Below are 72,089 nucleotides of genomic sequence, written 5' to 3'. Positions count from 1 at the left end.
GCTGTCCAAAGTCTTTAGGGAACTTAAAGTACCACTAGAAGATGAACATTCAGTGTTTGATGCTAAGAAATTCGGCCCAAAGAATGTTAGGCATATGAAAAACAAGACTACTGCTCTTGTTGATGATGGTTCGACGAAAAGGAAGAGAAATGACTATGAAGGTGTTCATGATGATCAGCCTATTCTTGAAGAAACTCATCCTTTCAATCAATCCCAAGAACAAACTTGTGAAGGCTTTCAAGTTTTAGAGGAATATGGTGTCTTGTTATCTAACTTCCAGACTCAAGTCTCTTCCATGACCCAAGCAACCAATGTACTCCAAAGCTTTGCATCAAAATTGGTTAAAACCACCAAGGTGACAAAATTCTCACAACTCTTTATTTCTCCTCCTAAAACCGATCTTTCTGCTTTATTCATATCTGATGATATAAGCAAATTCTTCAATCAAGCTGCTTTTGAAACATATGTACCTATGAGTTCTCTAAACTCAGTACAATCTGCTTGTCCCTCAAAATTCTCCAACCATTCTCAAACTGCTCCTAATAGCATGCCTGCTGATGAGAGACCTCCAAAAAGGTAAAAAATGGAAAAGAATACAAGTAAAACTCGTGATGACATATGCAAGCTCTTTGAAACTATGAATCACATATCATATTACACTCTTCACAATCAAGTTCACACCAATTGGCAAACCAGTGCCTTAAGCCTTCGTTTAAATTTGCCTCCACCAACTGAAATCCCATTTCAGCCTCCCATGTTCAATCTGCATATTCCCGACATCTCATCTTCATCAGATGCTTCCTCCCCAACTGCACCCACTGCCAGTCCTCCCAAGTAATATTCTGCCCTTTTTGCAATGACAAAGGGGGAGAAGAAGAATCTCTTATTTTCCATTTTGATGTCACTGCTAGTCCTATTTTGCTAGTGCACTCTTATTTTGATTATATGCATCACTACTGCTGCTAGAATATGTTAATGCTACTACTGCCTATGCGAACCTGTTTTTATTATTATTAGCCAGCTGCTGCTAAATGTGTGATGTACTGTTATGTGATGCTACTACATATGCGTATCTGTTGTTATCTGTTTTTATGATATTAAGCCAGTTGCTGCTAAAAAATGATGTACTGCCTATGCGCATGTTTTGTTGTTATTAGCTACTATTATATGATGCTATGGTTATATGCCTATGAGCACTTCTGCTACTAACTATTATTAGCTTTAATTATCACTTCTGATAAACTTATAAGCTGATATAGTTCATGATAAAATAGTGTGCGCAAACATATACATTTTGATATTATGAAATATGCATTCTGTTATTAAAACAAAAGCAGTATTATGTTTAACTTCCTCTTTGTTAATATTCGTGAATGAATTATGATCAAAAAAATATCATAGCTTTTACTCTCAATAAACAAAATTGAATGTTGGAATTAAGGGGGAGTAATTATCATAAGACTTATTTTCAAAAAATCAAAAGCAAAATTTTAAAATGTTTGTCATCCTCAAAAAGGGGGAGAATGTTAAAGCAAAATATCTTTTAATTGTTTTAAGGATTATAAACATATTTAAATAATTCATCTTGTTATTTACTAATGATTTTTGTGAGAAATTGTTTCATAAGAATAATCTCAAGAATGCTCTCAACACATAAAGCTTCTTCACAAGCCATTTACGTACAAAAGAACAAGCATGGACTTTTTGATGAAAAGCATTAAATCATGAGGATCAAGAATTTAATGTGATATTGTCTCACCAAATTAAGGAAGATCCTATGACTTGATTTGGAAATGGGCGCTTTAAAAGGTTTTTGACCCATTAAGAGAAAAAAACCAATTCTTAAAGCACTTTTTGTGACATAAGCAAAATGTCATTACATAACATCATCAAAGCTATCTCCAATGAGTTGTTTCACACAATCAACTAGAAACAGCTTGCAAAAAACGTATGCTTTCTCCTTTTGTAATTGCTGGACATTCTCAAGATCATTCTTGAAGAACAAAACTCTCTTGGCTCCATCAAACCAAGTGTTTGGAGTGCAAAATACAAATCAAATTAAAGCAAAGGCTAGCTGGATTTTTAAGTGGGCAGCAAGCATCTGAAGCCTATAAATAGAGGAAAGCCATGAAGCATCACACCAAGAACTTACACAACAAAGCAATTATCTCTCAAGTGCAAATACCATTCACTTATAAAGTTCTTCACAAAAACAAACAAGTTCTTGCTCTCTCATTATGTCATGGATCATAATCCTTTAAGTTTGTTTTGTAATCATAGTCTCAAACAAGTGTTGAGCATAGCGAGATCCACAAAAACCTTTATCATACAAAGTGTGTAGTAAATTCTCAAGTCTATTTGTTATAATAGTTTGGGAAAGAAGTAGAAACCTGCTGAGGTTCATAATACAGGGTGTAACAGACTGATCTGGTGTGATCAAAAATTTATAGTGCTAATCAGAAGTTTCTGTTAGCAGGATACTATAGTGGACAATCTCACACGAAGTGTGGGGACTTGAAGTAGCCAGATTTGGTGAACCAGGATAACTCTCCTGTGTCATTTTCTCTTCCTTTATATTGTCTTTTATTTAACACTATATTAATCCAGAGTGCTCTGGTCCTAAACTTAACCTTTAATATTTATCTTGCTGCTTAAGTTAATCACTCTCCAGAATAATCTGGTCCTTATTAATTGAATTAATCCAGAGTGCTCTGGTCCTAAAACAATCTCTGATATTATCTTATAATTAATTTTAATCATTCTCCAGAACGATCTGGTCCCAATCAATAATTAAATTAATCCAGAGTTCTTTGGTCCCACATTAATCAGTAATATTATAATTATTCAGCTTATTAACATAATCATTCTCCATAATGTTCTGGTCCTTATTTAAAATATTTAAATTATAAAGATAATATAAATCTCTTAATATTTATAAAATTGTTTATCTAACCTCTACCAAGAATCTTATTCTTGAGTATATAAACTTATTTAAGTTTCGAGATTAAATTTAAAAAGGGTCACAATTCAAACCCCCCCCCCCCCCCCCCCCCCTCTTGCGACGTTTATTGCTACTTCAATGGCAACAAAATCCATATTCGTGGTTACCCGCCCGAACCAAACCCAATTTGTCGGGTTTTCTCCATTTTGACTGGGTTTGGGTATGGATTTGGCTTTTCTCCGATTTCAAAACACCGGTATGGGACGGGTAACAGGTATATAGGTACCCACCCGAACTCATACCCAAACCCGTCCCGAATGCAAAAAATTACTTTATGTTGATATCCCATGTTATTTTATTTGATAATTGCCGTGTTATAAAAACTACCATTGATATTTAAAGGAGCAACTAAATCAATTGGTCTAACAAATGTTAAAGTGAGCATATTGCTGGATAATGCTTTACAACATTTCTCTACGGATTGCAAAAAAAAAAACTTATATTTTTATTTAAAAAAATTATTCATTGCGGGGACGGGGATGAGGCGGGGATACCCGAACCCATCGGAGACGGAGATGTGGTTCATTATCTCATGCCCGTTGGGTATGGGTAGGGCAACTGGTAACTATATGAGAATCGGGTATGGGGACGGGAAATGTAAAACTCGTCCCCGCCCCGCCCCATTGTCATGGCTAGGGTAATCATTGTGCCCCAAGTGGATGAGGTTGTGGCCTTTTAAGGGTAATCATGAGCCCTAAATGAGTAGGAAAAAAGCTCTATAAGGGTAATCATAAGCCCTAAAGTGGGTACATATGGCGCCGTAAATAATGAACCATCAAAGTAAACTTTATAAAAAGATGTTTATGAAATTATGATACCTTACCATCATTCAGAAAACAGATAAAATTCACAAAGTATAACACATGTAACTCGCCATGAGCGAGGAAGACAAAAAATAAACTTGCTAAGAGTAAGATGGAGAATAATTTGTCATGGGTGAATAAGACAAAAAATAAACTCGCCAAAAGCGAGGTAGAGAATAACTCGCCATGAGCGTGGCAAACGATCACTACCCAAAAACGGAAAGAAGAATAACTCACTTGGAGTGAGATAAACCTTTGATGGTCCTCATGCCCATATATCAAAATATGCATTGATTCTCATCTCGTGGCATATCAAGTATAGGGGAGTTCGGGTATGATCCATTTAGGCTAAGCTCCATTTACTCCATTTAGGGTTTGGATGCAAGACATGTGGCAAAAGAATATCTAATGGTTGAGATTTTAAATTAAAAAACAATAAAAGGTTGTTGTGATATGAGAGAAGAAGGGAACATGATTTTGTTTGTTATTATTATGTATTTTTATTAAACAAATATTTGTTTTTTAATTTAAAATCTCAACCGTTAGATATTTTTTTGCCACATGTCTTGCATCCAAACCCTAAATGGAGTAAATGGAGCTTAGCCTAAATGGAGCATACCCGAACTCAGTATAGGGAGAGTACCAAGTAAGGGATGGACATCTACTAGAATACGTAGACCTAGGAAAACTGAAATGGAAAGAATTTGATTCAGTAGAAATCCAACATGTTCCCCACATACAAAAGGCTCGCGTTGATATATAGTCTAAATTGGCAACACATGAACAAACCAATTATACAAGAAGTCCTTATAAAACCCAGCGTAAAGAGGTACACAAAATTCATTAATATTAACATTATATCTGAGATAGAGATTGCAGAACTCCAATCATTCATTCCATCACAAACAGAGAGCTCCCTAAAAGTGTTGAAAATAAAAGGGAAACATGTGCATAGTCAGTGGTAGGGCATACCCTCTACAAACGAGGAGTCATTATTCCATTGATCAAAGGTCTTGGTTCATCATAAACAGAAGACGCTTTGTTCGATATCCATAAAGGGATAAGTGGGCAACACATAGATGGAAAAGATATCACTAAGAAACTACTGTGAGCAAGGTTGTTTTAGCCCACAATGAAGCAAGATACAAAAAAATATAAAATGCCTATGACATGCATATTTCCCCACAAACAAACTTACCAATATTTTCCCCATTAATGAAGAATTTCAAGTTTAATCTAATGTTTCACATTAGATGCAATGATCAATATTAAAAGGGCTTGTTTTAATCCAATGGTACATCAATAGATCTGATGAAAAATCAAATGACGTGATTAATCTAACACTCATGATTTCGCCTTGATAACTAATGTCAAAAGGCACTCTAAGTCTTCAAGTACAACATAATATCCCCAACACATGACATAAGGAAACTCAACGTCATGTACCCTCAATCCCTTCCTCAAAGATGAAGATCAAGTCTGCATTTTAATGTGTGATGTGACATATGAGTAAAACCTCATCGCAACAGTCCACACTCCTTATAGCTAGTCAATCATACATTGCCTTGATGGAATGATCCCTGCGAAGAGCATGAAAACAAGGAAGTATCATCAAGACACTGAAGGGAAATCGAGTGCAATAATAGGCAGCAGAATAAAAAATTTTGATTTCCTTTCCTTGGATCATTACGAATTTGACATGATCAGTGAAAGATTGTTACCTCTTTAAGAGTAGAAAATAGTTTCGATCACAACTGAGCAACGTAGCAAAGCCACTACTCGTCCAAATGAACGGTTCTCCTCTGGTTCCCGGTTCTAGCCAAACGATCAGAGGTTAGGAAAAAACTAGGGTTTGAATTCGCCTTTAGGGTTCAAAAACGTGTGTACTTGACTTCAACACAAGGGTTCTATTTATAGTACTCCTTGTGTGCTCTGCAAGTCAATAACCAGTAACGTACTTCCGTAAGCCCATTTACCCATTTAGACTTTTGCTAACTAATTAGCGTTATTTGATAAACGCACTCCAAGTTATAAGTCTTACTTATATTTCTCCGTTTAACCGTTCTATTGCGTGTGACCCTATATGTTCTTGTAACGTTGACAATAATATTAAATCTTATATTTAATATTATAAACAATGAGCGGTATCTAGCAACACACCACAGCTACCCAAGTGATAAGAATGTCAAGTGATTTGAAGAAACCTTTTCCATGACAATAGTCATGTGTATAATTACTCTTTTGTCCTCATATTTATATTGATTACAAGGCATGTATTTTTGTCATCCTTGTATAGATCAATATTTATATTTCTTGATCCCGAAATATACTGAATAACGAATGAGTCCAATATCTTATATTGACTTAATTCAGCATGGTCATGCATCTTACAGTCATATTTCACTAAGATGCCTAAAGATATATCTCATGTTATGGATGAGGGACAAATCCCATCTAGGACACTCATATCCCTCATCATGATTCGTCAAGTGCCCATTAACCAACATTATGGTTATCCTGTTACAGACAATGTTTGAATGTCAATAAAGCATTTAAGTCCGCATCTAGGGATCACAGTGGTTTCAGGTCTAAGAGTGGTATACACCATTATCATTGTGAGAATATCTTATGACACTTTCATAACATACTATGTAGTATTCTCACGGTGGGTCAATCCAGTATAAATATTACTCCTAATATTTATACCTATGTATAAACTTAACATCTCATATCCATGATGTGGTCATCAATCTACATACATAATAGTCTCTGCGCTTTATTATTATCCCAAGTTATATTAAAGCCTGACTACAGATACATTTAAGAATAACATTCTTTATGTTAATGTAATCTCATGATTAAGTCACACTTAATATTTCATTACATGAATTATCTATTCTAGGGACTTTATTAATCTTACAAGAATTATATTAAAGAATGTCATATATTATTTAATAATAAAAAACATGATACACAACGTAATTTTAACATAAACTATTGGCCTCTAAGACTTACACCAACAAACATGTGCCCTCGACGCATAAATGTTGGAATGTTTCCTCTCCAAATAAAAAAATCCCTCATCAAAAAAGTCATAAGTTCTTCTCGAACAACGTTTCCCCTTCACGCATGCGAACATAACACTATTACCATGTACTCTTTAAAGCTACATGCGAACTTAACATTTTCCCTTGAGAAACTTAACCAATCATTGCAAGCTCAAGATCTTTCCCCTAAAAAAATCATCACATATTTATGAATCCTTTGTCCTTCATAAGCATAAGCTTCTCAAAGTCGTCAGTCTTCAATATCAGAATGATGACTTCAAGGCAGCTGTTCTTGACTACTCAAAGGGGCTTGCTCACTAGTCTAAGACACAAAAAGTAGGCCAAATCAATAAGGCCCAAACTAAGCTATCAACCCCTCATACAACAGGAAGGTTTGTTCACAACAGTTTTAAGCCTCAGATCATCAAGGAATATGAAACGTCTTCTTTGACACATCAATGTGCAACACTCGACGGTTACAAAACACATCGTCTCTAACCATCGATCAATGACTATCGGTCATCAATATGAGAATTCCCATCCCTCACTTATAAAATAGGGTTTTCTCAATCCTACAATGTACGATCTTCCAATCCATATACTCTTATACCATTCAGCTCACCTACTGACTTGAACGTTAGAGTTTCTTCTATAAGCCACCCATCCACCGCTTCAACCACAAGCTGATCATCAAGCGTTGTTTTCCCGATCATCTCGTTGTTAAATAACAAGAAAAAAATAGTGTGTTTAATTAACAAGAAAAAAGAAAATCAAATATTTGCCTACATTTAATTTAATGGAATATATGAAATTTTTCTCATCTAACGCGAAGTATAAATAAATACACTAATCTACCCTTACACGATCTCTAGTTGTTTTTTTTTTTTTTTTTTGACAAAGTCTATAGCACACACTCGGAATCACTCTTTTTTTCTCTTTCCCTTTCTCTATTTCATCGTTTTTCACACAATCAGCTCATTCATTCACCCCCAAACCAAACCCTAGCCACACACGGGCAGCCCTCTCCACCATGACGATCAACAAACTCCTTACCTTAGTCCGCCGTTCATCCCGGCGGACACCCATCCTCACCTCAATCCGATCCGCCACTCTCTCCACCTCCGCCGCCGCTCCCGTCACCCGCTCACCCCCTTCACCACCCCCTTCCCCACCACCTCCCAACGTCATGATCTACGATCGTTTAGCCGAATCCGTCAAACAAAAACTCCAACGCTTAGAAAATCCAGATCCACGTTTCCTCAAATTCGGTTCACCTAAACCCGAAATCCGTGACCACACACGAATCCTCTCCGCTCCTGAAACTCGCATCACAACTCTCCCTAACGGACTCCGTGTCGCCACGGAGTCTAGCCTTAGCTCAAGGACTGCAACCGTTGGGGTTTGGATCGATGCCGGTTCGAGATTCGAGACGGAGGAGAGTAATGGAACTGCGCATTTTTTGGAGCATATGATATTTAAGGGGACGGAGAGGAGGAATGCGAGGGATTTGGAAGAGGAGATTGAGAATATGGGTGGGCATTTGAATGCGTATACTTCGAGGGAACAGACTACTTATTATGCGAAGGTTTCGCAAGGGGATGTGCCTGTTGCGTTGGATATTTTGGCTGATATTCTTCAGAATTCTAAGTTTGATGAGAATCGGATTAGTCGAGAAAGGGATGTTATTCTTAGGGAAATGGAAGAGGTATTGATTTGTTTTTTTTGAAATGTGTTATATATGAATGAATTTGAAATTATGTGTTGTGTGATTGTGTGATTAATTTAACATGTTTGTTGTGAGTGGTTTGGATTGGCTTATTTGAGCTTATTTATTGACATAAGTTTTGTGAGACTGTTTGGGAGAACTTATGAGATTGTTTATCAGCTGTTTTTAGCTTATGGGAACAACTTATAGCTTATACGAAAGAAGTTTAACTTTATTTTATATATTTTGATATAGATTGTGTGTTTTGTGATGATATGAATCAGTTTAACATGTTTGATGAATTATTGCGATTTTTTTGTGGGATTTTGGGCTGTTTGGATTGGCCTATTTTGGGCAAATAAATTAGAATATAGTTTATGAAAAAACAACTTATGAAGGTACAATTTTCGTTAGTGAGAACTTAAAAATTAATATAAAAAGCTTATCTATTTCCATAAGCTAAAAAAATAAGCCAATCCAAACTAACCCTTTGCTGAGAATAGCTGACAGGTAAATCCTGTTTTGTGTGTTCAAGGATGAATTTTTCTCACTCCAAAAGCACTATGGAAGTACACATCAGTAAGAAACAGTTTTTTCCTTTACAATGAGTAAAAAAAATTAGATTTTAAGGATATGTATAAAAAACAGTTTTTTTCACAACTTTGAGTAAATTTTTATTTTTTTGTAAGGATGTGTATTTCTAGAATCATGTGCAGATTTTAAGAACTGCCGGGTCAGTAGAGTTGCTCTCACAGGTCGGTTGTTGCGTACAATAGTATGCAAAACCATTCTATTTTGAAGCCTTTTTTATTTGGATGTGTAGAAGTTGTAGTATTGGCAGTTAGGGGTATAATACTCTTCCACCCCCCCATTAACAACTGACCCACCGATATTTGTTGTTGTAATAATAATAATTGGAATTGAGATTTTAGAGACAATGTCGGGGAAGAATCTCTTGTTGAATAGATGGTAGAATGTGGAAACAGGAATATGTATGTAGAAGCACCAATGTAAAATATAGCTCATAATTCATAATTATAGTCCAATAGATAAAGGTAGAGTAGACCACAGAAAAACCTTTAAAAAGGATTTAGAAATCAGAAAAAAGGATTGTATTAGTAATGAGTTTCAGGATAATTTATCATTTATAATTCTAGAAGGTTATCAATCAGATAATTTTGTTGCTTTTGTTATTCTTTTGCAGCTACCTATTTTGTCTTGATTTTTCATTTGTTTGGTTCTCATTCTTTTGCTGAAAGGTTTTGTTAAATGATATTGCTTTTTGTAGGTTGAGGGCCAAACAGAGGAAGTGATCTTTGACCACCTACACGCAACCGCTTTCCAGTACACTCCCCTGGGCAGAACCATTTTGGGACCTGCTCAGAACATCAAGACAATCACCAAAGCTCATCTACAGGATTACATTCAGACACATTACACTGCTCCTAGGATGGTATGTAGATAAACGATGCATCTGTGTCTTGTTACTGATCCTGTATAGTATCCATAGTTCTGAAAGCTTGTTTTTTTTCTAACCTGTACTCGATTTGTATATTTTCTTTTAATATATAAATATGGAAGTTGGCCTGATGTCTGTTTGCTGTGTGGGTCTGCTTTTCAAGGTGATAGCTGCATCTGGAGCTGTAAAGCATGAAGATTTTGTTGAGCAAGTGAAAAAACTGTTTACCAAGTTGTCAACAAATCCCACCACAGCAACTCAGTTGGTTGAAAAGGAACCTGCAATTTTTACTGGTTCTGAGGTAAGTATATTGATACCAATAATATTGAGCTCAGTTGAACCTGTTGATATAGTTGATTTATTAACTATGTCCATCGACTCGTTTTGTAAACAGGTTCGGATGCTTGATGATGATATTCCTCTTGCACAATTTGCGGTAGCTTTTGAAGGAGCATCTTGGAAAGATCCTGATTCAATTGCTTTGATGGTCATGCAAGCAATGCTGGGTTCTTGGAATAAGACAGCAGGAGGGGGAAAACATATGGGGTATGCAACTTGATCACTCTCCTCCCCCAATCAACAAAGTAAAATTCCCCCAATGATACATGCTTTGCTTACTTATGTGAACTTTTGTGAACAGTTCTGAGCTAGCACAGCGAGTTGGCATTAATGAAGTTGCAGAAAGCATGATGGCTTTCAACACCAATTACAAGGACACAGGTCTTTTTGGTGTTTATGCTGTCGCTAAGGTAAGACCTAATTTGCTTTTCTTATGGATTATTTGTTAAACAAAGTAGTACATTGGTACTTTATTTTTTAAAGCTCGCATGCAAACTCAAGAGGAAGACATGGAATGTCTGCTTCTGCCAAATGAACATATATCCCTCTTGTAGTTTTTCATAGATATATAGATATACAGTGAAATTATTCTCTAGCTCTGTTGTATTTAACTTGTCAATCGGTCATATATTAGAATTTTTTAATATTTTAATAAAATTCTTATAGTTTTTAAACAAGTCCTTAGTTTTGTTAAATATTATAACCTATAATGGTCTATTGAAGATAACACCACTGAATTTGTTAAATAACCTTTAATGATCCAACTTTTAGAAGTATATGTGTAGTATATTTTAGTTAGATTCAGTGATTGGAACTTAATTTTTTTTCTTTCTGTTAAATACTTTTGAACTATACTGACTTAAACATAAATTGAAAGATATTAATATAAAGACTTACAATGCAATTTAAGCCAAATATAATTTCTTTTCTCCTTTTATCCAAGGGCTTCTACTTTATTTTTATAGTAATTAGTTTTGAAACTATAATAGTTAATGGTGTCTTTCTTCGCAATATGCGGTGGATGAATTTATAGTTTGATGTTTGCGAAACGCAGTATGCTTATGTCTTTCTATGCAATAGGTGGTGGATGAATTAATAGTTTGATGTTTGTGAAAGCAGTATGCTTATGTCTTTCTATGCAATATGTGGTGGATGAATTAATAGTTTGATGTTTGTGAAAGCAGCATGCTTATGTTGTGTTGAAGATATAATGTTGTATGCATGCTCTAGCTCTACTAGCTTAGTTATTTATTCATCTTTTTAATCACTTTTCATCTTAATTTGTTGTGCTCTCAGCCGGACTGCTTGGATGATTTGTCATATTCAATAATGTATGAGACAACCAAGTTGGCTTATCAGGTTTCAGAGGATGATGTTACGCGTGCTCGCAATCAGGTAGGCTTCTATTTGACATAATAATTTCCTGTCTTGCTAATTGAATATGACAATGGAATTTGGCTTATGCTTTATATTAAGAAGCTTTGGCTGTATTCATTGTCCAAAATACGACTATAGAGTTAATTTTGTTTTGGCATGTGATAGTTTAGCATATTGCATCATCTGGACAATTACTATACCTGCAACTCTATTTTGACGAACATATATATAACCTAAATTCAATACTTCCTCAATCTAATTCTTAGTTACTAGTTTCTTGAAGATAGGAACTTATGTGTAGCCGTGATTCAAATTTCACCCATGATGAACAGACTGAGCCATAACCTAAATTCAATACTTCCTCAATCTAATTCTTAGTTACTAGTTTCTTGAAGATAGGAACTTATGTGTAGCCGTGATTCAAATTTCACCCATGATGAACAGACTGAGCCATGACATAATGCCACCAATTTTGAATGATAAAAATTACAGATAAATGAAATCAACTGACATTTGTTGTCATTGGTCTTCATTTATGATGCCATATTTTGTGGTCTTTCTTTATGAAACATTTGTGTGCAAATTAAATTAATTTATGGGGGTTATGTATCACAACATTTAACTTACATGAGCTGATAATTCAATTGAATATATCCAACTAAGTCTTGGTTAGTGATCACGTTTGTGACATGGCTGGTTAATTTTATTATCATCTTTCAGTTCAAGATACTGTATTAAAAAATTTCTCAAGTTGACCTTCCTGATTCATAGCTTATTGCTGTGTTAATGAATCCAGAGGTGTAAAATGGGAATGTTTTCATGTCATAGTTGCTGTCATCAACTAAATTGAATATTGTTTTCATGCTCTTAATTTTGGCACACTAAAAATAGTTTTCCAATTTAGTTAAAATGCTTACCAAATTTATCTACCCATGCCAAATTGAATTAGCACGTTCAATGCTCTGTATTTGTAGTGCATTCAAACTAAATTTGTGATGGTTAACTTATGCCTTCAAAAGATTATGTGCAGAATATGAAGGTTTGTATTCACATTCTCTATAGCACAAACATTTAGCCCTTGGTATGCCTAGTAGTTCATTGGATTGTTCAATGTGCCTTCATACTCCTCAAACATCTATGCTGTTTTTTAATTATATTACTTTATAACATATTTTTTTTATCATAAACATGTTAATGTTGCTTTTCTTTCAATTAATTTTCATCATGTTCTTAGTGCTATACATTCATGTTTAAATGTTTTATTTACAGTTAAAATCATCGCTTCTGCTTCACATTGATGGAACAAGCCCTGTAGCTGAAGATATTGGTCGTCAGGTACCATAGACCTTACATCTCACGTAGTGCATTCAAAGAATGTTTGCTGTGACTTCATTCTCTACTATTATACAAGGACTTTAGGCTGATTTTTTATAAATGATATCACAATGATGAAAAAAGTTATCAGTTAATTAACTGATACTCTTAGACAATGAAACTTTTATACGATATCATTGTTACTTGTTTGTGCATGTACGCTCTCTGTGCTACCATTTAATATTTCATACTTATTTGTGCATTTTGTTTCAGCTACTCACATATGGTCGAAGAATCCCATTTGCTGAATTGTTTGCTAGAATCGACGCTGTTGATGCCAGTACAATTAAACGTGTTGCAAACCGATTTATTTATGACAAGGTAATAAATAATAATTGAAATAATCTTACTCAGTAGCTGACACCAATCTTTTTAAGTGCTAATGGTCATTTCATGTCTGTCTTGCAGGATGTTGCTATTGCTGCCATGGGACCTATTCAGCGTTTACCTGATTACAACTGGTTCAGACGCAGAACCTACTGGAACCGCTATTAGTTCATCTTAGTTTTGTGCTCAATTTAAACTTAATGGAATGTCTGGCATGTTTTTGTTCAAATGTACTCCATATATGCCTCTTGATGGCCTGTTTAGGCCATCATTTTTCATTTATTTGTTATAGGCCTGTTTTTGTAATATTTATGCAATAATAAATATGCTGTTGTCAGTGATGTAAATGGCATCATTTCATACTGCCCTGATTCTTGTATGAATTAATATTGCATTGCCCTAAAAGTTCTTACTCTTAATGGCAGAAATAAGGTCTTTCTTACTGCCACACAACTTGAATATTGCGTGCTGCCCAAGCAAAGGAATTGACTTTGCTAAACTCAGCTTAATCGAAGTTTTATATGTGGTCACATATTTAGTGGTTATTTTGTTTAGAGTTGTTAGCATCAAGATCAAATCACGAATCTTTTTCTCAATATACTTTAAACATCGCAATTCATATGCGAAAATTACTACGCTTCTAAAATTGTTCTCTTGCACCAAAAATTACATTAATACTTCCAATGCAATTCATATGCGAAAATTACTACGCTTCTAAAATTGTTCTCTTGCACCAAAAATTACATTAATACTTCCAATGACCGTTAATTGCGTTCGTTTTTAAACTAAATATTTATGAGTGAATAGTCAACAACTATTGTTGGAGGTATTGAAGGTAATTTTAGATGCATGAGAGCAATTTCATAAGAGTCATTTTGGACTCTTGTTTGGCGCTAACTACTTGCAAACCACCATCATTTCTTGCATACTTTCCTCTAATCACAAAGAGTCATCACCACTCCGGAGAGACCAACCAAGCTTCATAATACGTGCATTGTTCATAACAAATCACATGGTTTCTTTCATTATTCTTATATTTGAATACATTTAAATTGTATACCTTCATTTAACACTATTTTTTTCTCTATCTATCTCTTTCTATTACATAAACAATGTATCGTATTTATCATATCACTCTCTCTATCTCTATATCTCTAAAAATGCAAACGAGTTTAAGATATCTACCAATCTTTTTCCTTTCTTTCACACTAATTGACCAAACATCTCACTTATATTAACTTTAATTTTAAACTTTTTTTTTTGTAAATAAAATGTTGAATATGTATTATTAAAACTTTTTATAATTATAAATTTTGAATTAAATAGGCAAATATTTATACTACTTTTAAATTTTAACATATTCCCTCCTGATGCTGCTCATATACTACTGGTAGTAATTAATACCCGACCCGAATCTAAATCAGTTTATCCATTCATTTTTATCGTGGATATGCCAAGCATCAACATAACATAACAGATTAAGATAAAAAATGAACACACGTTGAATGAATGAATCGAAAAACCAGTAATCACTTTTGCACGAATATTCTACACCAAATTCCCACTATTCCATTTCCCACCCTTCAAATTCACCACCACCACCAACATTCTCTCTCAACAGACAACAATCACAACCTTCGCATTTTCCCTATAATAATTACTTCTCTTTTAAAATTCACCTAAAAAAATCCATGGCAGTTTTCTCTAGAAACAAACGACTCACTAACCTCTTCAACGACGACGCCAGAGCTCGACTCGTTGTAGCTGATCACCACAAGCTCAGCTCTGGCGTCGTCGTAGAAGAAGGCAACTCTCTTTCACTTTCTGCTCTAGTGCATGGTTTCCTCGAAGAACACACCAACGGCAACGATGACTCGGTAGCTAACGAGTTCGGCGCAGATCGAGTCGACTCATTCGACGACTCTTTAGCGCTGAAGAGGCTAAACGCTATGTTTTCCAACAATGTGGACAATTACAAAACCAAGATTCTCAAACACGTTACAGAAGCTTCAGAAAACTTCGCGTTTTTAAAAGAGCGAAACGCTTCGATTTTCCGGCGAAATGTGGCGGCGTTTTTAAGAGAGAAAGGCCACGACGCGGCGGTTTGCGTCACGGCATGGGAGCCTTACGACGGTGCTGTAACCGCTGGTAGTCACGAGTTCATCGACGTGGTGCAAACACGATCTGCCACTGCCACGTGGCGGTATTTCGTGGATTTAGATTTTCGCGCTCAATTCGAAATTGCGAAACCGACACGGCGGTTCACGGAGGTGTTGAGTTTAGTTTCGGTGGTGTTTGTCGGTGGTGAGATTGAACTGAAACGCACCGTTTCGATAGTGTGTGATGCGGTTAAGAGATGTTTTAGGAGTAAAGAGGTTTCGATTCCACCGTGGAGGAAGAACCGGTTCATGCAGAATAAATGGTTTGGACCGAGTAAACGAACCGTTAATCCGGTTCAAGGAAAACCGGTTAGGGTGACGGAGGTGAACGGTGTTAGTTGTAGATTGTTGGGTTTTGATGATGTGGTTATGGAGACTAGAAGAGGTGGAGGGGTTGCTGTTCGTACAAGATGATGGGAATTTATTTGACAAAAAATAGATTATGATTTATGATTTTGTTTTGACTTTATAAAATAAAATTTTGTATCAATTTCCTCAAAAAAATAAAAAATGTATCAATTAGTTGTAGAATTTTGCTTGACAAGGTTCTATCCTTTTGGGTATGATTTTTGAGTTTATAATAACACCTTTCATATTTAAATGTGTTATCTCTTCAAAAAAAATATATTTAAATGTGTTATAATGAATTACATTTTGATAAATTACACTTAGATAAATGTTATAATGAATTACATTTTGATAAATTACACTTGGATAAATATGTGTCAATGAATGAGTACTTTCTCGAGTTCGAGTCCATATTGATGGACTTTTTAACAATACTTCATACTCTTTATAAAAAAGAGAAATGCTAGCAACACTCTCTTTTAAGCACTCTATTTAACACTCACTCTTTTATTAGGTGAAATCAATGTAAGACCTACACTTTGGAAATGGAACCCATATAAAGTGGTTAGTCATACATTGATTTCATCCAATAAAAGAGTGAGTGCTAGAGAGAGTGCTCAAAAGAGAGTGTTGCTATCATTCCTCTTGTAAAAAAAATAAACAATAGTACTTCATACTCCTCTCAAGGCATTTAATTAATATTAATTTCATCAATCAATTCAATATCTTTCATTTTATATTTATGATCATAGTGAATGCATAAATATTTGACAAAGGCATCTAAAACCAATACTTTGAAAATAATCAATAAGATATTAACATAAAAAAACAAAATCTTATTAAAAAAATATACTCAAAAATAATAAAAAGAATCATATATAGCAATTAAATTTTGTAACATGTGTAGTCAATGTTCTAAAATTATAAAAATTGTTATTTTCAAAGCAAAATCTCATTTTTCCTATTCCATGCCAAGTAGTCTAAGGGCTTGTTACCATGACACACGAACAATGTTAACATGATGTCCACATGCATTGTTTTGAATCATTTGTTCTTTGTTTTTTATATAGATCTTGACATCATTCTAGATCCATCCTTAATTTGAGCTGAATTGAAACACAAGTTGCTCTTTTCCAATGATTTGGAATCAAGCTAATGATATCCACTTAGGCTACAAACATAGCTTTACCTTTCTTTTTGAAAAAGTATTTGCAAAGCTAGGTGCAATTTCTTAATTAGTGGCTTCTTTTTTGGAAGTGCTAGTGACTTATTAGCCTGAGAAGTAAGAACAACCAAGACTCACTTTTTCATTCGAGATATGATTTTCATATAAAGGAAGGTGTATTATTTGATTATTTTACATTAGGTCATGGGAGTCTCTATTTTATATGCCCAAGGAAAAACTTATAAGTCGAATCTAACATTCTTCTTTCGTAAGTTTATACTCTTGTTTTGGGCAAATGATCTTTTATGAGTTTTCTCATAACTATTTGCACCTATAATATATTTATGAAAGCAAATACAAAATCTAAAAAACCGTAACAAAGCACCCATAGTCAAGCTTTGCAATACGTGAGTGACAAGAAGACAAACACAATTCTTAAAAAAAGAAAAAAAAGAAGACAAACACAAATTGATCATTCACTTTTAAAATTTTATTCGATTGATTAATTAATGATCAAAATAATTCATTGGTGATTTAACAACTTTTTATAGGCCGAGTAAATCACAATATTTTACTTCAAAATTAAGAACAATGTTAGCACTAATATTCTCTAATACGCATTTTGCAACACTCATTTATTGGATGGAATTCATATGGATCTCACCATTTTTATCATATTTGATTAAGTATAATTTTATCATTTGTTTTGATTTTGAGAAATACTAGCAACAATTTCTTTTCAACAATTTATCTAACATTCACGCATTTATCGAGTGGAATTCATATGGATTTCATTGTTTTTTTGGGAACTCCTTTTCAAAGTAGAGTCCACATTGATTTCATTCATAAAAGAAGTGAGTGTTAGTATAATGTTCTTAGTGATCCTCTTTGATTTTTCAATGTGTGTAACTTCAACTCAAAAAAATAATATTTATTTTTTATTTATGATAGGAGGTTTAAGCAAGTTGAGTTTCATGTGCTAATCATGATTAAAGCAGACATCAAAATTCAATAACTTCGTATATAAAAGTACTTACAAATCAATCACCCATCACTAAGCCAATTCGATTTGTTTTAATCCAATCAAAAGTTGATCAAATAATAGAATCTAATAGAAACAATCAATACAAACAATATATTCTCCTTCCATAATAAATATAAGTAAAATTGATAGTTGAAAAATTATTGTATTTGAACTAAATTTTTAACCATATATACATTGACATTTCAACTATCACTTTTCTTTTTAAAAAAAAAAAAAAAACTATCACTTTTGCTTATACTTGTATTACCAAATCGATTTTATTTGTATTTTATTCTAGAAGAAAAACATATTCTTTTATTATTTTTATTTTATTTAATTTATGACAGATGAAAAAAAGGTAACAAAAAAAAAAGTTCCAAACAAAAAACAAGTGGGGAAGTAATCACTTTAATCCCTGAATGAGAAAGGAGTAGTCACTTTAGTCCCTGAATGCAGAAAAAAAGTAAAACATTCCATGAATATAGACTCTGTTAGTCAATTTCAAGGACTCAAGTGATTAATGAAGTCTACATTCAGGGACTAAATTGACTAACGGAGCATGCATTTAAAGAGTAAATTGACTAACAGAGTATACATTCAGGAACTAATTTGGAATTTATCTTCATTCAGGGACTAAAGTGACGACTCATTTTCTATCCAGAGACTAAATTGACTAATATCCCAAAAACAAGTACACGAGGGACTGTTTAACATTCGACACTTCCAAAGCTCAACTACTTCGAACAACTTCACATAAAAACACAGCTACATCGTTTCCATCGACACTTCCAACGTTTTTTCTTTTTCTTTTCTTCTACCCTTAATCTCATATTCACACACATACCACTTCAAACTCTCTCATTTCTCTCTCTCCACATTGATCCCATTTTCTTATCAAAAAGGTAACGACGCTCACACTTTCCATGATCCTTTTCTTGTTCTCTTTTGTTTATTTTCTAGAATGCAATCATGTAAATGTTGGTTCTATTGTGAAACATAATCTTTGTGTAAGAATAATGTTCATGTGTTTATCTTGATTTAATTCGAACAGTTTTATTATGATTTGCCATTTGAGTAGTTTAACAAGTTTTTGGTTCAAAGGTGGAAATTTCTTTGGATCTAATAATTAAAACTAAGAGGGTTTTCATGTCTTTCGTAATTTTGAAGGGTTAGGATGAAAATACTATAAGCTTTTCTTGGAATCTGGGACTAATGTAGTAAAGGGCTTTTCTATGGTTTGATTTATGCTTAATAATACATTTATGCCTTTTCAAAAAGAAAAAAAAAAAGATGCATTTTGATCCTTTGGAAATTCATATTAGATATAAGCTCTGTAGCACTGACACTTCTGATCGAAGGCGTGTCCAGTGTCCACCAACACGACACTGGACATGTGATTACATTCAATTATGTCATTTTCTTAAATTATCATTGGTATCGACGTGTTAGTGTCGTGCCTGGTGTCCGTGTTTGTGTCGGTGTTTCATAGGATATAAATTTACGAGTAAGTTACAAGAATGCTTGATGTAAAGTTGGAGTCAAAGTCTGTAATCAATTTTATGGGGATAAGCAAGGAAATTTTCAAATGGTGACCATTTCAAACATTTTATCAAGGAGTCCTAATTTATTATTTGGAATTTATATTAAGTTTGGACTAGTGAAAAAAGAACTGCTCATTTTCGTTGTATTATAATTTTTGGTATTTAATGTTAGTTTTATGTGCAGATTAACGCATTCCGCCCTCAAATTACATTAATTCGAAATGGCAACAACAACAGTTTCTAATATGTCGATTGCAATGTCAAAACCTAGGATTACCCCATCGCAAAAGTTTTCAAATTTAGGTCCTGCAATTGTTGGAGGCAGGGTTAAGGTTGCCTCATGTGCTAAACTAGGAAGTGTTTGTCATGTTGCATCGGCGAAACCCTTCCAGCTGGCCTCAACATCGCGTACCTTAAAATTCGACAAAATTGTAACAAAGGCAATGGCCGAGTCCAGTTCAAACAAGCAAGCTACAGGATTGCCAATTGATTTGAGAGGTTTCACCTCTTTTTCCGTGAATCCTTCGTATTATAGTGTCTAATTTGCTTTCGTTTTTATACTTGTCATGTGTGTCTGTGTTTTACTTTGTGATTTAAAAAACATCTTCCCTTTATCACTCTTCCCATACTCATCTGAATTAATGTTAGAAGGAAGTATCTTTTTGTGACCACATCCCTATTAACAGTTTACTCATTCCAAAATCTACTTAAAGTTGGTTTACTGATCAAAATTTGGATACACGGCGTAATTATGCTTATAGCATAAGCTCTTAGCATATAAGTACTTGTGTAAAAGCCATTTCTATAACAAAAGATAAAGTAAAGTCAAACTATTTTTATATAAGCTGTTTTCATAAGCTATCACGGAAAACTTATGGAAATAAGCTGAAACAGCTTATGAACATGCCGTAAGCTGTTCTATAAGATATTCTAAACAATCTCACAAGTGCTTATGTCAGTACATAAGCTGTTGCAAGGAGCCTTTTGCATTTGAGGCTGGTTATGATATAAGCCAAGATAATATCTTCACTTTTACATTTTCCCCTCATAAATCAGTTATTTCTAATGCTTTTTTCTTTTCTTTTCTTTTTAACGTTGTCTATTGTTATGTTTGATTTGACATGATACAATTGTAATGGTACGGCATATATATAGTAACCATATTATAAGAAAATGTAGCACTTCACTGAAAGTAATTTTATGTGCAGGTAAAAGGGCATTTATTGCTGGTGTGGCTGATGACAATGGATATGGCTGGGCAATAGCAAAATCTCTTGCAGAGGCAGGAGCTGAAATTCTTGTTGGCACATGGGTACCTGTAAGTAAATAAATATTACAGAATTCTAATGTTGTCTGTTTGAATTTTTTTATTTTCTCCCTGAAGCAACGTTCTTAAATAGTGGCTATAGTGGTGTTATAGCGTAGCAGAATTTGGACAAAATGCTATTGTTCCGCTATACGATATTTAGTACAAAATGTTGTCAAACAGCGGCTATAGCAGCACGCTATAGCACTGTTGTGTAACATAATTTGAACAAACTGCTATTTTCTGTGGTTCGCGTTTGACAACACTGCCTGAAGTCTAGTTATATTAGTGCTATGATTTATAGTTTATACAGGCAGTCTGTCAGTTACTAATTGTTAACATTTTCATGCAGGCTCTAAATATATTTGAGTCTAGTCTACGACGTGGAAAATTTGACGAATCACGCAAGTAGGACGTTTAAACTTTGCTATAATGATTTTCCTTTGTCAATAAATGTAAAATTTCAAGTATGTTGCTAACAGGCAACTCTCCATTTTTCAGGCTTCAAGATGGATCATTGATGGAGATTACTAAAGTGTATCCCTTGGATGCAGTCTATGACACTCCTGAAGATGTCCCAGAAGATGTAAGTGAGATGTTCATATATTTTATTAAAAGATACAAAAACCATGCACAAAATATATCATCATCTATTGTGAAAATTGTGTAGGTAAAAGCTAATAAGCGCTATGCTGGAGCTTCAAATTGGACTGTCCAGGTATATATTATCATTCTGTTATCTATACTTCTCTACAGTTATAATACTCTTTCGATCTCTGTTGCAAAGTTAGTTTCAATTTTGTTCCAATAGATTTTTAAATTAATTTATAATTTATTTTGAATATATATCATTAGTCTTTTCTGCTTGTCGTTTATTTTCTGCTCGTAGGAGTTTATTTTTTATCATAACTATTATTAAGAAATCCTTCATGTGTTAAAAACATAAGTTGTTCATAGAGGAGCGCATCTCGCTGGATATCATCTTGCTAAATAAGCTAGAAACGTTGTTCCAAACTTACATTGTAAGTCACCAAAAAAAAAAAAAATAACTTTCAAAATATAATAAAATAAGGCTTTTAACATGAGATTAATGTTCAATTGTAGTATGTTCCACTTTTCGTGTACACTTTGGAATACATTCTTCCTCTACATGCGATTTTATCACTTAAAGATTGTCCTGTTTCTCATGGACAACATTGGTGTCAAAGGAATGTGGAAAGACGTTTTTAAACGGCAGCACTGTTGGGACTAAATTGATCATCATCAATTTGGAGATAAAAATCATAATTAATTCTTTTTAAAGAAAAATATGGAGGTCAGAAAGAAGCTTGTAACACGTTTAAGAAAAATAATTGACTCTTGGATATGCATTTATTTTAAAAACAAAAGAACTTTTCAATGCCAGTTTATTTCGGTTGTTGACTTGAATCTTTTCTAATTTCATCAGTAACATACATTAATAGGTTGACCCTTAGTCACATAAATTCCACAAGCTAGATGGATTACTTATCCATCTTCCACTTATCTCTGACCAAACCTGAATATGAAAGTTTTGATTCATCTAATTATTTCATAAGCTTCCTTGATTTTCTTCAAGTTTTTTATTTGGTATTTTTTTCATAAGTGAAATGAATCCTAGATAATGCTTTTTGAAACATAGGGTACCTCTTTTTTGCTAGCAGACAAAACATAAGCACACTGAACATCATTAAATTTAGAAGCATTTACTCTACGATTTCGATTTGATATGCAATTGAAATATATTCCTCAAGCTTGAAGGAATATTTTATCTCACAGACTATAAGACCAAAAATGTTGTAAGTAATTTAATGTCGAGTGGTAAAAGATCAACAAGTAAACTTAGCATTATAGAAATGAAAATGTTATCATGGATGAGTGATTCCACATGAAAAGCAAATGTAATCATTAGAGATCATATTGGTGTAGTTTCCATGGTAGAGAAATGGTTCATGCATGTTTGAAGATGACCTATAAAAACATTTGTAAAGATGTTACTCCAATAGTTAGAGGTAGAGGGAATCAAAGAAAACTGTTGATCAAATCATTAAGCGAGATTAGAGGTAAATGGTCTATCTTTGGACCTAATACACAATAAGGCCTTTTGATGACAATCGATCTTTGTTGCCTACTCCACCTATTGCTAAGGGCTTGCTTGTTATTGTTCTTTTATTACTCTATTATTCATGTTTCAGCTTGTGTTTAAGTAACGCTAGTTCTCATAAGTCTGCTTTGCATTTATATTTCCTTGCAGGAAGTTGTTGAATCTGTTAAGAATGATTTCGGCACTATTGACATACTTGTGCACTCACTTGCTAACGGACCAGAGGTATTATTTTACAATAATGAGATGAGGTTTTTTGCTAACTTTTGTCTTGAGCTTTAACAAAGAAATCAACTCTATTATAGGTCAGCAAACTATTGTCCGAGACATCTCGGAAAGGATATCTAGCTGCCTTGTCTGCTTCTAGTTACTCTTATATTTCTTTACTAAAACACTTCCTTCCAATCATGAACCAAGGCAAGTTCATTACCTAAGAGAGATTACATTTTGATTCTTCATCCTTAAATATATCTGTTCTCACTGCTCTGTTTTGGTTATAGGTGGATCCTCGCTCTCTCTAACATATATTGCTTCAGAGAGGATTATTCCCGGGTATGTTTGATATGCTAAAGACTCGCAGTTTTGTATTTTAATTAAAAAAGTCATTGACAAAGTTTTGAATTGCATGATATGCAGATATGGTGGGGGTATGAGTTCTGCTAAAGCTGCTTTGGAAAGTGATACAAGAGTGAGTCTACTGTTTTATTTATAAAAATTGTGATATTATACGCATAAATATGCGTTTTTCCGTACTTTCGTGTTCCTAACCTCCCCCTCTTCCCCTTTGGATTTTTTGAAATTGCATTTATCAGGTGCTTGCTTTTGAAGCTGGTAGAAAGAAAAGAATCAGAGTTAATACTATATCTGCAGGTATTGATGGCTTGTCACAACTAGCTTTATGTTTTAAACTCGAGACTAAATAAAGCTTCTCACCCGTACAATCAAATCCGACATACAAATTATGAAATTTAAAAAGAAAAGTAACATCGAAAATTTTAAATAATCATGTTTTTATTTATTTTAGGTTAAATAAAAGGTGGTGTTACATAAGTGTCATTAGAGCTGGTTTTGTAAAATCTTTTTATATTCTAGTTGTATTTTATTACCATTTAGCATTGTTGTTTCTAACTCCCTGAAAAGTGATGACTGATAATAATGAAAATGCTATGCTATTTATCGGAACTCTATAATTGACAAATTTATTGAAATTTAGCCGTTGAATGATGGAGCTTAAAAAATGTATTGGCTTGAGAATGAGAGAGTTGACGAGAAGAGAGAGATAAATGAGAAGTTAGTTAGAGATATGGGGACAAGTCTTGGAAATACTTGGTTTCTGCTCAAGTGGAAGTAAAACGGATTATATGGAATACAAGTTTAGCAACAAACGAACAATTTTTAATTCAGAGGCGAAAATTGTAGCACATACAATACGACAAGTCTCATGTTTTCAGTAGCTTGGGTTCATCATTCAAAGTGAAAGGGAGACAAAGAGATATTAACTATGGGATTCGAGTAGGGAGGATGAAATGTAGGTTTGTTTCCAGTGTAGTATGCGATACAAATATAACTTAAGCTTAAAGGAAATTTCATCTCAGAGTTACAAGACTAGTAATGTTGTATGGAATTGAATGTTTAGAACGGTAAGAAAACAACAAGAAAGTAAACTTAGTATCAAGATATAACAATGTTACTATGTGTGGGTTGTTACACAAGACAAGATAGGAATAGAAATACAACCATTGGATAGAAACATTAGGATAGCTTTCATAATAGAGAAAAGGGTAGAATTAGAATATTGTCGTATATGGTTTTAGCATGTAAGGAGAAGACTTGTAGAAGCATTGGTAGGGGAGATTAGACCAAGAGGGATAGTCCAATAACTAGAGCTAAAGAAAGACAGAAAGAACCATATATCAAACTATTATGATACAACTTGACAACATCAAATGATTAAGCTAATCACACCTACTGTTGTTATTATGAACTTTTTCCTCCAAGTTGGGTTTTTGCTTGTCAACTAACCAAGTATATGTTAACAGACTAACTAATAAGCCTAGATACTTCAAAAATGGAAGAGTATCGGTGTCCGGCACGTACCTGAGACCGATATGCTTCTTATTATTCATGATATGTACCCAAAAAGTATTCGATATGAATTTAAATTATTTTTAAAAATTCTTTCATCGATACTTCTCATATACATTTATCAACTAAAGACACAACTATCCATTTGGATAAGATACATGTTTGATATGTATTATTACTAACTAAAGACACAAAATTGTATGTTTTTTGTGACGGACTGTTAGTATAAGAATATATGCTGATATAGGTGGGGTAAAAATGTGTAGCTACACATACTTATCATGTTTACAATAAATTTTCTCGTATCCTCTTATTATGTGTCGCATTGTACTATGTATCCAGGCTTTTCAGTTGACATACTTATTTACTTAAAATGTTTTCAATGGCTAGGTCCACTTGGAAGCCGTGCTGCGAAAGCAATTGGTTTCATTGACATGATGATTGATTATTCATTTACCAATGCACCACTACAGAAAGAACTACATGCAGGTAATATTATTACCCTGGAGATTCTTCCATTCTGAAATGAACATTTCCCTACTTTTTAGTATGCAAATGACTTACACTTTGGTGTATTTGTAACAGAGGAGGTAGGCAACGCTGCTGCTTTCTTGGCATCACCCTTAGCATCAGCTATCACTGGTGCTGTCATATACGTGGATAACGGACTAAACGCCATGGGAGTTGGAGTCGACAGTCCGGTATTTAAAGATCTCGACATTCCAAGGGACCAACATTGAAATTGAAATTGAACTGTTTTTTTTTTTTTCAACACCAAATCCGGATTCTTCTATTCAAATTATGACAATGCGGCCTATGATGACGAACAAACTGTAAGAGTTAGTATTTACAATTTGATACATTAGTAAGTGGTTGTTTTAGCTTTATATTCATAATTTTTCATCAAGTGTGATCCACTTTACATTGTCGTCTACATAATGTATCGAATAATTTGGAGAGTCCTGACTTTTGAATGGGCGTGTGAATGGCATCGCTGCCACCTATTTTGATTAGCATTTAAAAATTTTGATGTCATTTTTCAAGGACCATACAGGTCTATGTTTTTTCTTAATACCACTTTTGACAATTACTCTACAAAATAGTAAGAAAAAATGGATAATGAGAACCATAGAATTCAAGTGAATGAACCAAATAGAGAAATTGCTCTAAGAAATTCTGCAGTATTTATGTATTAATGTTTTAAGTATGTTATTTAATCTATAAACAAATTTCAAATATTGTGCAGAATTATATTTTTGCCTTTGTAAGTAAAAGTAGTAAAATCCTAAAATGACTTGCAGTGTACTCGAGGAATATATGAGTATGGTAATTCCATTGATGTAATTTTGAAGTTCTTCATGAATCAAATTGCGCCCAGTCTCAGTCCAATGGGAAAGACGGTCAAAATCATCTAACCATCGTCCATCTCCTAAATAGGTTATTGAGCTGCCGATCAAGCAGTGATGCTGCTTGTGATAGGCTTAGCTTTAATCTGCCCTTTTAGGGCCGGAAGTGATATGCTCTAGTGAAATCACATTCTTTAAATTGTGAATTGCAAGCTCGTTACTCAAACAGAAAAAAAAGAATGGCAAACTCAATTTCAATCATTTGGCTACCATAACCATGCAATCAACATACTTCAACTCACAGTGATAGAATCCTGGATATTCCCTTTTTGTCTTTGATATTTACAGAAATCAGGACAGAACATAACCACGTTTAAAACTCAATGGACTAGCTTTCAACAGGTTTAGTGAGGGGACCTAATGTCTAGGTCCTAAATGGGCTAAGTCTAGGTTTCTGTTAGAGGTTTTGGGGACCTTTGTGGATAAGATATTTTTTAGAGGTTTTGTCTTTGGCTGGAGACATGTGTTTTTTTAGACTCCCTAAACTATACAATACAGATATTGCCCTTACTGACAAATGTGATAGTAATTCAGAGCCTATGAAATATTGGTGACTTATCTCTCCTTGTAATGTTATTTAGTGCATGTTTGGATGAGAAGCGAGATTGATAATAAAATCACTGCAAACCACCATAACTTTTGACAAAAACTACGTCTTATAGCTTCACAAAATCACGGTGGCTCCACCGTGATTTTCTAATCCCACACCACTTATAAGGTGCTTTCAAAGGTTCTTGGTGTTGGTTAAGTATATATTTAAGAGCCAATGGATTTTCATTTCTGGAAGATCTATCATTGTTAATTTAGTAATAGTTGTTGAATCAGTCCACTTTATGAAAACCAAGACAACAGGTGGATTTGGAGATTTACCTTTGAAATTGGATTATTTTTAATTTAATCCTTTTACACAATGAAATAGCTATTGATTTTTTTTAGTTGCTGCATAAAATTTTGTAACTTCTATTATTTTTATCAAAAACTCTACATTCACCTCCATCACACTCCTCTATTTTTTAACTTGACATTGACCTTCCTATTTAATTTTCCATGTGATGAATACCTCCCTTTTAAGTTAACAAACAATGTTTGTAACCTGTTAAAAATAATATTAGGAGTCTAGCTCCCAATTTTCACTCAACTCAACCACTACTCTTGAAAGAACAGAGGTGCATATAAAGCTACACAATATTGTTGAACCCACTTGTTAGAAATTCCAGGATCAAAGAGATGAAGTTTAATCTAGCAGGTAAAAGAAAATTACTCGTCTCATTTATGAAATTGCTCAATCCTTTATATCAGCGGCAGTTAATTGCGGCTCGATATTTTTCAGCAGCAGTTAACTGTCACTAGTACTTTTAAGATCAGTTGAACGACGAATCTAAAAAGTTTGAATATGATGTATAAGAAATATGAGGTTTCGGTAGGGCACCACAGAGAAAAACACATGTAAAGTATGAATAATTATTGTAGAGGTAATATTATTTATTTTATTGAATAGACTGATAATACATATAAATTAAACTAAAATTGTTAATCACTCACTAGTAAACCCTGCCGACAGAACAAAAAGGGAACAATTTGTTTAGGAATCTTTCTTAGATTTGTGATTATTATCATATAAAGACGAAATCTTACGTCCCAGTGTTACTTTAGATTTTTATACAAATTAACAAAAATTATACATTCTATCAATGTCCTTGTCACTTTATCCAGTTGATAAATAATGTCTCTGTCACTTTAGATGATTATAACTTTTTTATGAAAAAATTAGCTGAACTGGGTCTACGAGCTGATAGATATAATTACATTCAATTCATCCATAGCAACTAAAATTGAACATACACTCTTCCGGTGTATAAGTTAACTTTTTTTATCCATGGGCTAGTCACCGTATTTTTTATTTTTATCCTTCTTGTATTGAACATTGGTTGATTAATGATAATAATTTTTTTTGAACAAATCAAAATGGAATATATTACGAGATTAATGATAATAATTAACTTTGCTTTGGTCAAAAAAAAAAAGTTAACTTTTTTATCAACTGGATTAATGCTTTGTTTGGTTTCACGTTGAGTTCATTAATTTCGCGTCCCAATATCAATTTGGACGTGATATTGAGAAACTGTATATTCAAGATTCAGCTGAAACACGCGTTATAGGTCATCCTGTCGTCAAAACAAACACAAGCTAAATTATGTAGGCATTTTAGATTATTTTTAGGGTCAGTCCATCCATCATACATATATGAAGGATTAGGACAAATTTTAACATGAACCAATAATATCATTTTGTAAAATTACAAAATTTTGGTTTAAATTTTAGTTTGTATATACGTTTTGATAAACAAAGCTATTCATGTCCTCGTGAGTTTAACTCAGTTGGTTTGGACAGTGCATAAAATATGCAAGGTCTGGGGTTCGAACCTCGACCACCACAAAAAAAAAAAAAACAAAGCTATTCATTAAACTAGTATTATCGATTCCGTTCGATATGACTTTTTCAATTGATAATAAACTCAAATGATTTAATATTTGTTGATAAAATATCAGTTTTGGAAATTGTGGAATATTTTTGGAGGCATATAGTGATTGATTGCCTTGATCGTTTTGTCCTCGGACCAGCCTGGCTTATTTATATAGATTATGAAAAATAGAAATGATTGAAAAATATATAATTTTTATGAAATTATATTTAGGTTTTTGGGAGGATGAAATTATCTTTATTAATCATTGAGTACATTAACAAATGCCTTCAATGCATAATGAAGTATCACCTATTTAGAGGTAGAATTGGTGTGAAAGAATTAATGTTACATAGACAAGCTAAAACATCACCTATTTAATACATTTTCATTTTCTTAAAAAGACATCAATGTTGTGTTTACGATGATTGGTTTTGTCATCTAAAAAGGTCTAGCAACACACTTTGTTGCATGTTTGCCTTCTACTCATATGTACGTAATATTGATATAGTAAATATTATATGAAGGCTTTTATTTATATAAATTAAAAGGCCTAAAAATGATAAAAAAAATAAAATAAAATAAAAAATAAAAAAAAAAACAACACATTCATAGCATAAAGAGTGTTGGAATTGAAAAGGTAAGATAGGATAAAAATCAAAGGTAACATAAAATGCGCTAAAACAACATTGTCATCAAATCAAAAAATGAAATGATAATCAACTACAGCAGGTAAAATCATTCCCAAACAACACAAAGAGTACATTTTCATTGTACTAATATAACAATCAATATGAATTTCCTCAACAAAAAAAAAACAATCAATATGAGACCAAGAGAGTAAATAAATAAAATATAACATAACAACTTAATTCTTTTTAATAACAATGGTCGTTAGTGTCTCTGTCCCAAAATATATAACTCTTTTGAGTTTTTCCTTCTTCCTTTTTATTTTTATAAGAATTTTTTAAAATTTCAACTGCTTTAATTATTTATTTACCAATATACCCATAATTTTCTTATATATATTTTTAAGCAATTTATAATAAATATTTTGACAAAAACATTAACTAATTTTCTTTCTTAAAAATAAAACTAAAAGATCAATATAAATCGTTAACAGATTTAATTTCGCAACCAACACTCTAAATTTTTGTGATTTAAGTACATGGGTAGTAATTATTATCGTAAGAGTTTACTTTTGAATATATTGAAAGTCTAAAAAGCAAGTTTTAGACCGTCAACAAATTAGACGTGTATTTTGACTTGTTAAAAAAAACAATTTTTTTTTTTTTTGAACATAAAAGTGACTTATATTAATGAGATAAATCGGACATGTACAAAGATTGGGCTTGGACTGGGACATCCTCCCACCAAATGTTATTGGGCTCGTCATGGGCTAGGTGTGCCAGACTGTGAGCTACTTTATTACTAATCCTAGGGATAAAATGAAAATCACAACTCTCAAAATGACCACTCATCTGCCAGATCTCCTTTAAGATAGAGTCTAGATAAGTTCTCTCACTCTTCCGGTTAGACTTCAGTTTATCAATGACAGTCTTGCAATCGCTTTCAAAAATCATCTTCTTAAAACCACAAGCTACAACAAGCACCATAGCTGCATAGATGGCGAATGCTTCAGCTGAAGAAGGGTCAGCAAACCCATTTCTGCTCCAAGTTGTCGAGATCTTTACCAGGCCATTTTCATCGCGGATAATGCAGCCCAAACCCCACCTGCCAGAGATCTGAAGGTTAGCATCGCTGTTGGCTTTCAACATAGTATATCCAGGTTTACTCCAACGTTGATTGTTGTTAATGTTAGATCTACTTTGTTGTCTATGCATGTGAGAGATAGAGGCTTCATCAAGAGTTGAACTATCCGGAGATTTTGCAGAGGCTTGAATAAAGGAAGCCAGGCTGGAGTTGGAACGTTAGATGATAGCTTCTTCAGGGACAATGATATTTTCAAACACCGCTTGGTTGCGAGCGTGCCACATACTATAGGTAATAGCTGCAATCTGGATAATGATATCTTCTTCTTTAGTTAAGATGTTTGTAGCTAACCAGTCTGTGAGTTGATGAGTTTTAGCATTAGGCATACGCATAGTTAGTTGGGAGCCAAACCAAATCCTCTCTGTTAAAGGGCAGTCCATGAATAAATGGTTAATGGTTTCTAGCTTAGAATCACATTTGGGACAAAGCAGGGAGCAATTAATCCCTTTTTTGTGCAATTCAGTTCTGACAGGGAGAGAATTGTTTAAAATTCTCCAAACCAACATTTTATGTCTGGGTATAGTATTCAGCTTCCATATCTTCTGCCAAAGGGTATTGTAAACAGAGCTAGTAGTGGGCTCTTTATTTTCACTGGTCTTCCAAAGCTGAATAGCTTCATAACCACTTTTTACAGTGTTGTTACCAGATATATCAAACATCCACATAATTTCATCTTCCTTATTTTGATGAATAATAGGTAACTGGATAATCTGATTACTATTAATGGTGAGGAAGGAATCCTGGATAAGTTGGTAGTTCCAATCAAATGGATCATTGGTAAGAAGATCTTTAACTCTAAGAGGATGAGGGGAGTTGCTGATGTTAGAATAGGGTTTGAAACCATTTTGAAAAGGAAGCCAATTATCTTCTTTAACTCTAACTTTGTGACCATTCCCAATCTTCCAACAACTACACTTGTGAATGATCCAAGTTGACTGACATATGCTTCTCCAAGCATAGCTGGGATGAGATCCCAATTGAGCTTGAAGAATGTCTGTAGAGGGAAAGTACTTAGCCTTGTAACATTTAGCCAAAAGAGAGTTTTGGTTAGTATGCATTCTCCAAATCTGCTTGGCAAGCATAGCTTGATTGAAATCCCTAAGGATTTTAAAACCCATACCCCCATTCTTTTTATATTTGAAAAGTTTCTCTTTTGAAATCCAATGAATTTTCCTGGAATTTTCTGAGCCTCCCCGCCAAAAATTGCAAACAGCTCTTTCAATGTCATGGCATAGAGCCATTGGGATGAGAAAGCAACTCATAACATAGACAGGGATGGCTTGGGCCACTGCTCTGATAAGAACTCCTCTACCTTCAAAAGAGAGATTCTTCTCTTTCCACCCCTTAAGCTTCTTCCAGACCCTGTCCATTATAAATTTAAAATCCTGAGATTTAGACCTGCCAAATTGGATGAGTGTTTTAAGAATTTTACACTTATTAATTTGACAATAATGATTAATTAATTGTTGGAACATTAGTGTGATGTTGGAAAATAAATTGGAAGATTAAACACCAAGTAATCATACTTTGATCTAATGTTGTGTGAATTAAAAAAATAGAGTGTGGGGGTCCCACATAAAAAGTAGTGTTTAAATTGCGGTATTTAATTTTAAATACTTAATAATAATAAAAATAATAGTAATTATTATTTTTATTCAAGAATATCACTTCCCATAAATTTAGCTTATGGTGGTTGTGATAAGAATAAGAATTTAATTGAATTTCTTATATTTCCTTCATTCAAATCTAATAGGTTGTTTCCTCCACTTTTGTGTATTTGTTTCTTTTGATCCTATCCACAAGTGTTGTTGAACTGATTAATGGATAAACTTCATTTTAACTTTATCCATTAAGAGTAACTGTTGTCGCAATTTGTGCTAAAACAGTTACAGAATCTCTATATAAATAGAGGACTCCACTCAGTTCAAAAAATACACCAAATCACACAGTTGATGCTTCATGTGCGGTTTCTCTCTTCTCCCTCCGACTTGTGTTAACGAGTTTCTTCTGCTTCTACTCCTTTCTGTCCCTTCGGAATTAAGAGTGTTCTTAAGACCATAGTCCCTTTTTGGTTTAATGTCCCTTCGGAATTAAGAGTGGTCTTAAGTTCATAGTCCCTTCGATAATCTAAATCCATTTGGAATAAAGAGTACTATTAAGATCATAGTCCCTTTCGTAATAATAATGTCCCGTCGGAATTATGAATGATCTTAACAGTATATAAATTATTTAAATATTTTTCTATTTGAGGAGAAATGGTGGTATCACCATATTTGAGTGGTCGTGGTACCATATTGAAAGTTTGGAGAACTTAAAGGTTAGAGTGGTGGAAACACCATATTTGAGTGGTCTTAACACCATATAGAATGGTAATAATACCATATTAAAGTGGTTTCAGTATTAAAGAGTGGTCTTAGTACCATATTTGAAAGTGTAATTCTCGAACGATTAACTACAGTGCAGTAGTTAATCGAACAGTTGTAGATGTGCTTGTTTTATCCTGGAAGCGGCGTGGTTGATAGTCTACCTTGCACAATTTTGGGTAGTGCCACGAAACGTCTTAAAGAGAGCGATCTGGTCATGACTCAACCTAGTAACAACTTCGGTAGATAATAAAATTTGGAAATTCAAATACAACAGTTTGGAAATCCAAAAACAACAATTTTAAGATGTTTCGATCTACTATGTTTACCGAAGAAGTTACTTATTAAGTTTAAGTTGTCTCTAAATATATTAAGGGTAAATCAAGCTATAGAAATACATCTTTTGACTGAAACGATGAAGTGATTGTTGTATTTAAATAACAACACTAAAAATTCAAATACGTTGAATTTGTTTGAAATATGGTTTCGAAATCAGAGTCATATAGTGAAACAATAATTTGTTACAGAACCAAACAAGTTTAGTTTGTTACGAAACATAAGAAATGTTTGGAGTTGAAAAGAAAATAATTTGGTTTTGTTTGTTACAAAACAGTAACCAAAATTGATAATGATAAAATTGATAAATTTGTTACAAAACATTAAAAGAAAAAGGGATTGCGCCGTAAAAGAAAAAATGTGAGGTTGTTATGATCTCATAAATTTACGGATGAAAACTCACTTACGTGCTGCCTGTACCATGATAAGAAACAAATGGTCATTACTATTTGTACGAGAACATTGATAAATCAAAGAAGGGATCAATTTTCTTTTGAAACAAATTATTTGAGAAATTTTTTCAAATATTTTGTATAAAAATAAGAAAGAATCTGAATTTCAGATTTCTATTGAATAAGACTGAGTTGACTCAGACTTAAGAGAGACTTGTGTACCATGCATTCTTGTGAGAAAAGACTGCGCCTTTGATGGTATGTTAAAAATTAAATTCTCCTTCTATTTTGTTAGTTGTGTGATTTTAATATTTGACATATCAAAATTGATCACGAACAAGTGTTTAATTTTAAACTTGAGTAACTTGGAATTAATTCTAAAGTTATATGATTGAACAATTTTAGTTATTGCAGTCAAGATATATGAACCAAAAGTTCATATAAATCAGAATTTAGAGAATATGAATCTCTAAACATAATAAATTATGATATGTGTGAATTTGATGACACATAAATTAGAAATGATAAAATGCTGTTTTTATCATATTTATTGATGACTGTGAATTTTGGAAAATAAAATTGATATGCTTGAATGTTCAATTTTTATAACAAAAATTGAAATTTGTGTTGGCTAGAGTACCAAAGTCTAAGAACAAAAATTCTAATTAAGAAATTTTTGAAGAAAAGACAATCCAACTTGTCTTATTTTTGAACTTGGGATTGTCTGGACTGTATTTGGATTCTGGACTCCAAGAGAGATAAACTCACTAGTAGAGCCTATGAATGTGTATTCATCGGGTATGCGATAAATAACAAAACATATAGGTTTTATGACCTAAATGTTAAAGTGATCATAGAATTTAAAAGATGTCGATTTCTATGTAAATGTTTACCCCTTTAACTAAAGAATAGTGGGGGCTCTAATGGGAGCACGGCATTAATGGGGGCAAAATAAATTCCCTTCTAAAAATTAAGAACTAGTGGGGGCAATATATCTAATCACATTCATGTAATTAGAAATAGTTATGAAAACATCATACGATATGTTATAGAACCTCAAGGAGGTAGGAAAGCTAAAATTACTAAAGAGTATGAACTTGGTTTATACATTGGAAGAAGATTCATTAAGCCTTAAAGAAGTTATATCCTCATTGGATGCTGAATTATGGCAAAAAGCAATAAACGATGAAATGAATTTTCTAGAGTCTAACAAAAACATGACACTTGGTTGACTTGTCTCATAGTTGCAAAACCAATCGGTTGTATTTGGATTTTGGAAAAAGGAACTAAAACCTGATGGTACGGTTGATGAATACAAGGCTCTCCTTGTAGTCAACGGTTTTAGACAGAGAGAAAAATATAGACTTCTTCGACATTCATTCACCAGTCACGAAAATCATATCCATAAGAGTACTAGTCCCTTTAGCCGCCGTTCATAACTCGATAGTACTCCAAATGGATGTGAAAGTTGCCTTTTTATGGTGAACTAGAAGAAGAAATCTATATTAAACAACCTAAAAGTTTTGTGATTCATGGACAAGAAAACAAGGTCTGTAAGTTAGATAATTCTTTGTGAGGTCTAAAATAAACTCTTAAGGAATGACATGAAAAATTTGACATTCTAATGCTATCGAATGAGTATAAAGTGAATGAAAGTGACAAATAATATTTGCACGATCATATGTCTCTATAAAGACGACTTGCTCATATTTGATTTAAAGATTCATGTTATGAATTATGTGAAATCATTGTTTATCAATAACACTGATAAGAAAGACATAGACAAAGTTGAAGTAATTCTTGGTTTCAAGATTACTAGATCAGAAAAGAGAACTTTTTTGATAAATCTCACAAAGTTGAGAAGATCTTAAGGAAATGTAATTATTTCACCGTAAACTTGTAATCATATATTATGATCCAAGTGTAAGAACACTTGAGATAGAGTTAGAAAAACAGAATATACGAGCATCATTGGCAGCACTTAGGTATGCCACTGAATGTATTAGATCCGACATTGCCGATGTCGTGAAACTCTTGTGCAAGTTTACTAGTAGACGGATGAGAAGCATTGCCATGCTATAGAAAGAGTCATGAGGTGCCTTAAGAAGACTATGACTCTAAGATTACTTCACTAGGAGTAACCTATTGTACTTAAATGGTACGAGATATAAAATAGAACATTTTTCAGATGAATATTTAGCGACTAGTGTTTGCACATTGAGCATCACTAGAGGAGTTGTTTGTTAAAACAAATGATATTGACTCAGTCCACTATGGAATGAATCTGAGATGAGAACACTAGAGAAAACTAGTGGAGAAGCAAGTTGACAAGATGCTTGCTAGTTGAGATCCCTTAGTGGATAAAACCGTTTCCAGAAGTGTTAATTTGTTGTGATAGTCTGCAACTATTACAAAATTGAGAATCGCTACCACAATGGTAAGAGATGATTATTAAGTCACGAACACATAAAGTATTGGAGAGCTAGCTACTCTCAAAAAGATCGGTTAAACTAGATCATGTACGTACTGATAAAGAATTAGTCAATCCTTTGACGAAAGGAATTACTAAAAAGAAAGTCCTAAACACATCCAATAGGATGGGACTAATGCCCAAAGGTCACAAGTGATGGTAACCCGACCTACATGAAAGGAGATCCCAAGAAATAGGTTCAATGGGTAATAACAAGTCATGAGTGATAGAACATGCTATGAGAAAATTAAGAAAGCATGAATCCTGCAGCGACAGAAGGATGAGATAATAGAAACTCTTAATGAGATCTATACTCTATATTGAGTGGAGTACATAGCTACAGGAGTACTCTTGATAGACTCACCTATACGAATGTGGAACAAAGGCCGGTTACTATGGGATTCGGGGCAGAATACCTAGAGCGTTCGTTAAAACCGGGATACACGTGCAAGGCCATAAACGCACGGGCTTTTAGAATACACCTTATGAAAAGGTTTGTGTGTGGGTTATATGTCTGAGATAGAGTTCAATGTTGTAAGCAACTCTTGTTAATCAGAATTTTACTCGCTATGCAAAGGTTCAAGTTGTAGGCGACACCTTTGTTTACTAGCAAATCTTACGGAGACGTTTTTGACGTTACTTATGAAACCATTTTTTAAATTCAAGCGGGGTATTGTTGAAACATTAGTGTGATGTTGGAAAATAAATTGGAAGATTAAACACCAAGTAATCATACTTTGATCTAATGTTGTGTGAATTGAAAAAATAGAGTGTGGGGGTCCCACATAAAAAGTAGTGTTTAAATTGCGGTATTTAATTTTAAATACTTAATAATAATAAAAATAATAGTAATTATTATTTTTATTCAAGAATATCACTTCCCATAAATTTAGCTTATGGTGGTTGTGATAAGAATAAGAATTTAATTGAATTTCTTATATTTCCTTCATTCAAATCTAATAGTTTGTTTCCTCCACTTTTGTGGATTTGTTTCTTTTGATCCTATCCACAAGTGTTGTTGAACTGATTAATGGATAAACTTCATTTTAACTTTATCCATTAAGAGTAACTGTTGTCGCAATTTGTGCTAAAACAGTTACAGAATCTCTATATAAATAGAGGACTCCACTCAGTTCAAAAAATACACCAAATCACACAGTTGATGCTTCCTGTACGGTTTCTCTCTTCTCCCTCCGACTTGTGTTAACGAGTTTCTTCTGCTTCTACTCTTTTCTGTCCCTTCGGAATTAAGAGTGTTCTTAAGACCATAGTCCCTTTTCGGTTTAATGTCCCTTCGGAATTAAGAGTGATCTTAAGTTCATAGTCCCTTCGATAATCTAAGTCCATTCAGAATAAAGAGTACTATTAAGATCATAGTCCCTTTCGTAATAATAATGTCCCGTCGGAATTATGAATGATCTTAGCAGTATATAAATTATTTAAATATTTTTCTATTTGAAGAGAAATGGTGGTATCACCATATTTGAGTGGTCGTAGTACCATATTGAAAGTTTGGATAACTTAAAGGTTAGAATGGTGGAAACACCATATTTGAGTGGTCTTAACACCATATAGAATGGTAATAATACCATATTAAAGTGGTTTCAGTATTAAAGAGTGGTCTTAGTACCATATTTGAAGGTGTAATTCTCGAACGATTAACTACAGTGCAGTAGTTAATCGAACAGTTGTAGCTGGGCTTGTTTTATCCTGGAGGCGGCGTGGTTGATAGTCTACCTTGCACAATTTTGGGTAGTGCCACGAAACGTCTTAAAGAGAGCGACCTGATCGTGACTCAACCTAGTAACAACTTCGATAGATAATAAAATTTGGAAATTCAAATACAACAGTTTGGAAATCCAAAAACAACATTAATAGTGTACAAAATTTTGCACTTATGGGTACTAAATTACATTAGAATTTTTTTTTTTAAAAGAAACATTAAAATATTATAGACTTGAAATTGATCAACATAATATAAAATTATATTTATGATATATTTTTATTTTGTTATTGTGACGTGTAAAGTAGGCTTTATCCCGGGAAATACTTCAGTGACTTAGAAATGGTGTCATTGGTGCCATAGCAGAGATCCTGGCCGTTGATGTGTGTGGATCCGCGTGGGGATGTGTGTGTGATGTGTGTGTGTGTGGTGGAGATGGAATTGGATGGTGCCATTGGTGCCATTAATGGCACCAAAGTGGAACCCCTTTATCCCCATATAATAAAAAGAAACAGAAACTGTAAATTAATGTTAGTGGGTGATTGTTTCATTTTACAATAGATTTGGCTGGTTTGCATTATGATCATTTAGAAAGAAATAATTTCTCACATTTATTTTCATAAGAAATCGGCTTTGATGTAATTGTTAAAGTAAAAGTCTTTATTTGTTAGGTGGTTAAAAGCTAAGAAATTGAACTTGTCTTTTGAGTTGATTTCTTGGTAGAATAATCCTGCTTGTCTTTGTTATTTCACAACTTAATGAGTTTGTTTTTCTTTTTTTACAATGATCTTATTGATTTTGTTCGTTTGGACCTCTTTCTATAGCATTTTGTTAGTTTCATTTTAGACACATCAACTTTCTAATACAATTGTTTTTGCTTCTTAAAAGAAAATGTAAGTGGGTGGAACACTGACATCATTTAAACATAATTTTCATGCCAAAAACAAAGGCTTTCAACATAATTTTCATGACTCCATTGAATTCTCTTTGTCAAAATTTAATACAACTTTGAGAGAAATAGGTGAGAGACAGATTGTCTCTATCAATATACCCCACCTTCCAAGGTCTTGGGCATGCCCCTTTCTTCTACGTAGGATATTAAATTCAAAACTGTCCAATTCAGTGGTCCTTTGATTGGGATAAAACTTTGCTCACCGTGTCTTCCCAATCAAGTAAAATACTCATGAAATCCGTTTTGACTTCATCAATGCTCTCTCTGTTCATAATTGTAAGTATCTTTAAAGAAGAAAAATGACTCTAAATATAGCTCTCTTTCAAACTACACTCCGTTCCTATATCTAAGCACCCTTTTATTAGATGTAAATGGTGTTTACATATAGGGCTGGAGGGAGTATTATATATATATATATATATATAAGATAATCCTAATTAGTTCTACTATTTTTTTATGGGAAGTTCAATTTCTTTTTAAGCGAAAGATGAGATGCAAATGAGTCGTTTGTCGTAGCAACCTAGTCATATATTAAAAGAAGAGGAGGACTAAAGTCAAAACCCTCTAGAAAAACAAAACTGGGAAAAGAAATACGAAAACAAAAAGAAATGCCTAAATGCATGAGGTACAACTAGTCACTACGGTGACGTTTAGTATGGGAACAAACTCTTTTTTCCCATGATGGGAAAGTATCGGGAAGCACTTCAGTGCCATAGTGCATGGTGCCATTGTGCCATTGCCCCAATCAGATTTTGACACGTGGCAGTTCTAATTAAAATAATAAAAAAACAGAAAAGGCAAGTTTAAATAAAATAAAAAAAAACATCAGCATATCTGATTTTTTTCCCTTCCCTTCTTATCCTTCCCTATTCATCTTCATCATCCTGGTTCTCTTCCTTTCGCCGTAATATCTGAAAAAACATCAGCATCCCATGGTGAAATATCTGAAAAAATAGCGATGAAAATGTAAAATTTGTGTGTTAATTTTGTATTTTGATTTTGTTTCGGTGAAAAGAACAAATCCCACGAAGTATTATGTTTCAACCACCATAACCAGACGAGTTGACTCGGCGGTGGTTCGTTTTACTCAATTTTCTTTCCATAGCTCATCATTTGTGGTTTCCTTGGGAGCTTCTTCACTTTCACTGTCTTGTTTGGAGAATCATTGTTTAGGCTTGTCATGATTTTCCTAACCAAATCTTAGAACAAACCAAACCATCTGAATTTTAACTAAATCAAAAGCTCACTAAAAAAGACAATGAAACACACACACAAAATAACCACCGCCGAGTCAACTCGTCTGGTTATGACTTATGGTGGTTGAAACACATGAAAAGGGATTTGTCTTGGACACACTTTGACAGCTTGCGTTGAAACATGAGAAGATGAAGTAGAAAAAGGATTCCCCCCTTATGCTGCATAGCAACAAAGATTGGTTTTGATTAATTTAAAATTCAAATTCAAATCATGGGATGCGTTCAAGTGGTGAAGGGGTGGAGCTGATGAGGCTAAGAATGGTGAGAAGGATAATGTGTGCTGGTTGTGGTGGTGGTAAGAGAGAAGCAGCGCCACTGTAGCCGCGGTATGTTTCTTCTTCTTCTTCATCTTTTTTTTCTTCTTTTTGTTTTTGTTTGTAACATTTTTAGTTGAACTGTTTGTTTTTTGGTAGAAACTGAGGTTGTTCAGTTCGTGGAATGTAGTGTTGTTTTGGTGAAACAGGAGGACATGGTTTTCTATCAAGTTTTTTTTTTATTTCATTTAAACTTGCCTTTTTTGTTTTTTTATTATTTTAATTAGCATTGCCACGTGTCAAAATCTGATTGGGGCAATGGCACAATGGCACCAATGGACTATGGCACTGAAGTGCTTCCCGAAAGTATCCTTTACAGCCATAGATTTAATAGTATTTTAATTAGATAGTTGAGATGGAAGAAGTGGTAATTGTTGCAACTTGTTGTTGGTCATTGTGTAAGAATAATTCTGACCCCACCAATTAATTAAATAATACTCCCTCCATTCCTTTTCTTTTGATGTTTTAGAACTTCAACTATATTCCAAAACTTTTGATGTTTTAGTGAATTTATTATTGTTTTCTCAAGTTTACCCTTGTTGGAAAACACAATAAACTATTAAAGTAGTTATGACCTTTGGTTTATCACATGTGAATTTAATGATAAATAAGGACATTTAAGTAAAAAACACACAAATATTTATATACTTTAATTACTCCTTAAAACTTGTGTCAAGAGCTAAAACATCAAAAGAAAAGGAATGGAGGGAGTAATAATTTAGTATTTGTTTGTTTTATTGTTTTTTTTGTATGAATTAATTAAATAATAATTTTGTTTGTCTTCACGCTTGACCTTGTATTTTCCAGAAGTTCTTATCGCCATTCAAGCTTTTGCATTCCATTCTTCCTTGCGAAAAAAAAAAATGCTTCTTCATTCTTATAATCCTATGGTTTCATTCGTCTTCATTCTTCAAGCTTCGTTTAACAAAAAAAATGAATTCATCAAGCAACACCAATTATAATCCCAGCTCGATCTGGAGATATGTCAAAACCGATTCGGATTCGTGTTGTAAATCGAAGTTAGGATGTTGTGGTTGTGAGCCCGTCGACGGATAAACACTTACCGGTGATAGATCTGATGGATTTTGCTTGATTCAACAACAACAAAATTTAGATTGTTGGAGTTTATCGTTGGATTTGTCGAGGGAGAAAATTGTCAACGGAGAAGATGAACTAGGGAATGAAGGTAGAAAGAATTAAAAATAAAAAATCAACAAAGAAGATGATATAATGTAAGTTGTTGGATTTTCCCTTTTTGATTCGTCCAACAAGATGAACCGAAGGTGGAAAGAGTTTAGGGTTGTACATTAGTAATTGGGGGAGGCAAACTAGAAAAAAGGATTAAAATACTAATTTAATTTTTATTTTATTTTATTCTTCAACTGGTTGGAACCGCCACCTGTCCTGGGAAATGGCATTTTCCCATGGTGGGAAAAAAGTGTCCTTTCTCAGACTAAACGTCACCAGTCACTACATACCAAAGATTTATTGACCTGACGAGCGATTGGAAACACCTACCTTGAACCATTTGCTAACCTCAATATGTTGTTGCTTTAATTTGTTCTTCTTCTTTCTTGGAACCATCAACTGAAATGGTTGATTTGTGTTTTCAACCAAATCAACAGGCTCTACACTATGTTCGCCTATGATTCATTCACAAATTTCTTAACTTGTTAGGCCTCAATAGGAACTAGTCCTAAAACTTACATGTCGTGAATAACATTTGCATTAAAGTTTGATAAGTTAGAGTATGTCGCCACTATGCAACTGCCAAAAGCTTTTTAGGGAAATTCTACGAATTTGTTGTTAAATATGTAAATATATACATTAAATAATAGTACTTTTTTGTGTTAATTCTTTGATTATCAGATGAATGAGGTTATGGTAATCCAGAGTTCCACCAATGATAAGTAATTTCAGACTAAGAATTGTTTACTCAAAAATCAAATTCAGATTCTTCCAAACGATTCATCCTAAGATGAGCTTATTAACAACTTGAACTCAATCATTTTGTTATTAAGTAATATACTAATTACTAATAGCTAGCTATGCACAATATATAAAAAATTGTCAACAATATCTAAGAATTTTTTAACAATAATCTAATTATACACAAAATAAAATTTATCAATAATATCTAAGAATCTTTAACAATAGCACACCCACAAACTATTTTTTAGAGAAGCACACCCACGAACATAAATGTATGTATATATTCACGGATTGAAATTTTTCTCTAGTACAAAAGACCTATACATACCATTTTTATCAACTTGTTGATTGTGGGTAGGTTTTAGTTGCCGTCACTAAAATTTTCCATATGTAAAATTTCTTGTAGCAATTTTATATCAATTGACTATAACCTTATTTTTTTTTTTTAAGGAAAATAAATCCTCGCCTACGTTCTTAACTAGATCAACACGTATCTTGCCTAATTAGTTGAGTTGTGAGCTAAACTTTACTATTCCAATTAATGTAGCAGGAAATGTTTGTTCAAGTTTTTATTAGTCAACTCACAAATTGCCCTTAATTTAATTGCACAACTTCCATTTCTCTATTCTCTCCAAAATCACCTTCAACTTCTTCACAAATGTCTACGTTACTGTTTATAAAGCTTTTATTCAACATTACCATGAATGTATTAATAATACTCAATAACAAACTTAAGGCCATATAGATTTGACAATCACGTTCAGCTGTTAGCAAATTCTGATCAAATCGATTGACAAATACTTTGTCATCAGCTGAGTGGCCAATACATGATTTCGACCAACTATTTTGTTGGTGTTAACATGCATATGCATCACCACTACCCAACATAAAGCAAAATTTGAAAGTGAAATGCATGTTTTTTTTTAGTTAAGTAGGATATTAACTAGAATTTCAAAAGGCGAATAAGTGAAAAATTCAAGGTTTAAACCTCAACTCAGTATAATGTAATGTCCCTACTAACTGATATTATTCTCAAATAGTAAGGGAGTATATGACAAATCCTAAGGTGCATGAATAAATTCGATATGTACCGGTAAATTTAATCTTTAAATTATTAGTTGAATAAGTTTTTTTTTGGCTTGGATTCTCGTACTCTAGTGGATCGAATTTCAGACCGAAGTAGTGGTATATCAAAGTTTAATGTTATAGTCTCTTCTATTAAGTCTATGCTAACTTTATTTTCCAACTTTGACGTGAAATTTGTGAGGCGTCAAACGAACATGGCTGCTCATACGATTGCTAGGGTGACAAGTTCTTGGCCTAATCGCCGTGTTTTTGAGATTTGTCCTCCTTGTATTGAATCTTTTTTAATTAATGATATCAGTTAAGTTTGCTTTGGTAAAAAAAAAAATATTTAGCTTTAATATATGTTTTGTCCTTTTTTTTTTTGATGAAATATATGTTTTGTCCTTTATCTTTTGATGAAAATTCGTTTTGATTTTTTATTGTTTTTCAATTCCTTTTAGTCCTTTATTTATTTTTTTACAAGAATCTTTTATCGTTTTACAAGGTGATATTTTAGTTCTTATTTTCATTCATTTTGGTATGTCTAAAGGATTAAAACACCACGTTTTAAAAATAATAAAGGACAAAAATGATTTTGAGAAAACATAAAGGACCAAATCGAATTTTCGGTAAAAGATAAAGGACGAAAAAATATATTTAAGCCTTTTTTCTAAAGGAAAAAAAAAAAAGCTATTTCCTATCATTTTTTGTCAAGAAAAAAATTATTTCCTAATTTTTTTAATTAAAATTTATTTTCCAATCATTGATTTAATTAAATATTATTGATCAAAAATATTAGCAAAATAAATTTTATTTTTCAATTTATTCATAAAATGTATCATTAATTTATTCTTATAAAACAACTATATGAAAACATTTCAATTTGTAAATGAACCGGAGAATCTCATATAGTAGACTGACACATAATTTAACAACTTTATTAAAAGAACCCCTAAAAAAATTATTAAAAGAAATTTAAATCAGAAAAAACAAAATAAAAAGATTTTAAGTAAATGAGAATAAGAGGAAATTACGGATTCACACCCATGCAAGCAAGCGATTATTAGTTGCAATTTGCGGCGGCATGACGGCATCTAGGAGCCCCAAAGTCGAACCGGTCCGGTTCGTTGGACCCGGTTCTGTTCTGCATAAACTAAACCACCGTTCTCCGTTATCTTTTTCTTTGACCAGTTTTCCGTTGCATTGAATATTCATTGAATACTTAGTGGGACCCGTAAGTTTATTGTTCTCAGGAATCTTGTGTCAGAGAATGACACGGACGAGCCACGTGTCCAAGACTAGTAGTCTACGTGTCAAAATCAAATAATGCTGCCAGGTGTGACAGCAGATCAGAAGCTAATTATAGAAGCTGATGTAGGGAACCATGAACCGGGCAATGCAGACAAGTAAACAAAAATTAATGGATCTTTTTCCTTGGTTTAGAGCAAAGATTACTCCCTCCGTCCCATAATACATGACACAGTTGAACATATTAAGCATACCAATATATAATTTTGAGCTTAAATATTTTGAATAATATATTAAAAAAATTATGAAAATTTGATATTTTAAATAGTAGTACCCATAACCTTCCAGCTACACTTATTCGTACCCACATCAAATTTTAACTATTGTGGTTACGAATAAGTGTAGCTCAAGAAGACACCCGTTATAATCATCGTGATCAATAACCTTCCAGCTACACTTATTCGTACCAACAATAGTTACAAAAAGACAATTTTTACATTTTTTGAATAGTAGTACAAAAGACAATTTTTTTTTGGTGTCCGGGGTTCGAACCCCAAACCTTTCATACACCATGCATTGTCTTTACCAATTGAGTTAAGTTCACAGGAACAATAATTTAACCATACACAATAATTTAACAATTTAAAAAATAGTAACAAATTCAGAAATAGAAGAACCGTAATGGCAAATAGATAAAATTAATGGGTTAAAATGATAATTTTAATTCTTTATTGGAATGGGTACAATGATTTAACATGGTACCTGATGTAGCAGAAAAGATCCCATTGGCGGAGACGAGTAGAAAGCAAGTTTTTATTTAACCCACGCGTTATGCCAGCTGTTAAGTACGTGGAGTCCGTGATTGCGTTCAGAATGGGCCATGTGGGACCCAACCCATCTATTTCCTTCACTCTTTGCTACACTTCCCCCTAACCACTAAACAAAGACCAAATTAATTGCTTTGCATAAAGAAAAAATACCAATTTAATTTTATGTATAATGTTCCAAATGAAAAATAATGAAATGATGTTAATTTATGTATTTCTCTTTTCTTTTTCCTCTCCAAAAATGTATTTCTAATCAAACAATTGAGTTCAAGTGGTAATGAATTTCATTAAAGACGAATTATTCAGAATAAAGTGAGTTTGATTTTTGAATGGAACAATATTTTATCTGATTTTAATCACTTTTTAACCAAACTTCGAAGTATCAAAACTCATTTTCCTTAAGAATCAAAGTTAACACAAATAAAATGGGTATGTTTCTCTCTCATTTTTTTTTGGAAATGAGAAGGAGGATGAACTATCACTTATCTGTCATGGTCGCTAGTAGTACCCACTTCCCTTACTTGTCAGCATTCCAATTCAATAATACTAGTATTAGGTTTTTTCTAGTATGAAAAGTTAATTATTTTTAATTTGTTTTTTTCCATATGAAAATTATACTTCCAATCAAAATATGGGTTAACTCGATTGACATGCTACCATCTTAATATATGCATGTTTTGGAATCTTCTTCCACACTCAAGCTTGCTGGATGAAGATCCCTTTTTATGTTTGGGTGCCATCAATAGTCAGGATGTAATGGCACGGTGCCATTAATGGCACCCAAGTATTTCCCCCCTTTTTATCACCATTTGTATAGTTGACCAACATCCTATAAATTCTTAGCCATTTTGGCATCCAAAAAATATTAACATATTACACCGTAATAAAAATTAAAGTTTATAACCATACACAATATTTTTTGAATAATTTATATAAAATACTATCGTATTTATTCATCAATATTTTACACATTTCTTAACTACAATTATTAAGGAAGTAAACATGATTTGTTGATAATTTAAAATGGTGATTTTTTTCTTAATTTGAATATCATTCACACATAACTGCAAAGATCGATCCTTTAAACTTTGTGAGACCTAAATGAAAAATAATCTCTCTTTTAGAATTTTAACATTGCTGCATGTTGCAAACTTTGATCAAACTATAATAAGAGATTATGATAATCCCGTCTAAACGTTCTTAATAAATTAAAATGATAATAATATAAGATAAATAGATGTTTGAAGTAAAACATCTAAACTATGGGTTATAAAAATAAGAAAAAAGTATAATGTATTTGATTGACATTTGGACAAAAATGTGAGAATCAGAAATTAGTACTGCCTTCCTCTTAAATTATAAGTCGTTTTGACTATTTTACATTGATTAAAAAAATGCAATTAGTTGTGCATGAGAAAAATAAATTATAAGTAATTTTACAAAATTATCTTTCATTAATGGTTTTGGAAAGATAAGTCAAAAATTTGGAAAAGGAAAAAGTAACACTACATCTGTCAAAATCACGGAAATTAAGATAGTGGATATCTACTAACAATATATAAAAGGGGAATTAGTCACTTTAGTCCCTGAATCGGAAGGGATTCGTCACTTTAGTCCCTGAATGCAGATAAATTGCAAACTAGTCCCTGAATGTAGACTTTGTTAGTCAATTTAGTCCCTGAATGCAAACTTCGTTAATCAATTTAGTCCCTGAATGTAGACTCTGTTAGTCACTTTAGTCCCTGAAATTGACCATGCAGGGACTGTTTTGCAATTTCTCTTCATTCAGGGACTAAAGTGACGAATCCTCTCCCATTCAGGGACTAAAGTGACTAATTCCCCTATATAAAAACAAAGTACTACCAAAGTTACTTAACTACCCATACCTAATTTTCTTTCAAATTTTTTCCTTTACAACTTTAAGGTTATTTTTGTCAAATCTACTATCAAAACTCACTTTACTAAAACTCACTTTCTCACCTATCTTTATTTAATAATAAAATTTTCTCTCTCATCCCACTTTCTCACATTTCTTTATTTAATAATAAACTTTTCTCTTTCATCTTTCTTTATTTATAGTAATAAACTTTTCTCTTTCATCTATATTTATTTAATAATAAACTTTTCTCTCACCTTTATTTTAATAAACTTTTCTCTCTCAATCTCACTCTCCTCTCTTATCTTTTTCTTACCATCTTTCTTCATTTTTCATTTTCTCTCTTCATTTTCAACTCCATTTCTCTACTAATTTTCAATTCAGTTTTACTAACAAGTTTTTTTTAGAGGAACCTAACAAGTGTTGTTGTTATAACAGTATATGATTTTGTATTTTACGATAACACTATTATAAAATATGTTAATTATGTTTTTTCACGGGACACATATTAATATTTTTCACACTCAAACATATTAGTAAATAAAATCTATGATTATTTTTATTTATTAGCTTTTTTCATATCGTCAATACTAAAACATGAACAATATTATAATATACTATGATTAATCATACTTCAATTTTTTCTGTTGTTTTTTTTAAATGTATCCCTAAAAAACCCGTTGGAGTGTACAATTGTAGCACGAGACCCATTTTAATAACTACAACGAGTGATCAGTTTTAATTAGTATTTTTTTAATATCACTAATTTAACACCACAATTGCCTAGGTTTTATTAATATATTAATAAAATATATGTGGGTGTATGGACTATATATTAATAAAAATATATGAGTAATGTTTGTTTTATGGGAATATATTAATATATTCTTATTTCTAAAATTTAATGGGAACTATATATTGATAAAATACAAATGAGAATATGAACTATATATTAACAAAAATATATCTCACTATATTTTTTTACGGGAATATGTTAGTATATATTTATTTATGAAATGTATTTTCATTTATTAGCTTTTTTAATATTGTCAATCCTAAAACAAGAACAATATTATAATATATTATGATTAATCATACTTCAATTTTTTCCCTTTTTTTTGAAAGTGTATCACTAAAAAAATCATTGGAGTGTACAATTGTAACACGGGACCAATTTTAGTAACTACAACGAGTGATCAATTTTAGTTAGTATTTTTTTAATATCTCTATTTAAACACCGCGACTGCCTAAGTTTTATTAATATATTGAAAAAATATATGTGGGTGTATGAACTATTTATTAATAAAAATATATATGTGAGTATATATTTGTTTTACGAGAATATATTAGTATGTTCTTATTTCTGAAATCTAATGGGAATTATATATTGATAAATATATATGAGTGTATGGACTATATATTAATAAAAATATATCTCACTATATGTTTTTATACGGGAATATGTTAGTATATGTTTATTTGTGAAATGTATTTTCATTTTTTTTAATATCGTCAATACTAAAACAAACAAAAAAATTATAATATACTATGATTAATCACACTTCAATTTTTTCCATTGTTTTTTTAAAAAATAAAAAATGTATCAATAAAAAACTCGTTGGAGTGTACAATTGTAACATGAGACCCATTTTAGTAACTATAACGAGTGATCAGTTTTAATTAGTATTTTTTAATCTTTCAAAAAAATTAGTATTTTTTAATATCTCTATTTAAATACTGCGACTGCCTAAGTTTTATTAATATTAATAAAGTATATGTGGGTGTATGGACTATATATTAATAAAAATATATATGAGTATATGTTTGTTTTACGGGAATATATTAGTATATTCTTATTTCTGAAATCTAATGAGAACTATATATATTGATAAAATATATATGAGCGTATGAACTATATATTAACAAAAATATATCTCACTGTATTTTTTTTACGGGAATATGTTAGCATATGTTTATTTATGAAATATATTTTAAGATAACAATATTGTATAATCAATTAATTATGATTTTTCACGGGATGCTTATTAGTATTTTTCACACCAAAACATATTAGTAAATAAAAACTATGATTATTTTTATTTATTAGGTTTTTTAATATCATCAATACTAAAATCTAATATATATAATTGTTCATATTAAAATTTAATTATTTTATAATTTTTTATTACTAACGATCAATATATACATTATTATGCTTTAAATGCTTTACATTTTTTCACTATAGACAAAAAAAATCACTATGCCAAGTGCATCCGAGACGCGACACGCGGCGGAGCCGCGGCCATACAGCGCGGCGAAGCCGCGCTACCCGTGCTGTAGCACGGGTATCTCGACTAGTTTGTATTAAAATTGTTTGTAATCACTATTGTTTTTACAATTTTATCCTTTAGAGAGAGTTAATTTATGTTTTCAACATGCTATTTATTGTTGATTGAAGAAAAAGATGCATAATAAACAAGAGCATGTATGTAAAGAAATAATTAATGTAGTTGGAAATAGCAAATGAGTCTTATAAAAAGGGACAAACAAATTTCTTAAAAGGGTCTTATAATTAGGGACGAAGGTAGTAAATAATTAAAGATATGATAAGAAAAATAACATTAATTATTCATTTATATTATATCCACTTATAAATTAGAATAATATTTTTGCCGACTTGACATAGGGAGGGAGAAGTATTTAATGGCCCTTAATGGTAGTACTCTGCATTTCTATTAACGGATCCTTTCATGCAGTTCAATATATTTGACAATTTTAGTGCTACATTTATTGAACTATACGCGTTCCATCCTCAAAGCAAAACTTTTTCACATTCAAAAATGTGTTACTTTCAGAAGTTAGCCTGTAGAGCTAGAAAATGTCTCTTGTAGAAACAAAAACTAGGAAGTGTCTTGCTAATATATTTAACAACACGTAATTCTGAAATTGAAAATACGTGTTAGAAAAAGTTAAATAATTTCTATTCGCAACACCACGTTTCTTTTTTATCGAAGAGGAAGATAATTATAATACTGAATAAACGTTTACTATATATGAATTATTCCATGTTCCTTACAAAAAAGAATTATTTTCATGTTCTGTGGCGTGCGTAAATAAATATCCCTCGCATACTTCTTTAATTTTTATTTACAAATGTGGCGTGCGTAAATAAATATCCCTCGCATACTTCTTTAATTTTTATTTACAAATTTGAGTTTAAAATTAAACTGTGTTTGTTTCAAGTTATATTTGTAGATTCCTGGGAATAAAATCATAAAAATGCATATGCCTATGTTTGTTACAAGTTTACTAAATTTTATTCTCGGGTATAAAACGTTCCTGGGAATAGAAAATTTTTCCCAAAGAAAATGGTGGGAATAAAGTTTCCATGGAGATGAGAATAAAATTATGTGTAATTACCTATTATATTCCCTATTTTTAAGGTTCTTTGGAATATTATAATGTTAACCAAACATCTTTTTTTTAAATACCTTGGAATAATATGCCCATCTTTATATTCCAAGGAATGTTATTCCTAGGAATAAATTTGGTACACTTGAAACAAACACACGTTAAAAATATATGGTGATGTGATATTTTTAAGTCATGAAGTGAGAAGTAGAGAACACAATTGATCCCTTTTTCTTTTAAAAAATGAAAGAAATTGAGGAGATCCAAAATAGAGATTGTAACATCCCAGACTGCTTTCAGGATTGCCGACTGACCCCACAAACCAACACGAGTCTTTCAGCGTGTTTTGTCCTCACTCACACGCTTATCGGGAAACTTCCCGGTAGGTCACCCATCCCAAAATTGCTCCAAGGCCGACTGACCCCACAAACCAACACGAGTCTTTCAGCGTGTTTTGTCTTCACTCACACGCTTACCGGGAAACTTCCCGGTAGGTCATCCATCCCAAAATTGCTCCAAGTCAAGCACGCTTAACTGTGAAGTTCTTATGGAATGAGCTATCGAAAAGAAGATGCATCTTGTTGATATAGGTAGTACCAAACAATTCTTATAAACCTTCCTTCAACCATGTAGTCCCATACCTACACGGCCTCAGGATCCCTATCATTCCGATGTGATTCGGTTCCTCTAGAAACTGTCGGGAGTCGCTCATTATCGTGCCTTGTGCACCGACGACCACTCCCCTGTCCTCGTCAGTTGTGGGTGTTACATGCCCACCAGCTTCCGCTTGGTTCGTCCCCGAACCACACCGTACTGGGAGAGGTCTGCTCTGCTACCATTAACATAGCCACCAACTATGGAACTCCATCTATTGGTGCATTACTCAGTGTACCAAACCTACAACATGTTAAATGAAATTTCAGAATCATAGACTCAAGATTATTGAATGATAGTCTCACCCTTACCTTAGATTGATTGATTGCAAGGATTCTACAGACTTCTCTTCTCTGGTTCTTCTCTTCTCTAGGTTTCTCCTCTTTCTCCCAAAAACAGTTTGCACGTAATCCTTATTTTCTAACTCTGACTCTCCTCTTTATATATAAATCCTTAACCTACTTATTTTCTCTTAAATCAATTCTGCCCCAAAGCCTCATTATTCTAAATAATTATATTTTTCCACTAAATATATTCTTCCACTAATTATATTCTCCCACTAAATATATTCTTCCACTAAATATATTTTTCCACTAAATATAATTCTCCACTAAATATAAAAATAGGGGCTACTAATAAATATCAACACATAACAAAAATATCACCCATCAAATAAATAAATCAATTAAATTATAAAAAGACTCTAAACTCAATCAAATAAATAAATAATAAAATAAGGCGTTACAGATGATCTTGACTTCTCTCCACCCCATCTTTAATCTAAAAATAGTTATACAACAAACCAAAATTTAACTCTTTCTCTTGATGTAAAATTTTAAATACTTTGTAATCAAAACTTCTAATAAACCATCCAATATTTTTTTTTGGTCAAGTTCAAGAGTAAAGAGGATTATCATTCATAATTACAGTGAAAGGTAAATAAATTTTGACAAAATATTATTCTCTAAACAAAATAATTTTATTTAGAGTTTAAATTGAAATAGTTTGATTGATTTGACATTAACTAATACTACCTCTGTCCCAATTTAATTGACACACTTTTGTTTTTCACACATATTAAGAAAAATGTATAAATAAAGGGGAAAGTGGAATATATTGTATTGAGAATGATAAAAGTAGTATTATTTAGTGTTATATTGTATTGGAAATGATGAAAGTTGTATTGAAAATTGAAACGAGTCAGTTATTTTGGGACACTTTTTTTTAGAAAATGGGTCAGTTATTCTGGGGCGGAGGGAGTACTATTCATTAACTATTTTGCATTTGATGCCCAAAATATGTTTTTAACTATTTTGCTTTCTTATCTATTTCCCATTGTAAAAAAAAAGTAGTCATGAAAGGGTGAATTTGTTAACTATAAAATAATCTCATTCTAGAAGTAGAAACCAAGTTAAAACTTTAACCTTTTTCTATTTAAATATCTTGATGTGCATTATTATCATTTTAAATAAGAAAAAAAAAAATACAACTAAAATTAACCAATGGCTCATGTGAAACTTGTAGGATAAGATCAAAGAAGAATATAACTTTTTTTTTTCTTTTTCTCTCACTTATTTTACTGTGAATAACTTGGGCATCAATTATACTCAAATCAATGAAGTAAGATCTTTTTATATATAAGAAACAAAAAAACAAAGTCTAGTGAGAGAAACACTAACAAATGAGTTTTGTCTTTCTTTTTCTCTTAACACAATTCATTGTTACTCAGTTCAGAAGCTACCTAAGTAGAGAGAGAGAATCTGAAACAGAGTGTTTTCACTGATATTCTCTGTATCTTCATTCTATGAACAATATTCAATATTTTAATTTTCTGGGCTATCATCAAAATTGAATCTTTTTATCTCTAAATTCATTGGATCATCATAAACATGGCAAAACCAGGGGTGTTAGATTCTGATCCAGAGGTTATGTTGAAGAAAGCCTTAGAGTTGAAGAAGGAGTTGAAGAGGCTTGTGAAGTCCATTGTTGATGATGAAGATATAAGCATTGAAGCAATTGATAAAGCTAAAGAAACTCTTTGTGTTCTTAAAGATTTGAAGCTAAGAAAGAAATCTCAATCTTCAAATTCAATGTCTTTTAAGATAAACAAGAATGTTACTTTCCCAGATGAATTCAAATGTCCACTTTCCAAGGAATTTATGAGAGATCCTGTCATTGTTGCTTCTGGTCAGGTTAGTGTCAGAAATTTTGTGTGTTAGTTTTAATTTTAATTTAATTTTTCTGTTTTCTTAGTTATTATTATTAGTGAGAAAAATGTTGGAAACATAAGAAAAAAATAATAATTTAATTTCATTAAAATTGGCATGTTACTTGTTTGACTTTTTATGTAAATATCTAGGAACTGTTATAAAAAAATGTTAATGAATTATCATACATTAGGAAAAATGGGATAAAATGTTCCTAACAGAAATGGATTTTTTATTTTATTTTTTATTTTGATTGAATTAAAATTAACTAAAGGGAAGAAGATATGTAAGATATTGATTCTGGTTTTGGCTTTTTGTTTATCTCTTTTGCTGGAATTTTGGTACTTTATTCTATGTTTGGTGACCATAAAGGTGTGGTAAAGATAGAAAAGGAATATATTCAGTTCTTTCTTCATTCAGAACCTTAGAAATGTATATTTCTATAAGTCATTTCATTGTTTGGAATTATAGTTTTCTCTTTACTTTGTTGTTTTCTTTCAATCCAAAATAGATTTTTTTTTCCTTCCTGTTTTTGTTGTTTAATGCTCTTTCAATCTCAAGTTATTTTTGTTTTGTGTTCACTTTATCTACTATGTTACCTTTTCTGAATTTATTTATATATATAATGTGTGTGTAGATGGAAAGAGAAAGAGTGGGAAATAAAAAATGTACATAATATTCTTTGTTCTTGAGACACCCTTGAGTGAGTGGTGGTGGTGATTGTTTCTTTGTGTAAAACTTTTGACTGATTTTCTCAAAAGGGAATATTTAAATTTTATTGTTCTTAACTTTTTTCCTTTCTCCCAATTTTAACATTGATGCCTTCCCCACCAAAACTACCTTTTCTTTTCTCTGTCTCACTCTTTTTTTCTCAGCATTGATTCTTCAAGATTTGTGTTTATTCAATCAATGATGATTTAAAACAAATTGGAGATTTTTCTGGTTTAATAATGAAATTTATATTGTTTACCTTTTATGGTTAATACATGATATTTTAACAAGTGGTCTAATAATCACAAATTGTTCGGGATAACTCGAGTTTGAATCTTGATGGGAATAGTTCTTGGTCTGACTATGGTTACCTGCCGATAAAACTTTGGATTACCAGAGCCCCTTGTCCCCTAGAAACCCGATGGTTAAGTAAAAAAAACAATACATGACATTTTTGTTGGTTTAAATTTTGCAGACATATGATAGACCTTTCATTCAAAGATGGTTTAATGCTGGAAATAGGACATGTCCTCAAACTCATCAAGTTCTCTCCCACACTCTGCTTACTCCAAATCACCTTATAAGGGAAATGATAGAAAAATGGTCTAAAAATCAAGGGCTTGAATTGTGCAATGCTATTAGTTACATTAGTGATGAAGGTGCTAAAGAAGCTGATCAGAATCACTTTTTATGTTTGCTTGAGAAAATGTCTTCAACACTTTGTGATCAGAAAGAAGCTGCAAAACAACTTAGATTGTTGACAAAGAAGCATCCTTGTTTTCGAGTACTTTTTTGTGATTTCGATCACGCAATTCCTCAATTGCTTAAGCCAATTTGTGAAGGAGATAGTATTAACCATGAACTTCAAGAAGATGTGATCACAACACTCCTCAATATCTCGATTCATGACAACAACAAGAAACAAGTGGCTGAAATTCCAATGGTAATTCCAATCCTCATGAAGGCATTGAGATGTGGAACAATTGAAACACGGGCCAATGCTGCAGCAACCCTTTTCACGTTATCAGCACTAGACTCAAACAAAGAGCTTATAGGAAAATCCAACGCCTTAAAACCACTTATCGACCTATTGGAAGAAGGGAATCCCTTAGCTATGAAGGATGTTGCTTCAGCAATATTCACTTTATGTATGATGCATGACAACAAAGCAATAGCAGTGAAAGATGGTGCGGTTAGAGTGATCATGGCAAAGATGAAAAACCGAGTTCACGTCGACGAATCACTAGCTATCCTTGCCCTACTTTCGACTCATCAGAAGGCTGTCCTTGAAATGGCAGAGCTTGGAGCTGTTCCTTGTTTGCTAAGCATTATGCGAGAGAGCTCGTGTGAACGCAATAAGGAGAACTGTGTTGCAATCCTTCAAACTATATGTCTTTATGATAGATCCAAGTTGAGGGAAATAAAGGAAGAGGAGAACAGTCACAGAACAATTTCTGAACTTGCAAAAAGTGGAACTTCAAGGGCTAAGAGAAAAGCTAGTGGAATTCTTGAGAGATTGCATAGGGTTGTTAATATCACACACACTGCATAATAATGTCCTTGAATCCCAGACTCTCTTTCAAGGTATATTATTCAGTTGTGTACCTTCAAGTTATTGAAGGTAAAAATCTATAAAAAACTTATGCTTCATAAAACCAATTGTGTACATTCTTTTCTCTCAATGAAGTTATTTTCATGTTAATTAGTCAAGTTCCTGAATAAAGTGAAGCTATGTGCTCTTTGTTCAAAAAATTCTACAAAGTTCTCCGTGTATATATATATTAAATATTTCATTTACATTTATGCCATCCCACTTTTACTTTCTTTATGTAATGGACAGAAATATTCATATAAAAAATAAACAAGTTTAGTGAAAAATTTGTAGTTCCAACCTGTTGAATTAATCAAATTTTGAATTTCAACTGGAAGCTCTTCATACACTTAAATTAATTTCAACTTATCTTCTTTGAGCACATTGCATCTGTTTTGCAATTTGTGACTTTTGCTTCTTAAAACTTCATACTTTTTTAATAGAGTAGAGGTGTCTGTAAGTAGTTTGTCATAAGCTGGTTCTAAATCAAAGGGATAGTTAGAAAATACATTGTCATCTTCTGAACATGATTCATTATCTGGTTATATATCTGCCACCAAGTAGAGGTTAGCTTCCTCTTCATCTTCTTTTTCAGAAGATGAAAGATCAGGGTCGTCCTATTAGAGCAGCAACTGGTAACAAAAGATTCAAGAAAACGCAAATCGCAAACAATACGCTAGCTCAGCTCGCCCGCCCCTCTTATGTGTTTATATATGAACCATACTCAACATCTCCCATGTTGTCACGAGACCTTTCTTCTTTCTCTTTGATGGTACCTATGCACCTCCCTAACTAAACCAACTTGCACAAGCCTTAATCACATTCCTTGCTAATGTTGGGGGGATGACTCATTGATGGTTAACTCACACTTATTTCTTAAAAGATATAGCGTGTGTTTGGTTCTGCGATGACGAGAATTGAGGATAGAAGTTCCCGATGACATACTTCGATAGATTTGTTTGATCAATTTCTTAAATCTTCTCTACAATGTTCCAGCTTCATTAATGACTGCAGAGGACAAAATGTCAGGTCTTTAGATCCATTAATTCACAGTTGAAACATTGCTTAAATGGACTGCATACTTTATTGTTTCCATGTGCATTTGATGCAACGATTGGAAACAGAAAAAAAAACAGCTGAACTTTAATCAATGCATAACTAAAAGGGTTTTCTAATAAGCTGAAAAATCAATAAAGAAATAATGTGTAATTATGAAAATTGGGGACATCAAAACTGAATATAAACCAATCCATATTTATTCTATTGACCAATGTATCCTATTGGTCAACAAAATGTTATTACTCATGGAGTTATCATGCACAAACCAGTAACAAAATAAAACAAATGGAAGTTCACATTATTTAAAAAATCTCAGAGGAGTAACTTATGAAGCATAGAAATATTACACTCGAACGGAGCATTTCCAGAATACTAGCAAACAAAACATTGATGCAAGAAGAGTTTCCTATAACAGTCATTAGGACGAAAATGACTCGGAGTAGTTATTTTTCTTAACGATGGTTTCGAAAATATCATCCAGGCAACAATATTCGTGGAGACTTTACGACAGTATCCCAAATTAATCTCTCTCAGGTGTGTGCAGTTTTCTACCACTAGCCTCACCCCCTTATCGGTGACATCATAACAACGTTCCAAGTCCAGTTGCAGAAGCCGAGGGCAAATCTTTGAGATTACATACAGTACTTTATCATCAATTCTTGAGTGTGACAAGTTCAACACCTCTAGTTTGGAAGCTTCAAAGTTGATCCAAAAATGCTTAGCTTGTGGGGAGAAGGCAAAGTTCAAATGCCTAATGCAAGAGTTCAAATCAAGAAGCTCCATATTAGGAAACATGTAAGCATAGATATTGATTTCTTCACCTTGCAAACATGAATTGTAAGCCAAATGAAGAGACTTCACTCGATGGTATACAACCAAAAATCCTTTGACGGTATTGAACCAATTCCAATTTGTGTCGACTCCATTCGGATCTCACTTAGCAAAGGACAATTCTTAAGGAGTGCAAACAAGGCTGAATTGGTGAGCTTGTCACAACCACACACGTTTATAGACACCAAATCACCAAGAAATACACGCAACTCATTGAAACGACGATTATTCAAAAACTTTGCATTTTGAAGATCTAGATGTTGCAGAAATCGACACTTTGACAAGAGATAAGAGGTACTGGTATATGTGTATATGTGCAGTAATCTTGGAGGACAAGTAATCTTGGAGAGAGAGAGCAAAGCAAGAAATCAGTAATGCATGAAAAGGACAAATCAAGACAAGTTAAACGCTTCAAAGTCGCCACTGAATCAATGAAGTATGAAGTAGCCTTATTCATTTCAAATGCTTCGATAAAGTTCCTAATAGAGAAATAACTCAAACTCTTGTCTCTGGAAGATTGCAGAAGCAATGCCAGCACATGTTATGAAAGGGCATTCAAATATAATCACCTCTTCTAGAAGCTCACAGTTCATAAACAGTTAATGTAGAAATTACCAGAGAGATTAACTTTGCGGAGTTTTGAAAGCTTTTGAGTAAAAACCTTCAGGGTTTGTGCGATTTTTAAAGGTCGGAGTTCGAATACCGACATCCCACTTAATTTATTGGAAAATGTTAACGAGTGCTTCCGCAACACTTTACCTTTTATGCAAATATGTGTAATAAATGCATTGAAAATCGAAATATTTGACTTTATAATAAAATAATTTCATCATTTGCAATCTTTAAAGAGTGCTCCTGGGCACTAGTAAACATTTCCTTAAAAAAAAAGTAACAAAGGGGAATAATATAGTTTGATATATTTCAAACAAATTTATTATTTAAATTACTTTTTAATATTGGTGATTATTTTTACTTCATATAACAGAGGATTTTAAAATGAGTTAAATATGTTTTTGATCCCTATAAATATAAGAATTTTTCGTCTTAGTCACTCTAAATTTTTTCTTTGACTTTTAGTCCTTCAAAAGTTTTCTATCTTCACTTTGATCATTCCTTTTAAGTAAACTCATGTAGAATTTATAATTTTGAATATAAATTTCCAAAATGTATATAATATTATAAGAATTTCTCCGATAAAAAAATTATATTTTTTAACAAAACATGAATTAAATATGAATTTTTATATTTTTGGCGGTTAAAACTTCATATTTAATTATGTTTTGTTAAAAAATTCTATTTTTTTTTATTCTGAAGTGATTTTTATAATATTCTACCCATTTTTGCACAATTTAATTAAAAAAATACAAAGACTATACTTGACTTAAAAATAAGAACTTAAAATAGTGATCGAAAAATTTATAGTGACAAAAATAAAAAAGTTTATATTTATAGAACCACAAACATATTTCACCCTTTCAAAATTTACCAAAAAATTTAATTGTGTTTCCTATATAACAAAAAGGATTTCAAAATGCTTGAACCGCATTATCCATTGAACATTCTCCTTGCAACAAGTGATTTGGAAAACATGAACTATTTATCCCATAGTTTTGGCTTGTGTTGTTGATTTTCCTTATGCCATTGAATTGCAAGAGTACCAATAATGTAGATTATCACATACTATGATGCTTTCACTATGCTTCATTTTTTCAAATTAAATGAAACTTCACCATAATAATACTCAATATGGCTATCACATTGTTCCCCCTTCGCACTTTCCTTCAAAATTCACTAATCAACACAAAAAGTTCACAACTTTCATGCAGATTCACCTCTTCCCTTCCAAACCCATTTGCCATATTGCGTGATTACAAGTTTTCAGCGCAACACAGCGTTAGAAACACAAAAATCTTGCATGCCCATTTGCTTAAAACTCATTATTTACAATCTGGTATCTTTTTCATGGACTCATTGATTGGTTTGTATTGTAAATCTTCTGATATGGTTTGTGCTCATAAGCTGTTTGATACAATTACTCAACCAAGTATTGTTTCTTGGAATGTCATGATATCTGGTTACGTTCGTAATTCGATGTTTTTGAAGTCGTTGGAGATGTTTTGTAGGATGCATTTGTTTGGTTTTGAGCCTGATGAGTTTAGTTATGGGAGTGTTCTTTCTGCTTGTGTTGCTTTGCAAGCTTCGATGTTCGGTATGCAAGTTTTTTCACTTGTTGTGAAAAATGGTTTTTTGTCGAGTGGTTATGTTCAGACTCAAATGGTGGATATGTTTTGCAAAAATTGTAACTTCAGGGAAGCTTTGAGATTTTTTAATGATGCTTCGTGTGATAATGTGGCGAGTTGGAATGCTATTATTTCTTTGGCGGTGAAAAATGGAGAAAACCAGGTTGCTTTGAATCTGTTTAGTGAAATGTGTCGCGCGTCTTTAATGCCAAATAGTTACACATTTCCAAGCATCTTAACGGCTTGTTGTGCGCTTAAAGAGATGCAGATTGGGAAAGGAGTTCATGGATTGACAATCAAATGCGGTGCAATGGATGTCTTTGTGGAGACAGCTATCGTTGACTTGTACGCAAAATTTGGATGTATGAGCGAAGCTTATAGACAATTCTCCCAGATGCAAGTACAAAATGTGGTTTCTTGGACTGCTATTATTTCTGGGTTTGTGCAACAGGATGATACTACTTTTGCACTAAAGCTATTCAAAGATATGCGACAAATAGGGCATGAGATAAATGCCTATACCGTTACTAGTGTAGTTGCTGCATGTGCTAAACCTGAGCTGATCGAGGAAGCGAAACAAATTCATTCCTTGGTATTAAAATTAGGGTTGATTTTGAATGTTAAGGTTGGAGCTGCTTTAGTCAACATGTATGCAAAAATAGGAGAAGTTGGATTATCTGAGTTAGCCTTCAGCGAGATGAAAAATATGAAGGATCCGGGCATATGGGCGTCCATGTTGTCTTCTTTTGCTCAAAACCGAAATTCTGGAAGGGCACTTGAATTATTCACTGTAATGTTAAGAGAAGGAGTGAAACCTGATGAGTATTGTATTGGGAGTTTGCTTAGTATTATGAGCAGCTTAAGTCTAGGGTCACAGGTGCATAGTTACATTTTGAAGGCTGGATTAGTCACTAATGCTACTGTTGGTTGTTCGCTTTTTACAATGTACTCGAAATGTGGTTGTTTAGAGGAATCTTATGAAGTTTTTCAACAAGCTATTGTCAAAGATAATGTCTCGTGGGCCTCTATGATTTCTGGTTTTGTAGAGCATGGATATCCAGACCAAGCTCTGCGACTATTTAAAGAAATGCTATATCAAGAAGTTGTACCTGATCATATTACATTAATCTCGATTCTAACTGCTTGTGCTGATCTTCGTTTATTGCGAACAGGTAGGGAAATTCATGGTTCCACTTTTCGTTTAGGATTAGGAACAAACACAGTTGTTGGTGGTGCACTTGTAAACATGTATTCTAAGTGTGGAAGCTTGAGTTTGGCAAGAAAGGTGTTTGATATCCTTCCCCATAAGGATGCTTTTGCTTGCTCTTCCTTGGTCTCGGGATATGCCCAAAATGGTTTAATCGAAGAGTCGTTTTTGTTATTCCATGATATGCTTCGAAATGACGAAACAGTTGATGCCTTCACAATTACATCCATTCTTGGGGCTGCTTCACTTTTGTGTCAATCCGACATTGGAACACAATTGCATGCCTATATTGAAAAGTTGGGGTTACAAGATGATGCATCGGTTGGAAGTTCGCTACTGACAATGTACTCAAAATGTGGAAGTATTGAAGATTGTCGTAAAGCATTTGATGATGTCGAGAAACCCGACCTTATTGGATGGACATCCCTCATAGTGAGCTATGCTCAACACGGTAAAGGTGCAGATGCCTTAGCTGCATATGAACTTATGAAAAGAGAAGGAGTCGAACCTGATGCAGTAACTTTTGTTGGGATTCTATCGGCTTGTAGCCATAGTGGACTGGTTGAAGAAGCCTTCTTCTATCTAAACTCAATGATTGAAGACTACAAGATTACACCGAGTCATCGCCATTATGCTTGTATTGTTGATATTCTTGGTCGATCTGGTAGACTAAGAGAAGCTGCAAGTTTCATTAACAACATGCCTGTTGAGCCTAATGCGTTGATATGGGGAACGTTGCTTACTGCTTGTAAGGTTCATGGTGATTTTGAGCTTGGGAAGTTAGCAGCCGAAAAAGTAATGGAATTGGAACCAAGTGATGTTGGTGCTTATGTGTCCTTTTCAAACATTTGTGCTGATGGAGAGCAGTGGGAAGAAGTTACAAAGATTAGAAGTTCACTGAACAAAACTGGGATGAAGAAAGAACCTGCTTGGAGCGTTGTGTGAAAAGCAACGATGTCATGATCGGCAACTCTTAGTACCTGCTAACTTGATCTGTTGGATTTCCTTACATATAGATATGAAAACCAAATAGTGAGTTGACATCTTAAGAAATGTCAAGATACACTGATATAGCCGTAGCGCTATATCAAAATTCAAGGTAAGCTGCTTTCGGTAACAAACCGCGGTTGGTCTCACCGTTCCCTGGAACCCGTCATGACAAGGACTTCATCGCATTTGGATTGATGGATTGGAAAGGGGCCGAATAAAATGGAACGTATAGAATCTACACAATTCCATTCCATCTAACTGTTTTCTCCTCCCAATTTTGGGAGTATAGATCGGGACTAACTTATTGTGTATTAATCTCCTTATTGTGTATGATAGTTTTACTTATTCCCTCTCACTACCATACATATGTTAAGTGATATACGATGTACATCAAAAACCTCTCACAATCAAAGTCATCGTTTGAAAGTTGAGACTTTAATTTGTTCTAGCATTCTGCTATTTTAGAAGAGATATTTATCTATGGATCTCCTTGGAAGCAACATGTACATCGACCAGATTATGATACAAATCATAATAATAGTGTAAGTCACATAGACCTGACATTTTTTATGATTTCCACTTCCTATGGTGTACTCTTATTATAAGTCTCACTTACAAAATTCATGTGTATTATGAAAGGTATTTGTAGCAATAAATTTGTCAAAAATGTGTTACTTTTTCATAATTATTCTTACAGTTATTGATATCATAAGGGAGAGAAAACAAATTTTCGTTTACCAATTGTAAAATAACTAGGGCCATTTTTGTAAAAAAAAAAAAAATTGATGCATGTGAAATTTTGAAAATAGTCTCACATTAAGGGACAATAAAATCTCAAATGGGAGTCTTATAATAAAGAAAGGAGGGAGTAGTAACTTAAATACTTTTCCATGACAGATATTTGTTGGTAATTTAGGAATTAATGTCTTAGAGAAGGAACTGAAGCAAAACCTTAAACTATTCAGAGAAATTATCTGCCAAAATCCATGAGAGCAAAGGTGTTGTTCTTTTCAATTTGAGAATAGGACATGTTCCCATAATCTTTCAAGCATATGCAATTTTTATGTAAAATATTTTGAAATTAAAGGTAGACTTTTTACATGTTGCCTTACAAAGATTGTTCCCTTTTAGTCTTGCCATTCTTTGCTGTAGAAAAAAATTGATGATATGTCATATGTAGCAGATACTATACAATACAATAGTTAAAGAGTTAGTGAAAACTGTAATGATATTGGTATATCTTACTATGGATTTATCCACAAGTCTTGGTTCAACTTGTAAAAGCACTGAAATTGTTAGGCCAGACGATGTGATTGGAGTTGAATCTCGGTTCATCCACTTGTGTGTGGTAGGGGTAGATTCCATGCATTAATAAAAACAGTGGTTTGTATCAAATGATTCAGATTATAGATTCACTAAATTAGTTTTAAACAATTTCATTGATAACTGCATTATATAATCATCGCTAGGAATACAATTAGAGTCTTGTTAACTTATGTCATAAAGGTACATCTTAAAAACTTTACATCAAAAAACTTAATATTTTTTAATTTAAAAAGTTCCTTAATATAAGCCCTTGGCACATGTTTGAATTCGTCATCCATTTATGTCAAATAGTGTTTCATCAAATGTCGGTATAGACCATAATTTGTATTCGAAATTGGCCTTGACTTCAATTTTATGAACATTAACAATAGTCCCCCTTGTGACAACCACAAAAGGTTTTGTATGAATGGATTTAAGATCTGATTAGCTCAATAAGTAGCTAACATGTGGAGTATTATATTTGCATGATTCCATCAACAAAAGGTGGGTAAATAAGAATTTGCCAAATAATTGTGTCAATTTAATCTAGAAAAATAAAACAACAAAAAATTAACCAATTAACCGGGCGAAATTAATTGATAATTGAGAGTGCACAGAAGAATGAACAGATTTGGACATTCTAATATCAAAATTTTGACAGTAGAAATAACAACAGGTTGAATGAACCTGCAGAATTCCAAACAAAATTGGATATCATAGTAATTATAGAAATCTTTACCTCTAGCAATTCCTCACACACACAAAAATGACTGTACACGTTAACATACAAGAGAAATGCTTGTTCAAAAAACATACAAGAGAAATGATGTATGCACAAAATATTGGCAGTAATAACATACATTCAACAAATGAGTAGTTGAGGTATTTCTGAACCAAGTTAAAAGCAATGGTTAAGAAAATCCCAACCATTCATTTATTGAGTTTCAGGGTAATGATTAAATTATAATGAGCATGTAACATTCCTCTAAATGAAAATATTATGTTACAACAGATCAATAACGCTATTAACTTTTACTTGGACAAAAATCTTCATTCTTACTTTCTTGGCAAATGTCTGATACCGACAACTGTTCTTGAATACATGCAGCGAGTTGAGAAACTTTCTCATCGTCTAAATTAAGTGGACGCCTTAGCAAACTCTATATAAACAAGGGATTTGATCATCAATTAGTACTCACATTGCATCATATGCATATCAAATCAAACATGAGATGGAAATGAAACATTACCTCAGAAGCCCACAAGCAATCATACGCTTTACGAGGAATTATGTGCATATGAGTCTGAAATGAACATGTTTTATAGGAAAATAAATTAAATTTCACAATTTGTGAATTAAATGTATGATTCCGCAAAATTAATAATAACAGTAGAGAAAATACAGAATCTTACATGAAATATTACTTGACCAGCAGCTGCTCCGTTATTAATTAACACGTTGAATGAATCTGCAGAATTTCAAACATCCTTTGAATTACTATGAAGATATAATATCGTAGAAAAGAATTTAAAGGAGTTGGTACAAAAATGACAATGCACAGGGTAATTGTAATTTTCTGCAAACAAGTATCAATAACAAAAGTTTGATATACTACACGAAAATGGTTTAAGTTAAATTATGTAACATAGAAACCGTTTAACTACTACAAATGGTACATAGAAACCACATCATGTAACATAGTTATATTATGTATAGAAGTTGCTAATGTTTTCTCATTTTGCCAAAAAAGGCATTGCAAGGTATCCATAGGATATCTACCAGCAAAAATGAGTGATTCCTATTCAAATATATAAGAACCAAACAAAGCAAGACTCGGATGATGTATGAGTAAGGAACTACATACTGCAGCCAGTAGCCTTCATGATTGCATTGCTAATGAAGGGCACTTTGGAACTCATTGCAGCTACCACCTGTACCATAAGTAATCAGCTTAGGAAAATAAACAAGACCATTGTCTCGCATTTATAATTATATTAAAATTTAAATTGGTTAAATACACAAAACACACCATTTTGCATATCTTTCTGTTTTACATTTCATTGCGTAACAACTTTAGCCGAGTTTTCAAGCTTTGATGACATTGCAAGAAACAAGGGGTAGGCGTATGATTTATGAGCCTTCAATGTGTTTATATGTCATCAGGTCACAATGCCATATTCACGCATTTTCTATGTCTTGTAATTAATGGTAAATATAGTGAAACAAGGATCTTATTCTTGAAAGTAAAAGACAAAAAAAAAAAAAAAAGCTTAAATTGATGCTGTTTATACAGTACCAAAAACTTCCCAACTATTTTTATTACCCTTAATAAACCACCTAACTTCTCACAGTTGATACAGTAGGGGTAGCGATTACAAATTAATGAAGTCCCTTAAATGATTAAGCACGGACTCCAGCACATATAAAGGTATTTCTTATCCTTAAGAAATATTATATAAACCCATGTTAATTTAAATTGCTTAACTTTAGACAAATCTAACATAAAAAAACTTCATAAAAGAATTCTCCTTGTGGAGAAAGGACTTATTAACTCAAAAAGAGTTACTATAGCCAGTATAAAAGTGAGAAAAAAAGACTCAGGTCTGTTTGAATTCTCTTTTCAAAAACTGCTTATATATTGGTTTACCATGGGAATCCTACTCGAGGGAACCTACGGGAATCCTACTCAAGGCATGTCAGACACTAAATGTGGGTGCTTCACCCAACCAGATTCGAACACTGGTTTAACATGTTGTGAGAGTCTAACCCGTCCACTAGAACCAACTTCTGTTGGAAACTGTTTTTACTTTTTAAAAAATTGTAAAACTTGATTCATTAGGCTGTTTCGTAAAATTGGTTCTTTTTTCAAAACCAACAGATAATACTTGTTTTAAAAAAATAATTTTTAAGATCTTTTTAAAAAACAGTTTTTGAAAACCAAAACACAATCAAACAAACCCTCAATCTTCTTATATCTATTGAAAATTACTTACTGATGGAGGAGTAGCATCCAATGAAGGGTAATGAGATTTCGGGATAATGAGAGAGTGCCTGGTGACCAAAATATAGATGTCAGAAGTAGAGAGATAAACAATGCCATGCAGAATAGTTGAAAAAGTATATCGAAATTGAATTGTCAACTTGTAGGCATGATAACTGCATCAGACAGTATGCATTTGACAAAGTTGGAAACTATCGAACAGTCAACTAACAACATACATGTCAACTTGACTTTGGCGTAGGTTATGTCACAACACAGACAAAAAGGAAATGGGAGAAAAAATAGAGGTATCAAATATTAATTGATGTGAGCATTGTCAATCTCAAATCACAGAAAATAGTGGTTTGTTCAAATTCCGCTCAGCAATGCTATATATAGCCACTATTTAACAACACTTTGTACTAAATAGTGAATCATGTATCACAGACACAACAACAATGTGTTCAAATTTCTCTACGAGTAGTGCTATAGCCGTTATTTGACAACATTCCTGATACAAGTATTTATTATATGTGATGCTACAACTCACAATAGATAAAAAAACACATATATACTTCTTATTTACTCCATGTGTGGCCAAATGTACAGGAAGCAAAAATTATGAGATAACACAACATTACACAGTGGAATTGCATATAGGACATATGATACCTTACCCATGACTCAACGGATTCGTATCCAATATGCATAGGCACGTGTCATCTTCATAAAGCTGTTAGAATGACAAGATATCAAAAAGAGTCAATGTGAGAGCAAACTTGGTTGGATTGTATGTAAATATTTAGTAATGACTAGTGACTAGGACAGCAGCAGTCAAGTATAACTAGTAATGATTAATTACAACAAAATTCATGTTAAGCACAATGGTTGAAAATTTAAACATGTTTGGAAGGATTTCAAAGTGCATGAATCACAATTTCAAAAAGCTCTTTATACATAAGCATTAAAGCTAATGCCGCCTTGTCTAACATTTGCAGACAGCTGATTCCACGGCTTGAAATAACTAGTAAATGCATCACAGCCAAAAATTGGAAAGAAAATAATTGATTGTTAATGGCTCACAAAACTTCCAATTTAATAAGTATTTTTAACTCTTTTGTACTTTTAAACAAGGAAACTTCATATCTAAATCTCGTTAATATGTACAGAATCTGTAAGCCCTCAACTAATAGCTGCAAAAAGTTAAAGTTCTGGAAACAAAATCTCATTAATTCTGATTCAATGACACTCCCTCTCTTTCAGTTCTACCAAACAAAATGTAGCTTTAAGATGAAATTCTAATCAAAGATGAATGCCATCAACCTGTCCTAAATAAACACACAATATTGCCTTCGCAATTTAGAAGCGCAACATTTCATTCTACCAAGGAAGGCTTTTGCATCTGCTTAGCATTTATAAGTCTTAGACATCAGGCCTCATTCACGTCTTTGATTGCCAGGGAAGGGGGACCTGGTAATCTGGAGTTCGACCGTGAGGTAAGCATAGTCTGTCCAAGAATCGTTCCACCCAGGAATCAAACTCAAGTTCTCCTCGACGATTCACTTAGATGGTAGTTTTATATCATTGACTAAAATGAACTAGCCCCAAACCCCAAATTAAATGAAAATTTAGATAGTACTCCCTCTGATCATAAATATAAGAAAAAGATTTTTTTTATTTTTTCAGGTTCATTGAATAACTAATATACAAGTCAACGAATAAATAATGGAAGAAAAAGAAACCTTGACGGCAGGAGATTGACCACGAATAATGTTGCAAAAGATACAATTGTGATTATCATTATCGGAATCGGAAGCAGCTGAACAAAGCGAAGCGGAGAGTGGATCCGAATAAGTGAAACGGGTCGGGTTGAGATGGGAGGACAAAACGGTAACTCTCCTCCTCGTTGCTTCTTCTTCAATGGACATCTTTGTTGGGTTTGAAATCAGAAAGCATGCTTCGCCATGTTTGAAAGAAAAAAAGCAACGACCACTTCACGCTTTGGTTTGTTTATTCGTTTGTTTGTTTGTTTTTTTGTAATGCGTGCGCTGAACACAAGGGAGGTTGTATCTATTCTATCTTATCAACATTTGCTGCTTGCGTGGCATGGATGAATGAATGCTCGTGGTGTGCTATGGCATTTAATTATTATTAATAGGCAAATTCTATGGTACACCCAATATATTTGAGTGTACCGGTACATCCACTCTTTAAATTAATGGTTAAATGAGTTGTTTTTTCTGAAGAAAAATATTATTTTCTATCATTTATATTTATAATAACTAAATCTTATTCATCAAAAGTGTTAACGAAATAAAATTATTTTTTTTTTGAATTTTTAGCACTCATAATTGAGAATATTGATTATATTTTACGATAATATGTAAAAAAATTACTATGATTCTTATAAACAATGAACTGATGTTTTTTCTTATGAAATGATGTTCTATAAAATATAAATATTGATAAATAGTTATTTATTTCATAAAAATGATCGTTAATTTATAAAATTATGAAGAAAGAGTACCGGTACACCTCATTTTGTGAGTGTATCGTAGAAGTTCCCTTATTAATATCAAGAGGAAGTTTAATAACACATACTCCCTCCCATATTATAAGGAAAAAAAAAACACACTTATTAAGAAAACTAAAACATAGTAGTTTGTAACATAGTTTTTTGTGTTATCTTTGAAATAAGTTTTGTAGGAAGATGTAAAAACAATTTTCATTGGTGCACGTTGTATTTAATTTTCCTTTGGAAAAAATAATTTTTTGAAAAAACATAATTAAATATGATAAAAGTTGGTCTTTTTTGCTTATAATTTGGCACAAAGAAAATGAGTTTTTTTTGCTTATAATTCAGGACGGAGAGAGTATTTTTTAATGAGCATTACTTTTCCCACCCTATGTCTTTCCTCGCGCGCCCTATTTTTTTCCAATTTTACCCCTGGTCCGGATTTCGTATTCCGGAATGGATTGTTAGTATTTTTCAGATGTTTCCAGATTTTAAAATCCGGAATAGTATTTTAGCGGAACTTTTGCAATTTTAAGCTCTACAATTCGTAAAATAAAATGCGAATAAAATAAAAAACAGAAATAAAAAGACACAGACATAAAAACAACTCATTTTATTAATATATGAACAATACATTACAATAATTTTCAAGCTTTTTAAGCTTATTACATAAGATCCTAAATCTATTTCTAATCTCCTAAGAGCCTAATTCTAATCTCCTAAGAGCCTAACCACTGTTATGTGATAGGACATAGCAGTAGTTTGGCTATTGGAGGAAAACCGAAGGAGGAGGGCGGGAAGAAGAAACAAATGCCCCTGAGGGAGGTGGGGGGGGGGGGGGGGGGTGCTCAGACTTACGCCCAGACAGGCGAAACTAAGAACCACACTGATCCACATGACCCTCAGATGAACCGCCCTTCGTTGCAGCGCGGTTCCATCCTCATTGACCGTTCATACAAACCCTGAAAGTTTTCAACGAGGCCCTTATCTATGAAAGGCCAACAATGGAAAACCATGGTTGTAGAAGGAAGAAGAGAAGGAGATGGATGGTGTGAGAAATGGTGGGGTTTGGAAGGGTATTTATAGGGAGGGGTGGGTGAAAAATGGTTGGGAAGCCATAAATGTAGTCAAAAACGTGGTAAAACACGTTTTTTTGACTTGACCACCGACAAAAACGTGTGGTGCAGACCACCGGCCATGACACTGATACAATTCGGAATGCACCTTTGCTTTCCGGAATATCCTTTCCGAATTAATGCGATAATGATGAACGAGGGGAAAGTTGGCACTTCCTGTAGGGCTAAGGACATTCCGTAATGTAAAATCCAGAACGATTCAGCATTGGATTCTTTTGAAAGAGAACCATGAATTTGGGTTTGGACGGTTACAACCACTAACACGTTTTCATTGACTGTATTAATGACCTAGGACTTGTTTAAGGCTATAAATAGGCTTCCATCTTCAACAAATACCTTCATTCTTCACTTCACCTCTTTTCTTCAATTTTCTTCAAACGTTTTTAGTTTTTTAGGGGTATCAGTGGTGTCATGGTCATTGTTGACCGTTCCTATGAACCCTGCAATAGCATTTCAGCTTGTGTGGGGTTCATATAACGATCAACAAAGACCATTGACATCAAAGAAAGACACAAAATATTCATATCGATTTAGTTCGGATTTAATTTTCCGGAAATCTCTTCACCTCTTTTCTTCAATTTTCTTCAAATGTTTTTAGTTTTTTTAGGGGTGTCGGTGGTGTCATGGTCATTGTTGACCGTTCATATGAACCCTGCAATAGCATTTCAGCTTGTGTGGGGTTCATATAACGGTCAACAGAGACTCTTGACATCAAAGAAAGACACAAAAAAGCGCTCACCATCTGGTCCGGATTTTATTTTCCGGAAGTAACTAACAATCTGGTTCGAAAAAGAAAATCCGGACCACGGGTATTTTTGGAATTTTTGCAGGGCGCGCGAGAAGGCAGTAGGGTGGGAAAAGTAAATCTCTTTTTTAATATATTTTCTTTGATCGATTAAAATTCACATAGATCCAATTAAATCATGTAGGATCCATGTAAATTTGATGGGACCTATGTGAATATTAATCAATCAGAAAGGTTTCTTGAAAAGTGTGTTGTTAGCATTTCTCTGAATATTAATGGTTGTGATATACTTCAAATGATTATTATTAGTATAAGTAAACAAATTTACTTCTTAGATTAATTGAATAATTGATATATTTATACTATAAACTTTCATTCGAATGTTTAACAATACTAAGGTATCAGAAAACAAAGTTGCAATTATGAATAATAATTGATGTACAGTCAAAATGTGTAGATAAGATTGAATTGCAATTATAAAAAAAATCATTTTTTTAGATAAATTGAATAGAAGATAAGACAGATTTTTTATTCAATTAATCTAAATAGTAGATTTTTATTTATAATAGTGATTAGAGGGAGTAGATGAAATTAACATAGTAGATCCAATCAAATGTGTAACACTACTAAGGTATCAGAAAACAATAGACTTTGGTATACACATCTTAAATGGTTGAGAGTGACAAAGATGTGCTTAGCTTTATAAAGGATCGTAAGGTATATACATTTGCTAACATTTATTTGGATTTCCCTAGCCCATGTTATCATGATGTAATGGCAAATGAGCTATGGCGAGGGTTTGGAGTAAGCAGCGATGAACATCATCTTGAGTTTAAAGGTGATGGTCATGAGACCACTAATGAGTGCAATGACGATTATTTTGAAAGGATTGAAATTAAGTTTCCGCTTTGAGATGCACAACAATCTTGG

General features: G+C 32.9%; 6 protein-coding genes and 1 pseudogene across 6 annotated transcripts; 5 read left to right on the top strand and 2 right to left on the bottom strand.

Annotated features, from left to right (window-relative positions):
• Positions 1-7,832: 7,832 nt before the first annotated feature.
• On the top strand, positions 7,833-13,837 carry MPPBETA (Insulinase (Peptidase family M16) protein). The gene is made up of 9 exons (XM_085723083.1): positions 7,833-8,556; positions 9,845-10,009; positions 10,179-10,316; positions 10,410-10,561; positions 10,656-10,764; positions 11,651-11,749; positions 13,001-13,066; positions 13,319-13,426; positions 13,514-13,837. The coding sequence occupies exons 1-9, from the start codon at positions 7,882-7,884 to the stop codon at positions 13,598-13,600; spliced, it is 1,599 nt and encodes a 532-aa protein (XP_085579209.1). The 5' UTR covers positions 7,833-7,881; the 3' UTR covers positions 13,601-13,837.
• A 1,109-nt stretch (positions 13,838-14,946) lies between these two features.
• LOC146906884 (uncharacterized) lies at positions 14,947-16,186 on the top strand. The gene has a single exon (XM_085725984.1). It carries the CDS (start codon positions 15,124-15,126, stop codon positions 16,003-16,005), a length of 882 nt encoding a protein of 293 aa, XP_085582110.1. The 5' UTR covers positions 14,947-15,123; the 3' UTR covers positions 16,006-16,186.
• A 2,726-nt stretch (positions 16,187-18,912) lies between these two features.
• On the top strand, positions 18,913-26,206 carry LOC146906883 (enoyl-[acyl-carrier-protein] reductase [NADH], chloroplastic-like). Its single transcript, XM_085723082.1, has 13 exons — positions 18,913-19,030; positions 19,854-20,167; positions 20,878-20,987; positions 21,328-21,383; positions 21,477-21,561; positions 21,646-21,693; positions 23,248-23,322; positions 23,403-23,514; positions 23,598-23,649; positions 23,734-23,785; positions 23,910-23,967; positions 25,573-25,671; positions 25,768-26,206. The coding sequence occupies exons 2-13, from the start codon at positions 19,891-19,893 to the stop codon at positions 25,920-25,922; spliced, it is 1,179 nt and encodes a 392-aa protein (XP_085579208.1). The 5' UTR covers positions 18,913-19,030; positions 19,854-19,890; the 3' UTR covers positions 25,923-26,206.
• Positions 26,207-53,305: 27,099 nt separating this feature from the next.
• On the top strand, positions 53,306-56,261 carry LOC146906882 (U-box domain-containing protein 9-like). The gene is made up of 2 exons (XM_085723081.1): positions 53,306-53,833; positions 55,035-56,261. Exons 1-2 carry the CDS (start codon positions 53,531-53,533, stop codon positions 56,109-56,111), a joined length of 1,380 nt encoding a protein of 459 aa, XP_085579207.1. The 5' UTR covers positions 53,306-53,530; the 3' UTR covers positions 56,112-56,261.
• Positions 56,262-57,472: 1,211 nt separating this feature from the next.
• Positions 57,473-58,792, bottom strand: LOC146906881 (uncharacterized; annotated as a pseudogene).
• A 794-nt stretch (positions 58,793-59,586) lies between these two features.
• Positions 59,587-63,133, top strand: OTP87 (pentatricopeptide (PPR) repeat-containing protein). Its single transcript, XM_085723080.1, has one exon. It carries the CDS (start codon positions 59,787-59,789, stop codon positions 62,430-62,432), a length of 2,646 nt encoding a protein of 881 aa, XP_085579206.1. The 5' UTR covers positions 59,587-59,786; the 3' UTR covers positions 62,433-63,133.
• A 1,344-nt stretch (positions 63,134-64,477) lies between these two features.
• Positions 64,478-68,816, bottom strand: HINT3 (histidine triad nucleotide-binding 3). The gene is made up of 7 exons (XM_085723079.1): positions 68,506-68,816; positions 67,441-67,496; positions 66,777-66,834; positions 65,648-65,714; positions 65,196-65,251; positions 65,033-65,086; positions 64,478-64,942 (listed from the first exon to the last, which is right to left on the bottom strand). Exons 1-7 carry the CDS (start codon positions 68,689-68,691, stop codon positions 64,808-64,810), a joined length of 612 nt encoding a protein of 203 aa, XP_085579205.1. The 5' UTR covers positions 68,692-68,816; the 3' UTR covers positions 64,478-64,807.
• Positions 68,817-72,089: the final 3,273 nt, after the last annotated feature.

The sequence above is a fragment of the Medicago sativa genome, chromosome 7 (assembly GCF_051527215.1).
Source record: "Medicago sativa cultivar Bolivia chromosome 7, Bolivia_mono, whole genome shotgun sequence".
Classification (NCBI taxonomy): Eukaryota; Viridiplantae; Streptophyta; class Magnoliopsida; order Fabales; family Fabaceae; genus Medicago; species Medicago sativa.
The sequence above is the reverse complement of the archived record's forward strand: the minus strand, read 5'-3'. Positions and strand labels throughout refer to the sequence as shown.

What these genes read in the sequence shown, in the direction of transcription:
- LOC146906882 (XM_085723081.1), top strand. Translation starts at nt 53,531, where the DNA reads ATGGCAAAACCAGGGGTGTTAGATTCTGATCCAGAGGTTATGTTGAAG. An exon ending in TCATTGTTGCTTCTGGTCAG is followed by an intron (nt 53,834 to 55,034) that starts GTTAGTGTCAGA and finishes TAAATTTTGCAG; the next exon opens with ACATATGATAGACCTTTCAT.
- HINT3 (XM_085723079.1), bottom strand. Translation starts at nt 68,691, where the DNA reads ATGTCCATTGAAGAAGAAGCAACGAGGAGGAGAGTTACCGTTTTGTCC. An exon ending in ACGAATCCGTTGAGTCATGG is followed by an intron (nt 66,835 to 67,440) that starts GTAAGGTATCAT and finishes TTTGGTCACCAG; the next exon opens with GCACTCTCTCATTATCCCGA. An exon ending in CTGGTCAAGTAATATTTCAT is followed by an intron (nt 65,087 to 65,195) that starts GTAAGATTCTGT and finishes TGTTCATTTCAG; the next exon opens with ACTCATATGCACATAATTCC.
- OTP87 (XM_085723080.1), top strand. Translation starts at nt 59,787, where the DNA reads ATGGCTATCACATTGTTCCCCCTTCGCACTTTCCTTCAAAATTCACTA.
- LOC146906883 (XM_085723082.1), top strand. Translation starts at nt 19,891, where the DNA reads ATGGCAACAACAACAGTTTCTAATATGTCGATTGCAATGTCAAAACCT. An exon ending in AAATTTGACGAATCACGCAA is followed by an intron (nt 21,384 to 21,476) that starts GTAGGACGTTTA and finishes TCCATTTTTCAG; the next exon opens with GCTTCAAGATGGATCATTGA. An exon ending in CACTTGCTAACGGACCAGAG is followed by an intron (nt 23,323 to 23,402) that starts GTATTATTTTAC and finishes ACTCTATTATAG; the next exon opens with GTCAGCAAACTATTGTCCGA.
- MPPBETA (XM_085723083.1), top strand. Translation starts at nt 7,882, where the DNA reads ATGACGATCAACAAACTCCTTACCTTAGTCCGCCGTTCATCCCGGCGG. An exon ending in ATTACACTGCTCCTAGGATG is followed by an intron (nt 10,010 to 10,178) that starts GTATGTAGATAA and finishes CTGCTTTTCAAG; the next exon opens with GTGATAGCTGCATCTGGAGC. An exon ending in ACCGATTTATTTATGACAAG is followed by an intron (nt 13,427 to 13,513) that starts GTAATAAATAAT and finishes TCTGTCTTGCAG; the next exon opens with GATGTTGCTATTGCTGCCAT.
- LOC146906884 (XM_085725984.1), top strand. Translation starts at nt 15,124, where the DNA reads ATGGCAGTTTTCTCTAGAAACAAACGACTCACTAACCTCTTCAACGAC.